A 72,089-nucleotide genomic window follows, 5' to 3' on the forward strand; every position below is an offset into this window, starting at 1 on the left:
GTCTGTATGTGAAGTCCAGGTGTTCACAGTGCACAGTGAAAACAATGCATTGATGCAAACTGGTCACAGTGACACCTGACACATGATCGTATCTAACTGCATAGATTGATGCTCATGCTGTTGATTACTGGTTGTCCTGACCAATCTCGATCACATATAGACCGCTAACAACAATGACAGTCAGGCTTTCGTGTCAGGAAAGGAAACATACTTTGACTCTCTGAGATTGAATGAGTTAAATTCCACAGAATGTCAGGCTCATTGTCGCTGCACATTCTAATACTTCCAGATTTGTTTTGTTTTAATTTTACAGACAGAGTGAATGTATTCTAAATTTGTGACCTTAATCCTTAAGTATAATGTCATTTGTCCGTTGGATGCAATGCACTGATACCATGTGTTTCAGTAAAAATGCGAAACATGTGATAGGGTGGCTTGTGTATGTGTTCTAGCTTGTATCTAGCTTGCAAATAAGGAAATATCGCTGCATCTAGTTAGGAGGAACCGATTTTCTACATACCAAAAGTAGTGTCATTGGGAAGAATCATTTCGGATATATAAACCAACACTGTGAAATTTTTCAAATTGACATGAACGGATGATCCGTCAAAACAATGGCAAACAGAAGTCAGGTCGACTGAATGGGTCTCCTCGGACGACTAAGGAGATCGGGTGGCCAGGTCCATGCCACATACTGTTGTATCACAGTTGCGTAGATCAATGTTCATGGTGTTGATCACAGGATTGTCTGGTCCAGATCCGATTATTTACAGACCGCTGTCATATATCTGAAATAAAAACTAAACTCGCTAACTATTACTGCAAGAAGATAGCAACTGGAATTTGTAATTTGATGATATCCTGTAAGTCTCGGGAATGGTTCAAGGTTTGTCAACACAGGGTCCATGTTCCTGTGTTTCAATAATGGATTTTCGCAGATGACGTGAATAAGCCTTGTTTGTCAAGTCATTAGCTTTTTGCTTTAAACTCAAAAGCTTAACAAACGTTGTTTGACTGAGTAACTATTCACTCCACGTAGTTCAATTCAGCTGCGATTGATTTTTATGTCTGTTCACTTTTGCGTGTACCATTTGGAACAAACGACTGCCGAGTATCAAATAGGAAGCAGCGGTTGCAAGCTTGTTTGCCTGGTACAATTAGCTCCACTCAAATGACAAGAGGGGAACGGTGACTGTATTGACATTTGACCAATGAATCACACAGCTAACTCACTGTGTGTGTGGTTTTGTCGACGTTCTACTTCAAGTCAAATGTTGCATATTTTCCTGAAAAAAATGAGAGCTTATACGCTTTTCAGTGGACTAGTACGTAGCTTACTTACATGTACAAATGTCAAGTCATTCCTTTGTGAAAAAGAGTTTCGTGCGGCTTTCAGCTGATGAACCTTAGAGAAGATGTACGTGTATTCAGTTGTTGTTTCTGGCCTGCAGACAAAAGGACAGATGGACATACTTCGATTTGGCTGTGTTCGGTTTCAGCGTCAGTGACCATAGGTTGAAATTCAGCTTTTCGGATACAGATGTTGGTTTGTTAAACATTAATTAAAAGACATTTAACTTATGTATATGATTTCTCAGAAATCAGGAAGATGCATTGTCCACTTTTTACCGGAGTCCTAGTCCTATCTTGTGTAGGACTGGGCTGTTGTGGCACTTGCCTCGAGGCATCTTCTGTTCTGGAGGTGGACGCACATATGGAACATTACGTATTTAGGAAAGTGAGGTCACCGTCCGTCTATGCCTGTGCCTCAGAATGCCTGATGTCATCCGTCTGCATATCTTTCAACTTTGAGACCAGGACTCGCACCTGTGGACTCAACAGCAACAGCAGCGACCAGGTGGACATCACAAGAAAACCAGGATTTCTCTATAGCGACATCAGATACTGGCCAAAGGTACTGACACGTTACACGTTATCAATTACTTCATGTTTCCTTCACAATTAACTGTCTCTAGTCGTGTGTGGTTTGAAAACGCAGAACAGGTCAATTGCATTACAAGCTACCATCCCTTGGTCTTGTATTTGATTTTCATTAACGAAACAACCATGTAATGTTTAGTAAACATAATCTCACGGCATGTAACCCCTCATCTGGAGACGGTTTAAATCCAGCTAGGTCCATGCAGGAAGCAAGAATACTGTAGGTTCCTTGACGGGTCGTTGCGTTTGACATAAAAGACACACAAACATATGAATTGCATTACCGGCCAATGTGATCTAATACAAATCAATCATAGGTTAATTGCTTAGGAGTGGTCGCGTCTTGGATCGTATCAAAACACTTTGGTACTAAAATGAGCAAACGAAATTGGTCCCCCCTTAACACCAAAGGAATGTCTAGTTAGTATTTACACAAAAGTGGTATTCACATCCATATCAAAGGTGCTGATTCTGGTATACACCTCACCGTCGAGCGTCGCAATACTAGCAAACGTTTTCTATGAATTCACTTTTGTCTCGAAAAGCGTTCAGTACTTCATAATACCGTGCATGCATGAAAACTTCTTTAGGAAACTGTTCTCATTTACTGAAAGGAATTTCTTCAGAAATAAAAACAATCAATATTATCAATGGCCTCACGTTCATTGTTGTGTCGTCACTATTTTCCCCATGGGTCAATATCGTCTGGCAACTATAATCGGCAAATGAACCTTTTAAGCAAACTGAGCTGTTATCATTTCGTGGGAGCAGGTATGTGACAGTTCAACATCATTGATCCACTGGCTTTTAAGAAAGGACAAGTATATATTCACGATGGAGTGAGTGAGCGAATGTTAATTTTATGCCGCTTTTAGCAATATTCCAGCAAGATCACGGTGGTGAAACCAGAAATGGTTCACACACTGTGGGAAATCGAACCGGGATGTTCAGATGGAAATTCCGCACTTGATACTCAACAAGACTACGGCATTGGCGTAGGTCAGCTGTGAGAACGTTTCATGCCAATGACTCCTCCACTTTTATTTTTCTCTTGGGTGGGACCTTTGTTTTCCAAAGATCCTGACCGCAGGGTGACCAAACTTGAAAAAAACAATCACTCGTGATGTCGAACCCACTAAACCTAGATGAGTACTGGTACGTATTTTCTAAACTTTGGGTTTTCCGAACATTCGTTTTATATATGTTGACAGAAATGGAAAGTTGTATAGAGTGAGTGAGTTTAGTTTTACGCCGCACTCAGCAATATTCCAGCTATATGGCGGCGGTGTGTAAATAATCGAGTCTGGACCAGACAATCCAGTGATCAACAACATGAGCATCGATCTGCGCAATTGGGAACCGATGACATGTTTCAACCAAGTCAGCGACCCTGACCACCCAATCCCGTTAGTCGCCTCTTACGACAAGCTGAGTCGCCTTTTATGGCAAGCATGGGTTGCTGAAGGCCTATTCTACCCCGGGACCTTCACGGGTCAGTTGTATAGAGTGATGTAATATATTTACATAATTGTTGAAGGATTTGGAATATTTTTTGCAAGACATCACGTTGTGTGATTTAGACGCGATCAACGCTGTGTCGTACCCTCTTGTTCAGAAGACCTTGACCATTTTAGCTTTTGGCCCACATTTCTTGGCGTTGTAGGTGGCTGTGCATTCCCCAATTATATCCATGGCGTGCTTCATGGTGGGAAAGTCATAGATGAACCGGACCAGCAGCTATGTAAACGTTGCTTCGGTAGTATTGTCCAGGGACCCTGTATGATACACAGTGGGGTTCTGACAGTTGTGACGAACCAGTTCATATCAATACAGACCCCGTCTTTAGACATTCCATGGCTTGATGTTTCTTTGGAATGTGTATTGTTGGTTATGTTGTATGGCAGCGGTCTGTAAATATTTGAGTTTGGTCCAGATAATCCACTGATCAACATCATAAGCATTGATCTTCGCAAATGGTTGGTTTTGGATATTCCCGTTTAATGCAGCTTTTAGTGTTATCTCCCTTTTTATATTCACACTTATGCTATGTTTATTTTATTTTGTAACATACGTCCAACAAAATCAGATTTCTCAGATGTTTTCCCACAGCGCGATTCAAAGCTGGTGATTGAAAATGGAACATGGTAACGGAACGCTTGAAATGTAAGGTGCTGAGTTCTTTTGTGTATTTGTTTCACGACCGGAGTCAGTTAAAAGTTGGTCTGACTTAGGCTGGATCAGGTTTGTGGAACAACTCCTAGACCACCAGCTGCTCGAGGTAATGGTTTGTAACAACTGACTGGCTTATAAACACCCTAACCACATGAATGCATTGTGTTAAATAGACGCTCGCAGGCGCCTGTTCGGAGACTCCTTGTCCAACGTCCAGATGTCACGTAGATCGGCTCAGCCGTGCATCATGTGAAGCAGGTAGGCTATTGGGTGAAACAAAATCGTCTTTCTTCTTTTTAAGTTCATGAAAATTTTGCACGCATGATATGGCTTGGACTGAAGACTTGTTGCGCGTCAGTTTACACGAAGTCAGAGTGTCTGCTCAGAGAATGGAAGGGCGACTGTAAGATCACATCAAACACGTTAAAGGACAGCTTATCTTATTGGAATGTCTGTTATTGTTGAAGTAATGTCAAGCGCGACGCTATAGCCATTTTTGACCCACGTTCTCTTGACAGAGTTTCAAGGCTGTGGTTCTCCATCTGCTGTTGCCAATGCTGAGGTGCATTATGAAGGTGTATACGAGGGAGCAGTTGCAGTATACACTTGCAGGCGCAACTTCATGTTGTGCACTGCACGTGACAGCAGAGTTTGCCAGTCAACAGGAAACTGGAGTGGATCCGTCGGCCCTTGCGCTCAGTACATCTGGTACAACCCGGTAAGATGGTCAGTGTGAAGTCTGAAACTGGATTGTATAGCTATTAAATACATAACAAGATGCACCGGTAAGATGGTAGGCTGAGTATAAAGCTGTTAAGGATTTAACAAGCTGGGCATGTGAGCTGGACTTAAGAATATCTACTACATGCAACCTGTGGAAGATTTTAATGAGAAACATGACTACAATCGTAGGTAGCAAAATCCACAACACGATAGACCTGGAACTGTATTGCTTTAACGTTTAGAAATTTGGTCTGTTTCTGTCTTGTTGTGTAGTGTAGCATATCAAGGAAAAGCGATGGTACGTCGCAAGATAATCAGGTGCTGGCAGCAGGCAGGCACACAATAACAATAAAGTACGATATTTCAGATGCTTCTAATAGTGCAGAATCTATACTCAGTTATTATTAGTTCACGTCTGGATATTATGAATTGTGCAGTTTATTCAACCTTCAAAGCGATAGGGGTGATTGTCAGACTGAAAACAAGTCAAAACGAGCCGGGTCGCCATATTGATTCGATTTACTGACACGCTTCTAATATCTTATGCCTATAATTTTATAGGTTATACTTTTAAGCTGATCAGAGTCGCGCGCCTATGTACAAAGGGTACCTGATCTAGAGCGCCATTTGTCAGACTTCAGGTTTTGTAGCAGCTGCAGTTGTGAAATATGATTTTCACGGAAATAGAAATGAAGTGGTTTGCGGTGTTTATTTGTTTATTACAGCAATAGGCGGTTTTAACATATATTAAAATAAAATTGTAGAAACAAGTTAAAACTTACGTCTAAATCGAGAATAGGTGGTGACAACTACTGACAAGTACTGTTTACATTTGCATTTGCACATTCGTTGCCATATCCATATCGATTGTGCAATTGACAATCAAAGGTATTAGTGAACTCATAAAAACAGGGAACTTTCAACAAGAGTGCAGGCACGGAAAATATACTGAAAAAATACCCTATCACTAATTTTTATATCAATAAGCATAACGAAGTATAGGATGAATGATACTTGACGATTTTCATAAAACATTATATTTCCGTATGGAGAGTCTATCTCATTAACGAACTATGCCCTCCTTGTGAAACATACATGTTGACTGTTGACATAAAAGGAATAAAAATGACATGGTTTGCTCTCCTCTAAACTCATCTCTTTCAAATGATTTACAAGAGGTGTTAAAACAATAACTGGGAAAAGCGACTGTCATAGAATCTTTAACAATCAAACGCCAGTTCAAAACTACGAAATAAACGCCAAAAACAATTTTGTTCTAATTCTGTGAGTTCTTTACATTAGATCTTTGACCACGTGTGCTGGCTGTGGTGTGGGTTCGTATCCGGATGGGACTCAACCACAACAGTTCTTGTATCTAAGACGTGTAATCCAACATCTAACATGTGTAGCGTTTTCTTTTTTTTTTCACAGATCAAAGGCGTCCAGTTTGACTTACCTTGTGGGAATTCGAGGAACTTCACGGTAGCAGTTAACGTCACGCCAACAGCCGTTGGAAGGTAAAGTATTGACACTCATCTCAGAACAATGGTGATGATACGAATGTGTGTGTGTCTGGGGTTGTATTGGATGTGTATGCGATTCCATGAGAGTTGGTCTCAAGCAACACGTGCTTGTGAATTTACAGTATGTTCCTTGCACTATTATTGAGTTATTGTGCTAGACTTGGTCAACCTCGTTGCAGCAACAGGGTGCACAGAGCAATGGGTGTGCGACCAGTTACGATCAAATTGCCAATAGTATGCCATTACAAAGTAGGGGATATTCCAATGCCACTCGGTGTGAGAAGAAGTAATTAAAATCCATTCAGGTGAAACATTCTCAAAGGAATGGCATAAATTGCCACACTTTCCGTTATTTCTCTTCATCAACTGTTTCCTCCTTGGCTTCGTCATTTGCTGTAAGATGTCGAGACTACTCATGAAGACCCTAGGTACAATTAGAACTCAACAACCAACCCAAGCGGCAACTCAGCAATATTCAAGCTATATGACCATGGTCTGTAAATAGTCGAGTATGGAAATAACAATCTAGCTATAAACAGCACGAGCAATTGGGATACGATTCCGTTAGTCACGTCTAACGACAAGCATGGGTTACTAAAGATCAATTCTAACCTTGATCTTCACGGGTCTGAACAATGATTGACTCCTAATGGTCAAAGTAGATTATAATCAGATTAATACTGCCACTCTCTTTCTCAAAATTGCCCCTCTACTAAAAAAGTCACGAATACCTGAATCTCTTCCAGCAAACTTCGAATGAGGATTCCAGATAAAAAGGAAAACATGAAGCGCCACTATTGCGTTGACTAAAGTGTGTACGGTTTTGATTTCGATCTAGAAAAACATTGGCTGTGTTCATATTCCAATTTTCTTTTCTTTAGAGTACACCTGGACTTTATAGGTGGGGAAAATATTTTGTGTCATATCGACTTCAGACTGGATGACAACACGGTGGTATTAAGTACACGCTTCGCGGGTACTTGGCGACCGGGTAGCACACTAACGCCTGTCCCCATGACGCTTGGTACCGAGAGTCTGGTCGAGATACGAGTGGACCAGGGAATGTACATGGTATGTTGTTGCATTCTCATTGTAGGTGTTGCGTCAAGCATGATTATAATGGATGCACATTCGTCTCATCCAAAGTTTCATTTATGTTTAGAGACAGAGAGACGAATATCCATCAGAAAGGCCCAGACCAATGTTACGAATCACCGCGCGTAATAGATTTAACGAAAGTTACTTGACTTCGCAGTATGACTAACTTTATAAACATAAATGCCCTTCTTGTCACCGAGGCCTTCAAGTCATCAGTGCAACTTATTAGTGGTACACAACGTCAAAGTTCGTTCTGAACAATTGGGCGGTATAGAAATGAGTCTGGTGATCAGTCTCTTTCTATTTGAGAATCTCCACTACGTTGTCAGAAGAAACCCAGATAGTCTAACAGCAGCACAAAATATCGGTAATTTGAATTTTCCGTCTTCACCATGCTTTTGACACCAAGAAGCTTCCAGAAAATGTAGTCATGGAAAAAGACAATTACAACGTTCTTTTTCAATGGACTCATACAGTGCCTCAAACTTGCCCGGGGTGGTGCAGCAGGTAATGAAGATGACTATGTTAGGGAGTCTTTATCATTCTCTGGAAAGTTCTTGGTGGGTGCTATTCGACACGACTTTCTGGTAGAAACCCAATTATTGCGCTGCCTGTAATGGCGAACGAAAGAGGTATGTCTGTGCCAGGATTGCCATAAATCTCTTGCTGCTGTTTGTTGTATCTTAATCTGTGATGCTTATTGTATGTATTGTGTGTGTGTGAGTGTGTGTGTGTGTGTGTGTGTGTGTGTGTGTGTGTGTGTGTGTGTGTGTGTGTGTGTGTGTGTGTGTGTGTGTGTTTGTGTGTGTGTAATCAAGGATGTTCCATTTGATTCTTTACAGCTTGATGTGGACGGATCAAGCATACACAATTTCACGGACAGGTACCCGAATGAGATTCTGGAAGGTCTGTTCATTAGTGGGGACGGCAGAGTAGCAGCGGTCTATTACACCATGTGATATTGTGAGATTCCCGGCAACTACATAGCCACTGGCGAACGTGTGATATTTGACTAGTTAGCTATTGTCAGAATATGAAAACATGAACTATCTTGGACTTGATGTAATGAATAGGTCATCCAACGTCATTAAGAGTGTCACAAACATTCAGTTCGCACATGTACTTGTGCTCACTTGTCTTCACACCATGCCCTGATTGACTCAGCACTGCATGGGTACCCGAAAGGATGAGTTTGTATTTTGCCGTTGAATCCTTGGTTTCATACTCCCCAAGGAGTTAATAATGAAAATCATGTGCATATTAATACACAGTGAAACATTATAACGTGAGTAATGTGGATAGGTTTGTCTTTGTAGAATTAATTACAGTAGTGGTTGTCATAGACGCACAGTTAACCTTTAAAGGCGCTCTAACCAGGTGTAGTTTGAAATATACTCTACCTCCCTGATGTTAAGAGGTAGTGTCAGGCGGGAGTATATATGTTGGTTGAGTGTGGTACAACTGGGATGCGTTTTGCTGGTTTTTTGGGTTTTTTTCATATTTTTTTATCCTCATTTGTGTGTGTGTTTTGGGGGGTTAGGGAAGGAAGGGTAGTGGTGCTTGTTGTAGCTGTTGTCGTTTTGATGTTACTGTTGTTTTTGAGTGGGAGGCTGGAGGGGTTTTTGGTTTTGCTATTTTTGTGTGTTTTATATTACCATATTTATTTCAATTTCTATTTCATTTCATCTTTTTATGGGATTAGGGATGGGGTGGAGTCGGTTGCACATTTCGTGATCTATAGGTACTGGAAGTAAGAAGCCAATTTGTGATAAGATCTTTGTGATATGTATAGTTTCGTGGTGCAACTCATGCATTCTGATGTGGGCCGTGGTGTGTACAAAGATTGAACAAGTGTAATACAGCAGCAACACGACTTTAGTGTAGGGTGTTTCAAAAATAGCACCATTAGTTTTAGTTTCTTCAGCAAGGGATCTAATAACATATGTAACATACACATCGTTTCCTTCCGGTGAGGAACCATCATAGCTAAATATATTCACCACAATCGCGTAGTTTGAAAATGTATACATTTTGAACTTGAAGCCCTGCACTAAAATGTTTCTAACAACGTTCTCGTTCTCGCATTGTCGATGAAAATGCTGGTTCTCAAATACATAAATATTCCACTTGCATGAGCAAATGTGTTTGTTATTTTGTCAAATATACATCAATACTAGACATTCTTCACACAACGAATATAAGAAACTAATTATTTTATTTAAAAGTACTCAAAACACTAAGTCAAGATTACGTGAACGCAGATTCATGTACAAAAATGTATAAAAAAGTTATCTTCCAAGCATATGTAGAAGAATGCACACTGAACAGGAATTAGTGTGTTAATCATTGTTAGTAGCCAATATTCTCTTCTCTAAACGTATTCGTTTCATGTGAAATAAAAACAAATTCACTCAAATTTCACATGTTAAATGAGTTAATGGAACAAAAATGCCGCGGAGAATTGATGATGTCCATAGATTTAAGCAAACGCACGACTCTGTCATGTGGTATACATATTGAGTCGCTTCAATTTTGAATTAATAACACGAAGTAAGTTCAAAATAAGGATTCGATTAGCATACAAGGGTAGCATTAACATCTATTTACTGGAGATCTTTAGAATGGTTGATAATGTTAAGGTATGACTGAAATGAAACATTTACATATACTCGGGGCACTCAGATAGACGCTGGTTCACATGAACTTTGGAATAAACGGCATTGCACCTCGGAGTTTAGTTATGCTTACTGTTATATAAGACACTGATAACACAGAAAAGAAGGATCACCTACAAAATTACCCTACAGGTGCATATATAGGCATTTTTAAATTCGGAGGAGGGTTGCCATGGCAGCAATGACAGTCAACATGTAGCTGATGCTGGGAACGGAGACGGAGGCTGAGGCTGAGGCTGTAACGACGACTTCCATTCCTTCCATCAGGTGGTAGTGTGTGCCTTTGATACCCTGGAACAAACAACAACGTTGTCAGCAACAGGACCACCACACTACATTGTCAATGACTGGAACACCACACATTGTCAACGACAGGAACGCCACACAACACTGTCGGGGACCGAAACACCATGCAACATAGTCAACGACTGGAATACCACACAACACTGTCTACGGCTGGAACACCGCACAACACTGACAGCGACTGGAACATCACACAACATTGTCAACTGCTGGAACATCATACCACATTGTCAACGACTGGAACTGCGCACAACATTGAAAACGACTGGAACTCCACACAACAGCGACTGGAAACCAAGAAACACTGTCAACGACTGGAATACCACACAACAACGTCAACGATTGGAATGCCTCACAACATTGTCAATGACTGGAACACAACACAACATTGTCAATGACTGGAACACCATTCGACACTGTCAACGATGGGACATCACACAGCATTGCATTGTGACTGAATCACCACACAATATTGTCAAGGAGTGGAACGCCATGTAACATTGCCAACGCCTGGAACACCATACAACACTGTCAACGACCGGAACACAGCACAACATTGTCAATGACTGGAACACCACACAATATTGTCACGGAGTGGAACGCCATGTAACATTAGTCGCCACTGGAACACCACACTTAGTCGACGACTGGAACAAAATACGCCATTGTCAACGACTGGAACTCCACACAATACTGTCAACGACTGGAACACTACACAACATTGTCAATGACTGGAACACCATACAACACTGTCAACGACTGGAACACAACACAACATTGTCAACGACTGAATTACCACACAATATTGCAAAGGAGTGGAATGCCATGTTACATTTTCAACGACTCCAACACCATACAACAGTGTCAACGACTCAAACACCATACAACACTGTCAACGACTGGAACAACACACAATTTTGCATGCGACTGAATCACCACAAAATACTGTCAAGGAGTGGAACGCCATGTAACATTAGTCACCACTGGAACACCACACTTAGTCGACGACTGGAACAAAATACGCCATTGTCAACGACTGCAACACCACACAATACTGTCAACGACTGGGACACTACACAACATTGTCAGTGACTGGGACACCATAAAACCTCCTCAACGACTGGACCACCACACGATATGGTCAACGACTGGAACAGCGCATAACATTGTGAACTGGAGCACCATACAACATTGTCAGCGACACACATGAAGAGGGATAATGTATCCCTATTTTGCTTTCTTTGTGCAAGACGGGCAGTTTTTTATCGTCTTTACAATGGCCAGGAGAGAAATACACATGATAAATGACTAGGCATTGGTGCTGGTATGGAATCCTCATCATGGCGGTCTTAGGGGTCAGTATACATGTAGTGCCCTCAACCGCAACGCGAGGGAATAGTTGGGAATATCTGACAGACAGACTGCAACATAATACGTCATCTTCAAACAACACAGAACCACACACACACGCGCACAAACATACACATTACACCTCCGTAACGTCACCGTTAAACAGCTCAGAAGCGCACACGGAACCACACACACTCACGCACGCACGCGCACACATACGAGTCGCAAAGATGGAATATGTCATCATTAAACAAAACGTTACAACCTGGAAACAAGCCGAGACTTACCATGCCGTTGCAATTTCTGATGGCAAAGTAAAATTCTTGGCCACTGTAATCCGTCAGGTCGAAGCGACCGTTGCATTTGAGCATAGACCCATACATGTCTTCACCGTTGTATCGACAGCTCGGCTCCATTGAGTGGAGAGTGCGGTGCCAGTGGTATTTGGCATCGCTGCAGCTCTGGATAAAATATGAGAATATACAAAAATGAGTAGGTTAGGAACAGGACATGGTTGATAAGGGATGAGAGGAAGGGGAAACACATATTGTTTAAAACTGCTAGTCATTAGAGGCGGACAGTGAATACTTTTACGTCGCTTAAACCTTCTTAACTATTGATAATTTACCAACTTTTATCCGGCCGAAACCAAACCTCCATTTTGCGGTTTTTTGCAACTGCCCTATACTTTATTATATAGGAAAAGGAGAGTGGGTATGGTTTTACGCCACTTTTAGCAGTATTCCAACATTGTCACGATGGGACAATAGAAAGTATCACCTCAAAGATGTGTGTTATGTAACACCACGCTCAGCAAATGTTCTAGCCATGTTTGTAATAATCGACTGGAAAAAACTACCTTGTGATAAATATTGTGAGCAACGATCACGCGTCATCGTGGAAGCAATATGGGTTCCTGGAACCTTGTGATACTGAGGCCACGTAATACTAGGACCATGTGATAATGGGACCATGTGATAATGGGACCATGTGATACTGGGACCATGTGATACTAGGACAGTGTGATACTGGGAACATGGGATGCTGGGACCAATTCCAACCTGGAAACACGACGGCGGTCCACTACAGTAGTGATTTGCACCATTTAGGTGGTACTCAGTCAGTGAATGAGAATAGTTTTACGCCACTTTTAACAATATTCCAGAAATATCTCGGCGGGATATATCAGAAATGGACTTTACACATTATACCCATGTGGGGACTCGAACCCGGGTCTTCGGCGTGACGCTTTAACCATTAAAACACTCAACAGATCCTCACTTACACCATTTAATGACGCAGTCAAGAATACCCATTCACCCGGCTTACAAACAAATCAAACATACTGTGTTAGAATTCTTGACCATTGCCATATCTTTCATTGGGGATGCCAGCAGGTCAATCTGTCCGTACATCTGAAACATCAAGCCATTTTTTTGCATCATGACGTATGAATGTAGCTTGTACAAAACCAACAAACCCGTTTCTATAATATACTCATGGAAAACTTTAAGGGAACGCGTGATATCCAGACTTTGGCATCTCTTTTAGAGCGACTGGTGACGTCAAAATGAGGCTCCTCCAAAATCAATACGGAATTCAGGCGAAGAACAAACTTCAGAATTTGTTCACGTACAGAGCGTAAACGTCTTAAATCGGCTGGTCTAAAAAGCCGCCGTCCATTGGTTGGAATCAACATGATTGAGCAACACAAGCGCTTGAGACTGCAGTGGGCACGGAACCGTGGAGGAATAACCGTACGTCAATGGAGAAACACTATGTTTAGTGATGAGCCTTTTCATCTGTATGAACTTTTCTCTTACTGATTCAAACATTACAAGTCACAGCTATTTCATGCGTTCCCTTAAATTTTTCCATGAGTGTATAGTAAGGATTCTCTGCTGTGTTAATTCTAATGTTTCTTGATGACCACACAATCCCGACAGTCAACCCATGCGACAAGCACATGGGTTGCCGAAGATCAGTTCTATCCCGGATCTTCACGGGTGTTGTGCTCGTGACTTGATGTGGTATGTTTCTTTGTATGTTCCAGACAGTTTAGTGCCTGGCATCATGATCTACAGAACTGATAAAAATGACATGTGTCAACCATGTTTGCAAACCTGATTAATTACCCGTTCCTGTTAGCTGCCACTTCCTCAAGCATGTGTAGCTGCAGTGAGTGACCGAGTTTAGTTTTACGCCGCGCTCATCAATATTCCAGTTATATGACGACGGTTTGTAAATAATAGCGTCTGGACCAGACAATCCAATGATCATCCAATGAACATCGATCTACGCAATTGGGACACGATAACATGCCAGCGGGGTTAGTAGACTCTCACGTCAAGCAAGGATTGCTGAAGACCGAGTATAACGTGGATCCTGATGGATTTTACGTGATCTGATTCATCTTGTCTGTCAGCGATGTGAACAGTTCCGAATCTTAAAGGATGCCATTGTGTGGTACTTACCTCGGGGAAGGAGATTTCGTAGGTGAAAGTACGAGTTCCATACAAGCCATAGTATGGCTCCTGAATGACGAAGGTGTGCTGGAAATACAGACAAAACTCAGTAAAGTAAAGTTTGCTGGAAATACAAAAACAGTAGCGAGTTACTTAGTTCGTTATTTGATGTGTAACTCTATTTGGCGGCATTTTGAATATAATTTACAACTTTGTATGCAAATGTTACACGATGAAAGCCTGACCACTTGCTCCGGTTAGTCTTCTCTCGTGACTAACATAGGTGGCTGAAAACCAATATTTTACGGACGCCGCGCTAATATTACGGAGAAATAGATTTGTAAATGTTTGTATCATTTTGCAAGATGGCTAAAACCGTGCCAGACAAAGAACTACACATGTGTCATGCTCCACAGATTGGAGGCAAGACCTCCATTTCGTATTAAGTTCTTCATTCTCATATCAAGATCCTGTCATGGCATTCTTTGTCAAATCAAGATCCTCACTGTCATATCATAATAGGAAAGTCGTCATTGTCAAACCATGACCTTCATTGTCATATCAATGTTCTGATTGCCATACCAAAGCCTTCATTGGCATATCAAGACCCCAATTGTCACATTGATGCCTTCGTCATCATACCAAGACCTTCCTTACCATTTCAAGGCCTCCGTTGCAGTATCGAGACATACATTCTCACAGCAAGAATTCCATTGCCACCTCAAGATCCAAGTTCTTATGACAAGGCCGTTACTGTCATCTCCATGCCCTCCATATCAAGGCCAGGACACCAGTAATACGGAACCGATACCATCTACAGCGAGTTGTGCCAGTCTCAAATATACGCATAGCTAAGTAAAGATACTATCCACTCGCATTTGACTTCATGAAGTTGAGTATGAATGATATGTGATATGAATGATGCAAGGCACACATATGAGTCTGTTTCCGACTTTCAACATCTCGTTTATCACTCAAAATCGAATGTAAACAGTGTTAGAGATATCTTCATACGAAAACACTGCTTTCAGTGTCCACATAAATGTTGGTACCCGTAAATGATAATATAATAATGAATGATTTGTATAGCGCTTTTCTTCCAACTTTCACTGCTCCGTGAAGCTCCTATACAGTGAATTGCGTCAATCCCTGCTTCATACTACTGTGCAAAATCTCACTTATGTGATCCTATGTTAATGTGATCGTTCGCCAAGCCTAAGTCCCGGGTTCGATTCCCCACATGGGTACAATGTGTGAAGGCCCTCTCTGGTGTCCTCCGTCATGATGTTGCTGGATTATTGCTGAAAGCAGCGTAAAATCACTTACTTGTGCAAACGATACTAAACATTCACCCACGTGCAAACGAGTTCAGACGGCATATATGCTCAGTTGAATACATTGACACACATGCACACAAATAAAGAACTGCATGAGAAGGGATATTAACGTCTCTTTTTCCCACGGATAGACTCTGACCTACAAGGGTCAGCGTCATCGTGGCAGCAGTGTCATGTACAGTGAGTCAAACCCACGGGAACTTCATACTAAAATTATGGAGCTCTGAAAGGCAACACTTATGACTAAACTAACTTTTCTCAAGCCGCGTGATTTGGTTGATTGCATGTTATTCTATCCTTGTCAGCGGGCACTGTATTTACAGTCTTACAGTGTAAATGCCTCTCCGATTACTCAGGATACAAATTCAAAGTCATGATGTCTTTGGTGACAGTGTAGAACATCAGACTGGTGAAACGTTCTTTGTTTGGGTGAGGAAAGGTGTATTGTTGCGGTGCGCCGCACACAGAATTATTCCAACAATTCCAGCGGTCTGTAAATCGTGTCAAACAGGACAATCCGGTGATCGACATGAGCATCGACCGACGCATGACATGTCATGGTATACGTATCCCAGTCGACAGACTGTATTTAGAGCCGTGTAGCGTCAACGCCAGTCAGATAACACTAGGGTAAGATTCAACATCATAATGTCCCAGGCAGTGGTGGGGTAATGTCGAATGTGACGTGCAGCTTCCTGTTGGTTTTCTTGGTGGTTTTACGTCAGGTTCCATTATTCCAGATTAATGTGGCGATCGGTAAATAATCGAGTCTGACGAGATAATTCGGTGGGCGATATCATGAGCATCTATTGGCGCAAGACAGACTACAAGATCCCGTTGGTCGTCTCTTACAGGTTGGGGTTTGCTGAAGACCAGTCTTGACCTGGATCTTCAGGGGTGACTTTGTGAGTTAGTGAGAGAGTTATTCCAACAATATCATAACGTCACGTCACAGGTGAAGAGACATACGTTTTCTCACAAACCATCGACCTCGGATCATTTTGGAAGCAGTGAGCTGTTTGTGTTACTAGTGTACGTTTATACTTGTTCATTTTTCTACATGTTGTGAGTGTCCGTGACCTTGGCAATGCGTTACAAAACAGTTTGGAGTTGGGCTGTACACCACAACAAACGTGGACTGTCCTCCGGGCAGTGTTGTGTAGCGACGTAGCATATTGTAGCTACTGAATGGATGTTGTGGTCAGCAAGAGTCCAACAACATTACGCCGGCCTAAGAATGCTCGATCGGGGCAGACTACAGATACACACAGCTATAGCAGAGGTCAGTCCACATGTATAGGTAGAACTGGATACAAGATCACCTTTGCCTTACAAACACCCCATGTTGAAAAGAATAGGTCCGCAAGCACTCTTTTGACAGCCGCTGAGCTCGTCATGCTCAAATGATCAAGACATTGTCTTCCGTGCCAAGGTCACTGCGTGTTGACGAACTGGAGAGACTAGCCCTGGGACAAACCACAGATAATCGAAAATGTAGCTTTATATTCGCTCTGCATCACCTACCTTAAAACTTTCTAAACGTGTCTATATGTTTACATAACCAACTATTCTAGAGTAACCAACCATTCGGATGTAAAACCGACAACATAATGCATTTGCTACCTCATTGAAGCCTTTGGAAATTCTACGCATGAAAATGGCTATTTTGTGTGAGTAATGGTGGGGGAGGTATTTGTCATTCTACTTACGCCACAGCGTGTGTCAGTAATGCACATTTTCTCCCTACGTATATGGCATACACAGGTAAGGTTAATAAGAGTCAAGCCTGTTTTTCCCCTGTACCCCGGGGATTTGGACATACATCATGTACTCAACAGACCAGGCCTGTTATGTGGTCATATCGCTGTCAGCGATGTACCTAGGTGTTGACGAAAATAATCCACACATGAATCACATATTATCGCCCATTAAACTATATTATATTGGGTTTTGGGGGGCCAGGATATACACAGTTAAACGCTTTCTGTGAGAATATTCACTCAACGCTTTATCACATTTTCTGTACATTATAGTGAAGGTTGTTCAGACACTTAGAACATGTTTTGCAGTAATAGACGATAGGTGACATTGACGCATCTTTACATCACAGTGACGTCAAAACACCGGTGAGTTCCCGTTGAGATAGAATACATGTACATTATACTCTTTGAAATGAACATATTTTTACAGAAAAAAATGTTAATGGAATATAATCATGGGATTAAATGAAAAGGAGCCCAGATGCGTTCTTCCTTTTCCGTAAACTGTGATAATCTAGACTTGGCGCATATTCTAGGCTTTCTTGAATATAAGTGTTTCAAGGTCTGCATGACAGAGGTTTGTCAGTAAATGATTAACCGTGCGTTGGACATTTGGTAGGAACATTTCGATAGTTCATCCAATATCTCTTCCTGGTTATTTGTGGATATGACATTCCGTCCGGACACACGGGGTAAATAACAGTGACCCCTGAATGGATAGTGCGTAGACTCCGCAACAATCAACACACGACGACCGACGGTCAATCCATTGTGTCTTTGAAATGAGGTATAACGCAACATACCACACTACTACACCCAGTGGTGTCTCTGTATCAAACAGCGGGAGAAACGTTATCATTAGACGGTCAATCAGGTAACAACTCACGTAAAACATATCTATGATCCATAACAAAATATACCTTATCTGTGTCGATACGCCCACTGGTCCGGAAGCCCAGGACGCACGTGGACAAACAGATGACCACGGCCATGTGCAGAAATGTCGACATTGTTCCGAATTCAGCTGAACAGCAAGTGCGCGATCTGAAGTCTCGTCCGGTACTGTGTCAGACACAGGTTGGCTGGGACTCTTATTGTGAAACGTTTCATTTGTCTTGCGTCACGCACCAGTAAACTTGGGTCACGAACCTGTTTTCAGCTTCTGGTATTCATACGGGATCTTCAAACGAGCGAGGTTTAACTCCAGGCCACGCTTGTCACGTGTGACTACAATAGATGCGTGACACACCGATCACACTCTTTCGCTTATTCTTAAGATTATTGAAAACCTCGCACCCATTGGCGGATAAAATGGCACTGTGTTGCAAAAGCAAAACTCTTATAAACTGTTCTTTTTCTGACTGGTGAAACAAGCACTTGACGGCAACAATAATGTGTGATGTTGCAAGACGTTTCTTTAAACGTGCCTGTTCAAAATCATGATGTCGGTCACGAAACGGTCCTTATGAAACCATTCCATGAGTGATGAACTACAACAAAACATGGTCTAATTAGGATTAGACATATCTTGGTATCGCATTCAATTTTATAGGACCCGTGAAGTTTCAGGTTAGAACTGATCTTCAGTAACCCATGCTTGTCGTAAGAGGCGTTTAACGGGATCGGGTGGTCAGGCAAACCGCCATGAAGCTGGAATATTGCTTAGCGCGGCGTAAAACTAAACACGCTGTTTGAGTGTGGTGGGGTTGGCTCCCATCTACAAATCTACAGCCCATGCTGTGAGAGTGAGGCACCCAAAGTCCGCATTCTTACCCACTTCGCCTTGCGGCTTTTACAAGGGGTGGTTTTTCAGCTGTTTCATTGCAACGTCTTCATCAGTTACATTACAAATTCCAATCTCCTACCTACACCACCCAAATCGTCTCAAAGATAAGTAGTGTGTCAGTCACGAATGCGTCTAGTTTTGAGTCACAAAGAATTCTGGTAACGTGACTTCGATCAGACCATCCAGTGATTGATATGAAACCTGGTCTATTACGCGAAACCACGAAATCATCATTTTGTTACTACGTAAATTGATTCAAATTTTGCTCTTAAGTGGTGATAGTATAGTGAAATATGACAATAAAGTTGAATAAATATGTTCTGTAAATCTTTCAAAATATGTGATTTCAGTTGAATAATTCAACCGGTTATTTCTGGTCTGTTCCACTTAAACTAAACAGGCAACTATTGCTTGATCAACCAACCTTGACTAATGTAACATGATATATTTGGGGTTACACCTTCCTAGTGAAAATATGTGAGAACCTTCACGAATCTTGGTATAAGCTGTTTGACAGTGAGTGAGTGAGTGAGTAAGAAATCCTAGCTATGGTGAGAACTCGTCTATTTCAAATTAATAAAAACTGAGACAACTGCCCAGTATGTGTTGGAATGATTCGTTAACAGAAATAAATGTACACATTACTTACTCCTTAATTACCATCTCAACCCACATTCAATTGTCTTCTTTCTCATGCAATACACTGCGGGTTGTCCAGATAAAAATCTGTCTTCAGTAACCCATGCTTGTCCTAAGAGGCGACAAACGGTCGGATCGGGTGGTCAAACTCGCTGATCTGGTTGACACACGTTATCGTATGACTATTACATAGAGCGATGCTCACGGTCAATTACTGGATTTGCGGATCAAGACTGGAATATTGCAGTGTGTAGCGTAACACAACAAATAAATTGAGGGCACGAGTAAATATATACCTGGATGATCTGTCAGACTGCCCGAGTTAGCTGTCTGGATTAGTGTAGCTTCGTAACCAGCTGCATACCTCACTTTCGCAGAATTCCGTCTATCAGCCCGTTAGGGTATGTGAACGTTTTCTTTTGAGGGAATTGACCCTTGCCATATATATTCATAAACCTCCATGCTATTTCAGTGTAACGTAAATACATATGAAATGTTAATGGAGTGAGTTTAATTTAGGATGGATCTTTGTGAAATTTGACAGGCAAATTTGAAATCATTTCTGCTCTGCACATGATTTCAGTTCAATTTTCCGACCACTATTTAACAAATGATGTCATATTTAACAACGTACGTATGGTTCCACAATGCACAATCACATATGCCGCTCTGTTAAAGGTGTCCATGGCACTGTATATACGTTGATTAAAGTGTTGCCATTCGATAAATAAGCAACGGAAAATTAAAATTTCAGAAATTGGACATTTTTTATTAAATGCTATTTTTAATACTTACCTGGTTGAAAGCCAGCAATTGCCCTTGCCACAGAAAAGACAGACGACCCTGTACGTAGCTGGGTCCCGACCCCAACAGGTCACGTGACCCCTTGACACGTCATTCCCTGGCGGCAACATAGGCCACCCCACTGAGAGGGAAGGGAATCACGACTTCTTGGCTTTCAACCAGGTAAGTACAAAAAATAACATTTAATAAAAAATGTCCAATTTTTACATACTTATCATAGTTGAAAGCCAAGAATTGCCCAGGATCCCACAGGAGGAGGAGGGCCAGAGCGGTTTAAGACCCAGATCGTCTCTCAACCTGTAGTAGCGTAAGTTGTTCCGAGGAGGGAGACTGAAGGTCGGTACGGCAGAGCGACCTGTTCCCTTCACCCTTGTAGGTGACCCCATCTGTGGTGAGAGGCCCACACAGAGAGGAACCACTTAGGGGGGAACTAAAAAACCAAACCGAAAGGATAAGAGAGAACGGGGAAAGTTTCGAACGTTTACTAGTATTAACAAAGAATCTCAGAAAACCGCGGAAGTTTGCCCTGTACCACCTGGGGACCTACGACTACGTAGGTCTTAGTGTGTTTCGTCTCCTGACGAACAGTGACCCCGAAGTTCTCTGCTGTGCAAAGACCTGGGGTCCTAACCGGGACACTCCCGCCAAATCCTCATTCGATAGTTCCCTCAAATAGTGGTCGGCAAAGACTGATTTTGACCTCCTGAAACACCCGGCGAGGTCAGCAGCCTTGTAGGCTTCTATCACCGTTGAGCGGAGGTAGACTCCCAGTGCCCTTTTGTCAATTTCCCTCGTGCTCCGTTGGGAACGAGGACGAAACAACCCGACTCAGGGTGCGGGTGCGGTCCGTGTATATCCACAGTGCCCTGACCGGACACAATGCAAGCACTCCATCCTCATTGGGGTCCACCAGTGGAGTCAAAGCGGGGATGTGGAAAGTGCGGCCGAGTTTGTCCGCCTCTTGAATTTTACACACGAAAGTGGGATCGAGCCCTAGAATAGCCGATCACCATCCGCCAGTTCGAACCTCAAGGGGTCCGCATAAACTGCGTGGATCTCGCTGATCCTAGCGGCTGAAGCCATAGCTACCAGAAAGGCCGTCTTGACCGTCAGCCTGGGGATGGGGGCTTCCTCTAGGGGCTCATAAAAGCCCCTTCCTCTAGGGGCCCATTAAAGAGATTCAGGACTACGCTCAAGTCCCACTCAGGGGCCCTGGGTTTGCGTCTGCCATCTGCCTGCCGGAAGCCCTTAATGAGTTCCTTGAGTACCGACAAACCCAAACCTGGGGACCATTTCCTGATCACGGACATGATGCCCGCCAGGTTGGTGTTGATGGAAGAGGCCTTGGGGCCTCTTGCGGTACATAGGTGGACCAGATAGTCCACTATCTGGGGAAGGGAAGGAGTATTAGCACAAAGCCCCTGACCCTCGCGAAAGGAAACAAACGCTTCCCACTGGAAATCATACAGTTTTCTAGTTGTCACCCTCTGCGAGCCCGCTATGGCAGAAGCGACACGGTTGGAGTTTATTTGAGGAAATGAAATGCAGTGCACCTGCCTAATGTGATGGTTCAGGAAGACCTGAAGAGGTCGGACGGCGTGTTGCCCCCTGACCGTTAGGTCTCGTGCGGACGTCAGAAGATCCAGTAGCTTCTGCCACTGACGGAGGGACAGAGGTCCGTTCAGAGCCTGGGTCATCAGAGACTGGAGTCTCGTCATTCTGAACAGAACTGTGTCTAGGATGGCCCCGAGAAACTGTAGAGATCGAATTTTAGAGACTGAGACAAAATTGCCCGTCGTCGCCAATCTCTAAAAAAAGGAATGGCGTGTCAAGGGGTCACATGACATGTGGGGGTCGCAAACCAGCTATGTACAGGGTCGTCTCTCTTCTCTGTGGTATAAGCAGAGAGACTGAGCGCATCGGAGAGCACTAGGGCAATTGTTGGCTTTCAACTATAAGTATGCAAAAAATTATGTGACTGTAGGTAAGATGATTCCTCACAAATGTGTAAAATTTGTCTTGGATGTTAGAGAAATTAAATTCAGGAAAATTATTTATGCTGCAGTAAATTAACATGTAAGTACTACATGGTAACTACATCTGATTTAAACCAAAAATCATAAAAAAGATGAACATGTGGGTGAAGCAAACAATCAGCATCATGGCACCACAGTAAGTGATGAACAATGAAACAGGAAATCTCACTTTAGTAAGCAGAACACAAACAAAGTTGATCACATGGAATTAACTCCCAAGAGCCACTTGCCAAACAAGCATTGATACATATAAACAGAAATAAATATTTTATTTACATATATACAACATTGATTGCTCAAACACATGTACACTTATAGATACTATGTATGTAGTTTATGCCAAATATTTGGTGGTTTCTGCACTAATCATTATTTCTCAATTGTACTGTGATAATGGACTGATACTTCTGAGCCTACAAGACGTATATAATCATAGGAACAAATAAGGGATCACATGAAAGTACAAAAACCCAAGGGTTTCCAATAAGTCTCTCAATGGCTACTAAGCAGTGCAGATGTAACATTGCACCCGTGTGGGAAATGAAATCCGGGTATTCAACACTGCAAGCAGACACTTTAACCATTAGGCTACCCCATCACCTCTTGGACAGAGGAAGCAAATGTAACTTTGTTATCAGATTTGTATATGTCATCTAGATTTTCCTCACTGAAAATGTTTTATGTCACATTCATCAGCATTCCAGCTATATGGCGGCAGTCTGTAAAGCCAAATAATCGAGTCTGGACCAGACATTCCAGTGACCAACAAACTGTCAAATTTTGCACCTTGTCCATCCTGGATAATCTTCAGGGTATACGTTATAATAAATCTCCGCTACACGCTGGATGCATCTATGATTTGGCAAAATGATTTTATTACCTCCCTTGGCTTTTATCTAATCAGGTATCAAAGTTGGGACGTTGAGTGTACCTATCACAATTCACTTTTGCTTCTTAAACTATCCCACCAATTAAATTTGGCAACACAAATGATGTGGAGGTCTCTGAAAGAGGTAGAAGGAGTCCTCGCATATATTTTTCAAAGCCTCGCACCTATCAATTTGTCTGCATGATTTCCCCCAAATCTGAGTCAGACTGCAAACAAACCTTTGTGGTGCCACAGTAATTTGTTAACACTGACAAGCTAGGTTGTAACGGGGGATTAGCTGACTGGGTACTGTGAGAATACGGAGTCAGTAAAAGAAGGTAATAAAATTGCTGGACCACAGCCATAGCCATAGCCTCCATGGTATAGTCGAGATTTATCGGAATACATAGCCTGGAGATTATCTAGGATGTTCCTCATCCTATGTGATGCCTACCTGGTACCTTGTATAATTATTATTTTCAACTTTAATCTGAAACAAACTTCATACAATAATGGTCATCCTATGCCTCCACTAAATGAGGATGTCCAACACTGGATTTACTCCTCAGCAGAACTAGGTGGTCACAGGCTAGCCAGCCAGCATGAATTTTGAAGCCTGTGTATCATCCTCTGAGTCTCCTGATGGGCTTGGCATAGATGGGTTGCATGGCGTGTGATGTGAGGTACATCGCCAGTCCTACCAGCACAAATAGAGCACACACAGCAATCAAACCAGACCTGTAGATGATGGAGTAGTCGTAAATCTGAAACATCAAATGCACACTAAACCGACTGTATCAGTGAATTTGATTTGTTTGTTGCATCATATGCTCAAAGCAACATAATAGCTATATCACAGCACCTTTAGCATATGTCATGGCACAACTACATAACAACTAAAATCGTAGTGGTTAAGAAACAAAGAAAGAATATACTAACACACGGTCAGATGGCCAATAAGACACACTCAACAATATGTGCATACAATGTATAAAATGTAAGATTAAAACATAAAAGATCAAAGGAGTGTTATACATATAAAAGAACTAACAAAAAAAAATGTTTGATGAATATGTCATTAAGTTTATATCTTACGCTGATACTTATGGCTAACTAAAGTGGATTAACAATTTTTGAAAGAGGAATGTGGCTTGTTCAGTGTTTGATAACTGAACAAAGTTTGAATGTAAAATATTAGCTTTTTGAAACAAAAATAAAAATAAGGAAACTAAGTTAACTAAGAAATGGAACTTGTCTTTGACAGCCTGACCACTACAATGATGACAAATCCTGTCTTACAGTGGTGTCTTAGGACAAGAAAATCTACCAGCTCTAAGAAAAGAGTGAGGTCTGCCAATTGTGCACTGGGATTGACGATAAGTTTAAGTCCTAGGGTGGTATAGCTTATAATGCTTTTTATACATTGTAGAACAATGTAGAACAACTAAGTACAATCTGTTCTGTCTTATTCATGAATCAACACTTTGGGGTACTTAGGATTTTAGTTGAGTAAGTTCAGTAGAAAACCATGCGTACATTATTACTAACATATATAACAAAACCTCAAATTTGGCAGTAAAGGCATTCTCTTCCCACAGAGGTTACTTGTCATATCTTCCTACCTAACCTCTGTTCTAATGCAGCCATATTTCGCGGTTCTCATAAAATCCCCTACCAGGAAAAAAATGGCAGCAGATTTATCTCCCTTAAATCCAATACATACATACATTTCTTAAACAATAGTAGATAGCAGTGATGTATGTGACAACCTTGACCAAATTCCATTGTATATTAGTGCCTAAAGGGAATACCCGCAACACAAGTGCAGGTTTTATAAAGCATGTGCGGTCTAGATCAGGGCTCAGGAATGTACAGTCCAACCGCACTGCCTTGTCTCTCTCTGCCTTCCTGACTCAGCCAGCCACGCTGTGTGTATCAACTAAGATGCCTGGTCCTAAACAGCTGTGCCTTCTTTTCTGTCCAATCAGAACATGTATTACATCGATCTAGAGTCAACTTGACAAATGCAAGCAGTGTGGAGAAACAAATACGACAGGACTGAGTCTGTCTAGAAGAAACATTTGAGTATCGCGCTCGGGAAGAGGTTCTAGTGTTTACGATGCATCCGGAAATTACCGAGATCTTGCGAACGATCACTTTTGAAACTAGGTCGCTGATTGCACAACTAAATCTGATTGCCTCCAATCACGAGTCTTGAACACTCGCACCATGAAAGGGTCGTATCAGAACAGAGGTTAGGTAGGAAGATATGACAAGTAACCTCTGTGGGAAGAGAATGCAGTAAAGGGTGATATGGGATGGACTAGTACTCAGTCAAACCAGAGAACAAAAGGATTACGAAGGATAAGCTGCATCATCACCAATCATAAAGGCAAATTTAGATCTCACAATCTGTTTAGGATGATAATGAACTTGTCCTTGGACAAGTTTGAGTGGTAGTCTACTTTCAGTTGTTGGTGATCCAGATGCCCCTTTTGTATTTCCTTAATCTGAAGTTCTATTTTAGAGAATACAAAACTAGTTTTAATTCTTGATATTGTGATAATCTAGTCAGTTTTACTGTCCTTCGATGACATTTTTTTTTATATTTTAACATAAATTACTACCAATAACAATTAAATAGTTCTCATCACAACATGGCTGAAATATTGCCAATGTGATGATACATTGTAACTCTGATTTTTATCCAGAATTCACCGGCAGGCACACCAATCAGCTACTGATTCTTCTCATTTCTCATAAAAAGGAAGTAAAATACTGTTTGAAACTTGTCAGAACATCAGAGCATGCATGACAGAACATCCTGCAGATTTATCTGCAAAATTATGCCAAAGAATCACTTTTGTGTGAATGTTTGTTTCATGACTCACAGCAAAGTAGGGAAGTAAATATTCAACAGACCCACCATGACAGATATTTTGAGCAACAAACTAGACCAGTGTATGAAATAAGGCCCGTCTCTCAGCCCAAGGCAGGCTACATTTCTGACTTACAGTTTAAATTTACAGCTTGTCAGAATGATAGCCTGGCAAAATATTTAAATACCATGTGTTCCATACATGTGAGTCAATTCACCATCCTAAAATTTATTTTTCAAATTGAGGGTACTGTTTGGACTTCAAAATTACTGTTTGAACATTGAACTATTATATCGCAAGCTCAAAGCACTGTGCTGACATATATTATCATTAAACCAGCAAGGGCTTGGACGATACACTATGTCATGATATGATACATACTGCAATATTTTACCATGTTTACATACAATGTATCATGATACATACACCTTGAAAAAATAACACAGTATTAAGATTTGAAACAATTTATTTCAAGGTATTTGTGTATAACAATAACACACTACTGTAATAAACAAGTAAATACCTCAATCATACATGTGTATTTTTCTCTAAATAAGTACATCAACATGTTTAAGATAACACTCTTTTGAAAAAAGTTGTGTATCATTTTTCATCAATCTCAGATAAATTTGTCCAATTCTGATTGGTTGATAGCCAAAGCATACGGAACCATGTCGGCAGATTTGCCAGAGTGTACTAACTGTACACTGTAAATTATAGAGTTCATGTATATAATTATGAGTATAAACAGAGAATTAAAATTGTTGCCAAAATTTCTTATTTGTTTGTGTAAATAAATGTATCCAAGAACAAAATGTTACTGCATTTCACTTGTCGTTTCAAAAAACCTCAAATTTGATAATTTCCACGATAAACTAAGCCATCCTGAGATATCTCCCTGTACAACCATTCAGGAAGTATCATTGGGAAACGTTTTGAGTCTAGCTGAACTAAATTAAAGATCTTAAAGGTTATAAATTCATCACACAGTGTTTTGATAGAGTGTACGGGACTGTAAGACCCTTGAGGCTCCGCCTCAGGAAAGTTTCAAGGGTCTCACAGTCACGTACACCCTATCAAAACACTGTGTAACTAACAGTATTGATACACCAGCAGATGATACGATAGCTGCATCAAACTTAAATGTATCGTGATGTACTGGTGCATCAACGAATCGTCCCAGCCCTAAAATCTGCAACATTTTTCGATGTGCAGAGTACTGCAGTAAATACGTGTCTCAGGCTCATTAAACTGTTCAATGTAACTAAAAATGTAGTTATTTTCTTTGGATTGTTGTAACTTGTAACTAAAAATTTAGTAATTTTCTCTGGATTGCTGAGTTTGGTTAAATCCAGTTTGGGCTGATAACATTTTGAAGTTACCATCCCTTGTGTCTTGTTGAGAATTTGGCATATTCATACACTGCCATATACAAAACAGGAACATTTTTTTCATGAATGCATTAAGGGTAATATCTAGGAATTATAATAATAGACATATCCTGTAATAGCTTAACTTGAAACATTTAAATCATATTGTCTATAAAAAGGGAATACCTTGCAAAAAATGATGTGTACATAAGTTATAGCCTTGCCAGTGACATGGAAGCCCCACTTCAAATTAACACAAGTTACATGACTGCATTCCTTGGATATGTTCCATTTTGCATTGCATTTACTTTACAACAAACTAGTATATAAAGTAAAGACAATCTCTTAAACATTAACAAATAATCAATTATAGTGACCACAACTAATGTATTCAATTTATGTGTAAATTGTATAGGATTAATGGTCACACACACCCATTAGGTCTGCCCACCAGACCAACTGCCACCACATGTTGAAAGATATGGTGCTGGACAGCATCACCTACCTTCACCTCTTCCTCCACTGAGGGGGTCTGTGGTTCTCGGGGGATAAACACCAGAATTATTGTCAGGAATCCTGCGATGAAGATCATTACTGGGCCCATGTTGCTGGAGAGAAAATTAAATACAGTCCAGAAATATCTGATTCCAAAGCAGTACTACTAGTCATGGTGTTTCAGAGACAGTGGGGGCCTAGTGATTAATGTGTTCGCTTGTTGTGCCAAAGACCCAGGTTTGATGCCCCACATGGACACAATGTGTGAAGTCCATTTCTGGTGTCACCCAACTGTGATGGTAATATTGTTGGAATATTGCTAAAAAACAGTGTAAAACCAAACGCACACCCTCAGTGTTTTGAAGCATTAGATGATTTTTTTAAACTTTAGATCACTATAACAGGTCCTGCTTCACTAAAATAGTAAAATATAGTGTTCATTTCCTTCTCAATACTAAGTAGGATTTCATGGCATTACTCAGAAACCACTATATTGCAAGAGGCCTTTCAAACAATACAAATGATAATGAAATGCCTTTTCTCAGAAACAGAATATTTGGTAATAAAAAATGTTAAATAGTTTTGTGACCTTCGGACCTTGGAGACCGTGTGTTCGTAGACTGAACTGGTTCGTAGACGCAATGATTTCGTAACCGAGACTGTTTCGCAGACGGTGATTTCATAGACTTATATAAATAATTGAATAATATTATTCTGCAAGCATATTAATTTTGATAAACCACTTGACTTATGTATTGTGAAGATTTTTTTGTTTTGTTTACAGTGATACAATGCTATGCTCTCTTTCAGCGATATGAAACTTGGAAGAGCTGAAATGTCACTTTGTGTTCAGTGGCGTAATAAAAGTGAAGCACTTAGTTGTGGTGAAGGTTAATTAGGAACTAGTGAGTTGTTTTGATTGCGTTTTGTTAATTACTTTGGCGGTGACCCACCCACCACTGCTACTTCTGGGCTTGTGTCTGTATTGTTGAATGTTGATCAATTCTGTGGTTGTGAATGTTAAATAGGAAATAGTGAGTTGTTTTGCTTTTGAAATACTGTGTGTATATTCAAGTGTGTTGTTAATTATTTGTTGGTATATCTTTCTTCTCCACTGCTACTTCTGGGCTTGGTTCCGTAGTTGAATGTTCATCATACTTACCTATTATGTATTTTGGTGTTTATTTCAGAAAATTCAGAGATTATTATATTATTTGCATGCTGTTCATCATGGTTTTTTTAAAAACACCGATCATACTTACCTAATATATTGTGTTATTTCACCAAACTCAAACAGTTTTCGTTTACACTAATGTCATAATTAATAATAATACCAAACTAACATTTACTAACATCATTTACTAACGTCTACGAATCCACCGTTCAAACAGTCTACGAATCCACTTGATTTCCACGTCTACGAATTCACTGCAAGCCCACAGATTTTCATTCAAACGTTTTCCATTGCAAACTTCTTATGGGTACCACAATGGGGAACAGATCAAAAGGGCCACAAGAAACTCAAAAGGGCCGAACTGTAAGAAACGTTTTTTCGCAGTAGTTCTTTTCTTTTCAACATCCTAAACATACCAGAGTATCTCAGTGCTGTTTACTTAAAACATCTCAGAGTGGTTTAATGTTTACTTTATACCATCCAACTGTTTTACAAAACTTATTTGTGTCAGTGTAGGTGTAAAGTTAACTTTATCGGCATTGTTAATTTTAATTGTCAAAGTTTTGAGACAGAAACGGGTTTACGAAGTTGAGAGCCGAAAAATACTCACGAAATGGCTGTTTGCGCCCTTGAAAACACAAGGCAGAGTAAAATGCATAATGTCCAGATGAAGGCCAGGGCGAAAAGACCCTCTCCAACTCCGAGAATCCTCGCCATTCTCACCCGAATCAAACCAAACACACCGCCAAATTGGAACTCATGTCAGAACAGCGTCCTTAGTGAACAAACATGGCGGCTACAGGTGCTCGGTTGTAAGGGCAAATTTCATTGGTCGTTTAGCGGGCATTCACTCTAAGTAGCCTGCAAGTGTTAGTGTATTTTATGACGTTTCAATCAATTCATGTGTTGCTGTTGCCTTTTAATGCTATTTAAAAGAAAATAATTAAATAAGTTTGTTTCACACACTTTCTGAAGGATGACAATTTAATTACAAACACTTTGGGATAAATTTGACAATACAGGAATATCTGACAAATTTTTTTTAAAACTAGTATAAGAGAAAATATTATGGATGTCTTCTTAATTGTATATAGATCTAGTTCACATTTCAGAGCTTTCCCTTGGCCCGTCGTCATGTGAATGGTTGTTATGCTTGAATGCCAACGTCCATATGCGTTGAAGAAGCTGACAGTACCTGCTCACAATCCTATTCAACAATATTAAAATTGAAGCTTATTTTGGTTGGTTGTTGTTTAGCACCATACTCAGCAATATTCAAGATGTCTGTAAATAATCAAATCTGGGCAGACAACCCAGTGACTGACATCATGAACTTCAATCTGTGAAATTAGGATATGATGACATGCACAAGTAAGTCAGCCTGACCACACAAGCGTCAGACCGTTAACAAGTGACTGGTTTTCAGCCAGCAACATTCGATCTATCTTTGACAATTTCAGTTTTCATGCGATTCTCATCTCCAAGAAAGCATGCGTCGAGTGAGTTTAGTGTTGCGCTGCTTTTGGGGATGCTAGAAATAGGTTTACTAATGTGGGAAGAGAGCATGTGGAATGGAGTGTATGTGTGTATGTTTGTGTTCACGAACGTGGGTGTGTGTGTGTGTCTACCTAAAAGATATATATGTATATACAGAAAGGCAAAAGAAATGTTGCTGTGTAGACCTCCAATGGCATCTTGTCGTTGATCTCTACAAACAATTATGACAACAACCGCCCCGCTTTTATGCCTGAATGCAAGCATGATGCACACACATCTCAATTTCACTGTTGTGTTTGTGTGAACTCCTCTGTTCCCACATAATAAACCAAAACATTTCTATCCCTTAATTATAAAGAATACTTTATTGGGCACAACAGGCCATCAATCATGTTTTCCTCTAACTTGACTTCTGGTGTATGTGTTAATAAAAAGGTTGAAATACTCTGTCAAAATGCGAATGCCATTTCCAATATTACAAGTTTTTCCTTGCCTTTCAATATATAATCTGATATTATGATAGGGCTGTCTTTATTGTCTCTAAATGGTCTCAAAAGTGTGCGAGCTTTACTCCCCTTGTGCTGATATCTAAGCAATATCACAGCCCAGCACCATAAACTGGATTCAAATATTGTACCCATGGGGAAAAAAACCCTGGGTTTTTGCAGTGGTAGGTAAACTACTGCCCCTTCTGTGAGTAGATTACAGAAAACCGAAAAGCCAGTACCACAAATACACATTTATTCACCCCTGATAATGACTCATCTAGCAAAAATAGTTATCACATTGTCAACATATGCTTGGTGATGAAATAAACATACACATTCCACGGAGTGGAATAACAATATTTACAAGCAACTGTACTGGAACATACCCATACTGTTCCAAAACAAAACATTGATAAAGTAGTTGTTTTACTTCACATATTCTTGCAAAAATAATCTCATCACTGATGCCATTGTGATCAGACATTTGACTATACTACTCCACATTAGTTTTCATCCTCCTTAAAACACAATCTGATTATCCTTATGAAACCTTTAGTAGTATAGGCATGGTAAGGATTAATGTTTTTAAGACGCTTAAGAGTCAAAGGCATAAATGCCATTTTCAAAAAAGGCTGGTCCATAAGAACATCCATGTTACAGTTTTTGCTGATGTTAGGTGCTTAAAATAAAGTAAAAAAACAAAAATCTTTGATAATAAAATGAATAATTCTATCTCGTTATATTTTATTCTCTAATTTTTCCATCACCATGAATGAAGTGACCACCTGGCATCCACAAGATCTATAGTTCCCAATGCTTTAGCACATGTAATGTATGAAAACATTATCTAACTGTAATAGTGTACCAGTACCATTTTAAACCATGTCATTCTCCAAAACCAATTATACAAAAACATTGATATTACAAGACAAATGCTTTTTTTCAGAATCAAACGTTATAGCGATTAACTTTTCATTCAAGATAGGTTTGGGGGAAGTGTTGAACAAACTGAACAGAGATCAGCATACATTAACACAATCACATGGAAACTATTTATAATGTTTTTTTTTAAAATTCGTCAGCTGTTTGACACTCCATCCCATCTGATGATAAAGCTGTTATGTTTTCAGCCATGATGCCACTAAGCCACTGTCTACTGTTCTACTGATGACTCCAGGTTTCACAGTATCAAAAGCATAAAGAAAATCCGAATAATTAAATGACAAAACAAAAATTGAAAATAGACTGCTTTTGGTGACAAATATGTTATCCGATTTGAAAACAAAAGAACTTAAATTTTGGTTTCCTTTGTTCATAGGCTCTTAAAAAGTAAAACCAAACAGTCTAGGTCTAATGTATTACATAAATCGATAAAAGTATTTTCATCTAACAAATAATATTGCCCAGTAATTGCAGCACCCCAAACATGTCTACAGCCCTGTTCAATGTGTTGTTACCTCCCTTTGGTAAATTATCTCCCTTAGAATTTTCCACAATGCAACTATCTTCAACGAACCACTGACCATCATTACTAAACTCCAAGAGCAGTCCTCTTGTGACACCCCGTTCTTCTATATATAAAATACACACCAGCTACAAACACCATAGAGTGAAATACATTTCACGCAACATACACCTGCAGCAGTGACTAACAAAGTGTCATATTCCCCAAAGCAACCTGAGCATTTAGTTGACTTCAACTCCCATATTAGAACATACACTAAGTGTAGTCCTAGTGCTATGTCAGTTTTTTGAAGTGTGGCAATAAAAAATACCCAGTCAATGTACAGATTTGAAGGATAAAATAATAATACTTGCACACTCTAAAGTCATGAAAATCAATACTTACTTCATAACACTAATACATTCATGTGTTTCACACATAATTAGAGAGATAATTGAGATTGAGCATTGTCTGGTACTGAAGCTTTTGTCAAATTTACACTTAACCACAAATTCACAATCTGTCCTAATAAAATATTGTCAAATACTTTTTAGCATGTAGATATTTGTCCTAGATAAACCAACTGACAAAATAATGCTGACTAAATAGAACAAACATGAAAAAAGTAGGTCACTATTCGAAAGCTGAAAAATAAAGAGGGCATGCACATGGATTAAAATTTTACTTTCACAACAACTTTGACACATATCCAATATGTCTTTAATAGAATGTGACCACACACAATTGAACATGCTCCTGATCCCTGGCTGATTAATTTGACAAAACAATGCTGATGAAGATGAATGTCTGCAGCCAACACATTTCAGCACAAAGGATGAGCTGGATGAGACACAAAAGACGACACATTGTGATATCACTGTCACTTCAGTGAGCTATAGTCTTCTGACTGCATAGAGAAAGTCTTGACACAGGTTGAGAAGAAACATGTTTCTGGAGCTTTGTAACACAAATTGTGTTACTGCTGTTCATGCTCAACTGTTAAAGATCCTGGAGATTCCCCTCATGTTGCTATGGAAACCTGCAACAAGAATGTTCAAGTGAGTGAGTGAGTGAGTTTAGTTTTACGTCGCACTTAGCAATATTCCAGCTATATGGCGACGGTCTGTAAATAATCGAGTCTGGACCAGACAATCCAGTGATCAACAACATGAGCATCGATCTGCGCAATTGGGAACCGATGACATGTGTCAACCAAGTCAGCTAGTCTGACCACCCGATCCCGTTAGTCGCCTCTTACGACAAGCATAGTCACCTTTTATGGCAAGCATGGGTTGCTGAAGGCCTATTCTACCCCGGGACCTTCACGGGTCCAATGTTCAAGTATGAATGAAAGCCAACAAATCACAGACTTCCAAACTATAAATAATTCAACAACTTTTATCCAGGCAGAGCCCAAACTTGTGAATTGTTCTTTGTCATTTTTGCAACTGCTCTATACTTTATCATAGGGAAAGGACAGCAATGTGAAATATGAGTGAACGAGTGAGAAAGTAAGGTTCCCACAATTTTCATCAATATTCCAGCAATATCACAGCAGGGGACACCAGAAATGAGCCTCATACACTGTCCCCATGTGTTGAATTGAACCCAGGTCTTTGGGGTTCACTCCCAAGAGACACACCTCCCATAAGACAGACTCAGTGAGTACATTAATTAGCTTAACAATGCTGTCCACCCCTATTTAATTAATGAGACGACCTAGAGTCACTACTGTGTATACTAACAGAAAGAACAGAATTTTATTCTCAGAAAACACAAAAAGTGATATATTGAACATACAGGTGTATTAAACATAAATAGAATGTTCACAAGGTATCATTAGAAGAGGCACAGTGTCATTTATATTTGGATAATTTGAGGATGAGTGGTTCATAATCACATTTCATGAGGAAAATACAGTAACAGATTGAGGGACACACAGAGAAATATTTTGATAAAAGTGATTTTTGTTATTCAACAGATGATGGACATATTAGTAAAAATGGACTTTGTCACATATAGCTTCACTAAAAAGATTGCCAAGTCGTTTTTCTTTCAAAATATTTTGCCAGCACATTGTTTCTATTGATAACAAGTTTTGTCATAAATGTTCTGCTTTGAAAGGGCACTTTTGTATAAGGTTCAGTAATAAGAGCATTTTTATATATTGAATAACAAAATCCTTTTGGTGATTGAGTAATACTTGAATTCCCAAATTGTACAAACTAGTCTTAAAGGGTCTGTGGCATGATAACACTTTAACTACTAGGCTACCCTCAGGAAGTATGTGTGTCTGAGACTGAACCACTTGGCTAACAAACCACCATACATCAAAGAAGACATTGCAACAACAGACTAGAGAAGATCAGGGAAATGCATTTAAATAATGGTTTCAGCAAAATATTACAAGTGTTCCAATGGTTCTCATTTAATTGTAATGGAATGTTCATGTAAGTAAGAAACAAAACGCTCAAGCAATATGGTATAAGTGACTTAATGGAATTTAATGTTTCAGGAGGCAGAATTTCACTATCAATGACAGCAAACAGACAGGCATTAGCCAGTCATACAACAAAGCATGGCAAGTTAACAACATAAACATGATAAAGTATACGTCATGAAAGTTATGCAAGGATAATGTGTAGAAAAACTGATTGTTTTTATTGATACCAAAATCTTCACACAACAAGAAATCACTACAAGCAAACACTACACTATGTGGTGTGGTGTGGTGTGGTGTGGTGTGGTGTGGTGTGGTGTGGTGTGGTGTGGTGTGGTGTGGTGTGGTGTGGTGTGGTGTGGTGTGGTGTGGTGATAATGTGTGACTTGATGGAATGTGGATTGTGGGTGGTCAAAAAGACGTGCTATATAACGTTACGTAACAACATTTGATTTGATGTGAGATAACATGGTGTCATGGGATGGGATGTAAGATAACCTGATGCAATTAGAAGTGGGATGTGATGAGAGGAGGGACAACATGATGTGATGTGAGATGGGATACATACAATGTGATGAGAGGTAGCATAGCGAATGATGTGATATGGGATAATGTGACAATAAGTAGGATGAGGTAATGAGAGGTAGGATAACACATTATGTGATGAGAGGTAGGATAACATGACACAATGGGAGGTTGGACAACATGATGTGATGAGGGACAGGATAACGTATGATGTGATGAGAAGTTGAATAACATAACATGATGTGAGGTGGGATAACGATGTGATGAGAGGCAGGATGACATCTGATGTGACGAGAGGCAGGATAAGATATGATGTGTTGTGAGGTGGGATAACATATCATGTGATATGAGATGAGAGGTAGGGTAACATTTGATGCGATGTGATGTGGTATAACCTGATGACAGGTGGGATAACATGAGCTTTGATGTGTTGTCATGAGAGGTCTGGTTACAAAATGTGATGTACAGCAACAGAAGGTAAGGTATGTACCAGTGTAAAACAACGAGTTAGTGCAAGGGAGACAACTCAGACAACTTGAACCTCATCCATTTCGATGTCAAAGGCCTCGGCCTCTTCAGCTGTCACATGCAAGGTGGCGTGCAGCATGATCACAAAGAAGGAAGCACCTGCAAAGAGAATCACCATGGCAACCACAGTTTGGAATTGGTTCAACTTTAAGTACTGATTAGACTGAGACTTTTACAGTCACATAAAAATTACTCTTGAAACAAAATAACAGTAAGAAAGGGAAATATGTTTTGAAATTTACACAAACAAGGGGGCTTATTTCACCTGGATTCTGTGAACTTCACATATTCCATTGCATAACAGTATTAAAACTTTTATCACTGAAATCATGAATTATCAAGGAACACAATAACACAATTAATTTTTGACAATTTATTTAATCAAGAGCCTGACTGCACCAAACCATTCAGTCATGGAGGATCTTATTCTTAAAAAGTTAAGTGCACTCTGTCCAATTCAGCTTGGAACCGACTAAAAAGTGTGAATTAGACAGCAGTCCGAGTTACACAGAAATTTCCTATAAAGAAGGATTATGTCGGGAATGTTAGTTCAGTCCATCATATACAGCAATCCGAGAAAAACAGTGTGCATTGTAACAGCAAAACTCTAAAAGCAATTCTCTCCTAAGAACCATTATTATTATCAGCAGGTAAAAGACGAACCTACTGATCAACAATGATGTTTTGTGACTTTGTACAAGTTGACTCCTGGCAACAACTCTGTAATCTCTGATGGATCACAATTCCTTGATAATATCGGCCTCATTTTTTGTTTTGTTTTTTCAGCTCTATGATGACATTCTGTATATAATCAGATCTGGACCAGACAACTCTTACGACTAGCACAACTTACTAAGATCTTCACAGGTCGCATTGCTACCACTGTGTTGAGGTTACAAATCTTTCTGTCTCAACAGTGATTAAATTCTAGTGTCTCTTTAGAAAGAATGATAAACACATATCATAAAAGACGTGCTGACCTTTAATTGTTAGTCTCACACTGACTATTGATTTTGGCTTTCAAGAACAATCAGGAAGATCTTTCTTTATAGATGTTTCCACAAACTTTCAGTAAAAAAATTAATAAAAAAACCCCAAGTCTCTTGATTTGTTTGTTAGCTTACTTGTATAACAATACAGTTTTCCAGCTATGTGATGGTGTACTGAAAATAATTGTGTTTGGAACAGACAGTTCAGTGATTGACATCATGAACAAGTCTCTGAAGCTAACTTGAAGAAGATAAGGAAAAATAGTTCAGGCCTGGGTTCCCATTTCACTAAGTGCTTCAAGCTTTCAGTTTGTAGCATCTCCCAAAGATAATATCCAGCCCATGTTGACAATACAGATTCAGCAGGGTGATATACTGACCTATGACCCAGAAGACTGCAGACCCTGCCCCAGCCAGCCAGAAGAGGGGGAAGGAGAGCACTCCAACACATGCGTACTGCTGGGCCACTGTCACCTCCCGACCTGCAGCACAAGAAAATACACACATTAATGATGTGAAGAGGTTTATTCAGTTTATGGTCCAAACTACATTTCAAAACTTCATAACAAACAAAAGAATACAAACAACATGCTGGTGATGGTAGGATGTTTGTTGTTGAACACAGTTCTTAGCAATGTTCCAGCTATCTACTCAACTGGGATACGATGACATTGTCAACCAAGTCAGTGAGTCTGACACCCAATCCCGTTAGTTGCCTCTTATGACAGGCATTTGTTGTAGCATATTTTCAGAAAAGAGTGAGTGAGTTCACTTAACACTGTTTCTAGCAACATTCCAGCAATATCAGAGTTGGAGACACCAGAAATGGGCCTCACACATTGTGCCCATGTGGGGAATCGAACCCAAGTCTTCGGGGTGACAAGTGAATGCTTTAACCACCAGGTTGCGCCATCATCCCCTTTTCAGAAGAGACAATACAATGTACACATGCAAAATGAAGATGTAATTTTGAATGCATACGATGGGATGACATAAGCTCCTACGACGTCTTATGGCTTATAACAAAAATCAGAAAATGACCAACTTGTCTATAACTGTGATCGGGTCAACAATAGCTAAGCATGCATTGTGAATGTTTTATGTTTTTTCTTTGTTTTATGTAAATATGGTTCTCAAAATCATGATTATTCAAGCAGTCTCAAAATGCAAAAGATACTCATGACTTTTCTCACCTTATCTGACATACATGAAATTTGACCCTTTCATTTGTACTTACCAAGTATAGCAAGTTTCTGTGTAGCGTTTTTAAGACTGATGATATAGCAGGCTCCGAGGCAGGCAGCCAGAGCCACCAAAAGCATGGGAGACGTCAGCCTGAAATAGGATTCAGTGAGCAGGGTTAAAACTGAACAAAATGGCATTTACTCTGCAGGATAAAAGATGATCAATTAGATAGACTTCATTGTCTCAAGGGACATCTCACTTGCAAGATACAAACCTCTGACAAACAAACAAAAATATGATACAAGAGACACATCATTCTTTCTTATGACATTTTAAGTCAGGATTTCCTGTTGAGTGTGTCCTGAAACCCACTGGAATGTGTCCATGCTCATGATACAACACACTGGACTGTTTGGTCAAGTGTGCGAGTTTAGTTTTACGTCAGACTGAGCAATATTCCAGGTATATGGTTGACAATCTCGTGATCAACAGCTCAAACATTGATCTACTCAACAGGGATACGATAACGAGTCAACCAAGTCAGCAAGCCTGACCATCCGATCCTGAGAGTTGCCTCAAACGACAAGCATAGGTTACTGAAGATCAATTCTAACCCAGTTCTTCATGGGTTGTCTGGTCAAGAGTCCATTATTTACAGACAGCTGCTATATAGTGTATAGGCAATGGGAGCACATTTCCATCCAGAATTCTAATGCTGCGCTTGACAAACTGATACTTACACACAAAAGATGACGAGGCCCATGAAGACAAACAAATAGTTGCCTTGGTAGGTCTCGATGTTCTTCATGACTCTCTTGGGAACTGGTGCAATCGTTTTTGGCAGTCGAAACTTTGAGGTGTTGAGGAACTCCCCCCATGGTTTGACACCCTCCCTTGTCTTGGTGAACCATTCTCGGACTGTTGCGTTGGACAGAGACACAGACATCATGCTGGAAGACGAAGAACACTGTACATGGACCAAAACCCTCTTTGGTATTTGCACACATGTATTTTTGTAAATATCACACATTGACATACACTTTACATTCTGAAAGAAACCTCAAAATAATTCGAGAAATTTATAAACTGATTGAATGCTATCTTTTCTCTTCATACTAATTCATATTTATATCTAAAAAATGACAGTTGACATGGTTGATAAGGGCTCCTCTGCACATAGAGTACAATAAATGGCTACTTAAATCATCAGAGTATTTGGCCTGTCATTGAGATGATATGAAAGATGAGTCAAACAGCCACTAATATAATCATGATAATTTCATAGACTGCTGCTGTCTGTCACTGTTCATATCATGTTAATGGAACAAGTTTTGAAGTTAAGAGTCCATTTCTTCCTTTTGTTATATCAGCACTATAAGCATCATCATGTTTAGTCACAGCAACAATATTTGTTCACTGGAATGCATACAAACACTCTACATTTTCCAAAAACAGAACCATGAGCAGATCTAAGTGTTTGAATGATCTAACAAGATACATTTGGGGAAGTAGTCCATTATCGATTATTTCATTTCAAGGAAGCTGCATGAACAACCAACTCAGCCCTTTGCTGGGTTTGGGATAGAGAACTTTGACAATAGGTCATTTTCAGGATTATAAGCCATTTTCTGAATTTAGAATGGGCCACTGCCCTTGTATCAATAATAAACTTCAATATTTCTTATTCTGAAGTGCAAAATGACCTATGTCCCCTTCCCTTCCCAGTCCCTACTTTTGTTTACTTACAATAAATTTGCAGCCTTCTGTTCAACGTGAAAACTTTCATACGTACATGTGTTTCAAGTTTTGCTGAGAAATATGGCTACTGGATGCGAAGTTTAATACCTATTGGATGCCAATCTCTAGGGAAACAATCGCTTGGGAAACAATCACTGAGAATTTGTAACTGGTCAATGTAGTCTAATTAGAAAACCCAGAGTAATCCTGATTAGCTTCAAACTGGCAATGCGAGGTTAATCCTCTTGGCACGCAAACTGAGCATGAATTTACAAATCACATTTTAAGCAAATACAGCAAGGAAAGATCGTCTGTTTACTCTCAGTCTCATGATACAAGAATGTCAAGATTCTCAAACATAAATGATCAATGATTCCAACAGACATTTCCCTGCTACTTTTGGTGAAACTGGAAATATTATCGGTTCTGTGCTTATGTTGACACTGATAAGATTTAATTAAACTAAATAATAAAATTGAAGAGAGTGTGTGAGTGAGTGCGTGAGTGCGTGTTCGAGTATGTTGGTGGGGATGGGGGTTAGTTCTTAGCTAAAATGCAAACACAGCGTTTACTAACAGTAATAGGACACGTAACTAGCTAGTTGTATTCTTACCGTTCCTTTAAACTTTGTGATGTCGGTTCAGTGAGTGGAATTTCGATGTTCCCTTCAAGTCCAGATTTATCCGCCATGTCAACACATAAACTCCATTGGTGTGAAGTTTGTGAAGTGACAACGTGGAAGTGACATCAGTAAACACAAAATGTGCTACGTATGTCACATATTTTGTGACCCGGATAAACCGGTCATGGTAAAATATGGATTATCGAAACTGCGCAAACTTATACACAGGGGCCACAGAAATCAATATTTTTTAAATAAAATTTTACATTTGAGAAATCTAAAGAAACAGGAGAAGTGTCAACTTATAGTGATAAGGTTACCATATCCCAAATATAGACCGCGTAACAGTGGCAGGAGTCCAGTCACTTGTAACACAAAAACCAATGACGTATTTCACACTTCCGCTTTAAATGTTTCAATAAATAGCAGCTGATTCATCTTTGATTCAATGTCAAAGTTTAAATGAAGATATCTTTTTGCTTGACACAAGGCAGCAGTAGGTAAAAGAAACCTGTCCATTATGTTTTCAGTTTTGCTCACTAGAAACAAACTTCTTGTTTGTTTATAAGTTTACATTTTGTTTGGTACGCATGGTTAAACTTATATGTTATAGGATGTATATTCGTATTTTTTCCAAGTTAGTGACAAAGTTGATGTCTTCATGTTTGGCACAGCTGTCCTACTTGTTGGTTTTTGCCAAGTATGTTATACCAGTAATATCCTGCTGACCTTTAGTTTAAGCAAGAAGATCGTGATGCTATATCACATTCAGAAAATGCATTTCCTTCTACCCCCATGCATAGTGTAATGAAGTAAACTTTTACCCTGAACTATTGTAGTTATACTGTAGTATAAAGATGCTTCGTGTATTTCTTTCTTATGATGCCCAATTTGATACTTACCAAAAACAGATCTAAGGCAGAAAACATACAATGACCTAAATTAACAATCCCGGTGTAAGGCTAACCTACCCAGCTAACAAAAGTACGTTTTGAGGACGTTGTCTCAACGTTACGTTTACGTCCCCAGTACGTCAGCATATAACGTCCCCATTACGTCTTTTTTGTGGAGTCGAAAACACGTCCTCACAACGTTATTTTCTACGTTCATACGACCCAAAAATAACGTCCTCCTGACGTCATAAACATAACGTTGTCACAACGTTATTTATAGTTTTTTGGGTATATACGTACTCAGAACGTACAGTAGCCTGAGGATAAATATTTGTATTAGGTTTCTGGGTTTTTGTCACCATGATCATACCAATATCCTGGGCTAAAAGTCATAGTTTCCGTTGGTTTTGTTAGACTTAAATTACGAATGCTGAAAAAGGTCAAGTGATGAACAGTTTGAAAACTTATTTCGGCAATTATAAATGTGTGGTTTGGATTTTTCGAAACTGTCTACTTTGAGCCCTGGTAACAAATAACAGAGATGCTTCTTTTGTTTACACTGAACCATTTATTCCAGTATAATACATTGCTAAGAAACGTTTCATTCTAGACTTGCACTTCCTCATCTTCCCAGCGGCAGCTTGCATCTGAAAAAAAGAACAGTTTATCTTTAAGACCTAATATTATTCAAAAGCACAAGATTAGAACAAGCCGTTACATTTTTAACACCCTGAATGCCGAGGTTTTTTTGTTTGTTTGTTTGTTGTTGTGTTGTTTTTCAGGCGCACATTTTCGGAAGATTTGAAAAGTGACGGTTGTGCGAGGATCGCGCTCGCGTGGTAATGGATCTGCGTACGGCTATAAAATTACACAGAAAATGTACAAATCATTTTCATTAATATTATCAGTTTTACTTATAAGCTTGAATTAAATCTCCGTTTATCAGCCTGTTCGTATGAAACTGCAATACTTGTCCCAGCATATTGAATATTGTACATCACAGGAACTAAAACACATGTTGCAGTAATGGCTACGTGTGATCCTCTAACAGTTGTGTAGAGGCTTAAACCGTGATAGATCCTTTAGTACACTTACTGAGTCAATTTCCCGTGTAAATATCCAAACAATCAAAAACTTTCAATGAATGAAAACGCATCCCCTATATCCACATATGATATGATGTTGAACAAGGGTATATGTAGGTACTGAAATTTGTTTCATGAAAAAGTATCTGAACGAAAAATATAAATCACAATGCTGAAAGTGCTGTCGGAATGATATGGCCATTGTGTTTACTCTTGTTCAACCGAGCTTCACCTCCAAGAAATTGCCTAACATGTGCAACGATGTTTACGTGTGACATCACTGTCGACGGCCGATTTCTTTCAAAATGGCGGCCTCGCTGACATGGGTACCACAGGATTTTGAGAGCACTCTTTCCTTGTTTTAGGGATGTTTTGTACATAAATGTCAGATGTAAGTAATCATAATTATTCTGACTGTCTGTGTATTGTTATATGTTTTTACATTGTAAATGACGGCAGAAGCCAGAAATGCCAATAATTACCGCTGTCGTTCTGCGTGATTTTGCGTCAGTCACGCTGCACTGACACAACAGTTTTTTTTATGAATTATCAAATGATTGCTTCGTGTCTATTTTTAATTTGCTATTTCCTGCTACGATACTCTGCTACGATACTCTTCCCCTGAATATACTAAGCGTATTGAGCCATTGTAAGCAATGATTAGACGGCTGGATGTCTGAAAATTTCCGAAAATGCTACGTGGTGTAAAATCGGATTTTTTCTTTGTTTTCATTTCAAACAAGCGCAGTCTTTCGAGCACAGCGTTCGTTTTCATGCCCAATATCTTTCGTTTCGTTTTATCCAGACCCTTGGTATGGGTGACAACTTACAAGGCCCATTTGTAATTTGATTCTAAGATATATGGGGAATTCAATGATGCTTTTGTCGCAGCTGACAATGGAATATACATGATGAAATAGTAAATTTTCGGACAACTATGGCAAGAGAAGCGTATGAGAGAAGATAACCACGTGGGTGGGGAGAGGGAGGGGAATGGTATTTCACAGGCAGAAATGTCCTCTTATCTAGGTTTGCCTCTTTGAAGGATAGAATTACATCCATGGGCCTAGCCCTCCGTACAGCCTTGGAGCATGCGACAGTTATGCCTACGTTCAATAACACTTGTGTAACAAGTAACGGTTTCAAATGTGGTATACTACATTAAGTGTGACAATATTTATGTAAATATTATTCAAACAAACAGAAACACTCAAAGATTAAAATCGCTTACCCTGAATCCACGTACGATCTATGGTATGTAAACACTACTCAGTATCCAAAATGGCGGAAATTTTAAACGCACTTAGTGTTAACAAGTATTTTCGAAAACATCCCAGCCGATCCTAGGTTCATCGGCAAAGTTTCAGAATTATCATTGGTGATTTCATGAAAAACTGATGTCGGTGATCAATAATATGCTATTTAGAAATTCAGAACTCCAAGTAATTATCCGATTTTTACAGTTCAAAACACATATCAAATGACGCTGTGAATTTCAGATTTGTGCAAAATGTAGGACAAGTAAATAGATCTAATCAAGAGTCAATTTCATTATTCTCAATGAGTACATTCTGAATTAATACATATGATTTACTAATCTAGAGAAAACAATACACAAAATACTCACTGTTATGGCGATGAGCCCCTTTTAAAAGTGAGGAACAGAGACAGAATCCTGTACGCCTGGCAGCCGCGCGAGAAGTGTGATGTCAGCGAACGGGAAAGTACTCGCACGAGCAATGACATCACAGGAAGAAGTCATGTGCGATGCGTCTCAATTTGGATCTTGTGAGGTAAAAGATAGAAGGAAACATGTTTCATAACTTCACTGAAATGAGTGAAGTCAAGAGCACAACAATAAGTGTATAATATAATAATAAATTGTATGAAACAAATATAAAGTAAATACTATGAATAAACTTCATTATATACTGAAGAGATAGATCTATTTATATGGTAATTTAAAAAAAAATATGCTTCATGCACATGCTTCGACCCTTTTAAATATGATATTCCATCAAGTAAGCTCTGGGATGAGGAGAGTAAGATGTAACCATTTTCGAAAGGGTCAGTGCTGGCAAGACGTGAACAGAACGTCCTCACAACGTTATACGAACGTTGCAGCTTGGTCTGAAATACACGCTGTTACGACGTCCTGGTTAAGCAAAGTGTAACGTTGTGACAACGTCTGTAAATGACATTCTCATAACCTTCAAACGTGAAGTTATACGTTTTCCTCAGTTGAACGCATTTAACAAAGCAAACAAAACAAATTTATTGAAAAATTGTTCTAGATTCAATATCGTCCTGATAACTACTTAGATGGTCAACTGCAAATGCAAACATCTTCTAATAGGTCAAGTAAACAAAATATATAAAACGAACGTCCTCACAACGTTACGAGTACGTTACACCAAAGTATGAAAAATACGTTGCAAGGACGTAGCGAATTCCATTGATGCGACATGGGTCTGTTGACATAGGTTTAGACAGTGAACATGACCCTGATTACACGATGCCATTTACAAAGTGGTCAAATGCAACATATGTCATATTTGGGATTTCACTTTCTTAGTAAAGTACAAATTCTAGTACTTTTTTCGGTTGAGTCCCATCCGGGATTCGAACCCGCACCCTCAGAGTCAGGCACCTAATCGCCAGCACACAAAATCAGCCGCCTAGCCCGCTCAGCCACTGCGACTTCCCGGATGGGACTCAACCGAAAAAAGTACTAGAATTTGTACTTTACTAAGAAAGTGAAATCCCAAATATGACATATGTAACATGACCCTGTCGATGATTATTTATTCTATGAGCTGAGACAATTGTTCCGTCAAAAAACACTAAAAAAGATAAATGTAGTGTTTCCACAAGAGATGTTAACCAACTGAAGCAACTGCAAACCCAGAAACGAGTGCTCCAGTGTAGTTTCCTGTAGGCAGTAACAACACGCTTTGTGATGTCGGTTTCCAAGGGTACATTTCATTATGAGGGGACAGACAAAAATGGCATGGTAATGTTGATACAGTGCGACGTCATGCAAAAAGTATACTTTATCACCTAATAAGGTACTGTTGGTGCCTTTGACCTTTTAATGAAGTATCTTCCAGTTGTTGTAAATATACAATATAAGCATTGTCCTTTATTTAACATGAAACTGTTAAAACAAACCAAAAAGCTACTTTTTCTTTGCACTTTCTTTGGTATGTCATGTATCAAAAGGATGATAATAGGCAAATAATGTCAGCTGAAATGTATGAGCATGTAAAATAGTTATCAAAAGAGGAAATACACCATTCAGCTAAAGCCTATTTTCCATTTTTATGCAGTTATAGAAGTTAGTGTAGATTCAGATACTGTTTGAACGCAGATATGGTGGTCTTAGATATTGTTTTGTTAGTTGTTCTGTTCACAGTTTAACAAGTATATTCATTGGTTTCACATTAGTTTTTGAGTTTTTGACTTGCTGTGCCAATGAATAGGGCATGCAAAAATTTTCTGGTTTGGCCATATACTGTACCAATTGTGTAAACTCTAAACAAAACAAATACAGTTTTATGTTGAATATGTGTGATCACAATTCATTTATGAAACACAGGGATTAGTTAAACAGAAAGCATAATTTATGTGAACAAGCCTTTGTATAAACACATCTCACCACCAAAGTCCTTCCTGTGCTTCCCTTTCTCACAACTAAGGACAATAATCGTTTAAAAGTATAGGCAAATGGATGTATGTTCTCAGCTATAAAAAGTTGCCACATGTTAATAATCTTCATAGCAGTTTTTATTTACTGTGTAAATACATTATTGGTTAAGTATACAACCAAAGTGGAAATACTCCACTGGATGTTTTGACACGCCCTGTGCATGTGCACAACAAGTCGAAAATTAATGTGAAACCAATGAATTGCTTGGTTGTAAGATTTTGTCTGAAATGACCATGGTCATTCATGTCTGTTATTGCCAAGTTAGTGCATTTGACATGCTGCAAACATTATAAAACTGTTGCAGGATGTGTCAAAAAACAAACAAAATATGAAAGACTGAATTATTTTGAACATAGTAGTTTGTTTGTTTTGAGTATTGAAACATAGAGTACTAGTATTACATTGTTTCCCCACAACATTTTAAGGCATTTTCAACCATTTTTGTATAAGTCTCCCCTCATTGAAAATATGATACACCAAAGGTTTGTCTGTCCAAAACTCTGTTACCTGTAATAGTTTCTGTGATATTCATTAATGCTGTTTCCAGTGTAGCAGAATGGCAGCTTGTGACAAGCAGGATGCACATGAGCAGCCAGTGAAGACACTGGTTGAAGCGATATGCCACAAATATATTGACGACATGGAGGTGGAGGTTGATGTTCATGTATATGTGCCAAAAAGGGGCCCTGCAAAAATGTCAGGTAATGTTATAAAATGTAATATTTCAAATCAGGAATTTCTAATGTATATCTCTTGATTTTGATATCATTAGATTGGCTTTGTATAATGATCATTGAGAGTGCATGCAAGGTTTCAAGATCCATTACGCCAAACTCACGTTGTCATGCAATTCAGAATCAGGAGACCTCATCCTTCCTCGGAACCTTCACCTGACAGGCTGTGATGTGGGCATGGCTGGTGACTGTGATGAGCTAAGCAGGATGTGTCAGGGTGTGTGTGAACTGGATCTTATGCAGAACAAGATCAGGGAGTGGCCAGAGGTACATGGCGGTGTTGTGTATCAGAAAAAGTGTTGCAGCTTTTAAAGTATGTGGGGGTCGGTGGGGTAGCCAAATGGTTAAAGTGTTGGCTTGTCACAGAGTTTGATTCCCCACGTGGGTATAAAGTGTGAAGCTCTTTTTTGGTGTCCCCACCATCAAGATGTTGCTGGAATATTGAATAAAGCAGTGTAAAATTGAAGTCTCTGATCATTTAAAGTGTGAAGTTTGAAAGTATATGCACTGTTTTACTGGTTTTCTGACACTGTGTCATTAATCAGACAACACAACATAAGAAATAATGAAAAACTAATGAACCAACTACATAACCACTTTGCAGGTTAAACCAACTGGCCAGGAAGGCATTAACACAAACTAAGAATTTACTGCTTATTGAGACAAGAAAGGAATGAGTGAGTTTTAAGCATACGTTTTAAACAACATTCCAGCCATACAATATCACAGCAGGGGATACAAGAAGTGTGCTTCACATATTGTACCTTTGTGGGAGTCAATCCCAGGTCTTTGGTATGGCCGTAAGTCCACAAACATTCAAAGTAAATTAAAACATTCCACATTTGTAATTGGAGAATGTGTGTCCTTTTAATGTATGGCTAGCTTTCCTAAATTGCTAACAGCAGAAGGGATGTTGTAAATCCAACTAGGGTCCATGCAGGAAGCAAATGTACTGCAAGTCCCCATGGTCCCTAATATGGTGATCTACCTTCAGTTGTTGTTGAGGTATAGCCCGTATTTTATATTGTATTGTCCAAATATTGATATTAGTTTTAACTTTCCACACTAGTTTTAATTGTAAATGTGATATTCTAGATAGTCTATTTCAATATCAAACATGTTCTTGTCACAATATGGCTGAAATATTGCCAATTTGACGTTAAATATTAACTCACTCACTCTTTGGCATGACAAATGAAAGTTTTAACCACTAGGCACCACACTGCTTCATCAAGACAGAATGACAACCCATGAACATAGAGGAAGTTATCAAGTTATGGTTGCAATCGGGAACTCCAAAACAAAGAATTTTAAAAAGTCTATTAAGTTTCCCATTGAAACAAGAAATCACAATGATTTTTATAAAATGTATTTTATTGTTTGCGTGAATGTCATGCTGATATTAGCACTATTCCATCATTTTCGCAGAGGGGACACCAGAAATGGGCTTCACACATTGTATTGTAAGGAATCGAACCCTTGTCTTCAACCTAACGAGCCAATGCTTTAACCACTAGGCTACACCACTGCCCTCTTGTTGAAATGAGATTGACTTTGCGACATATAGACTGTGACTATTTATGTTATGCATTTACCAAATGAAATCTGTATTTGTAGCCAAATGTAAGCATGGTAAATGTTTGTGCTCGTAGTTTCAGATCACATCAGTCAAAGTCACCAAGACAGATATTGTTGTACTTCTGCTTGCAGGTCTTTAAGGTTATCAAGGAAATACCCAACCTGACATTTCTTAACTTGACCTCTAACCCCCTGTCCTTTTGTGAGGAGCCAGATGACCCTGGCCTTGTGTTCCCAGGGCTGAAACAGCTGGTTCTGAACCACACCCACATCGACTGGGTCAGCATTGTCCGCATCCTCCACGTCTTCCCAGGGTATGTCTTGTGATAAACATTCTATATCAAGACTTGTGACATCAGTAGAGAGAACAGGCACCCAAGGTATTGGTAATGAGGTAAATAAAATGTGATAGCTTGTTGTGGAGATGTCATAGGTCTCAACCATATCCAATTCAGAAATTATTAAATATGCGTCATGAATATTATTCAAAACGAAACTCATCACCCGCACTCCACCCAAACTACCCACAATTTAACTAACCGCTTCCCAATCAAGTTCGACCAGTCACCCCACAGTCAAAAAGACCCAAACCATCCCTACCATACCCTACCATGCCCTACCCTGCCCATCGTCACAAACTTACCTCCTCACCCACCCCCACCCAAACACCAAACCTACACCCTTCCCTGCCACACACACTATATCCACCCCCCACCCACTCCACACATAACCCCACTCACCTATACTCCGCTCTACTCCCTGACAAATACCTTTACCGGGACTATAATCCATCCAGAGGCCAGTTGAAGAATAAGCCGGTATTAAGATTTGTGATGATAGCATCAGACTGCTTACCTCCTCACAGCCTGAATGAACTTCACCTCAGTCTGAATGACTACAGCCTCATCAACATCCCTGACCACTTCTCCTACCCGTCTCTACACAAACTCCACTTCAACGACAACAACGTCACAGACTGGTCCGAGATAAAACGACTGGGCCACACCTTTACCCAGCTGAAGAACTTGGTCCTAACGACCTGTGAACTGACATCATTGGGAGACAAGGAGGAAATCGCTGCAGCTTTTCCTCATCTGTCTGTACTGAACATTAACAAGACGTGCATTAACAGCTGGGAGGAGATTGACAAAGTGAGACTGTTCCCAGCTCTGACCCATATCCGAGTGGTGGGCATCCCATTGTTTGAGGTGAGAAACTGGTGGAAGATAGTAAATGCCTCTTTCTTCAGTCAGCTGTTACCTGCAAGTATGTTTATCCTGTGTCCTGCCTCAGCAGGCTTATTTGATTGTCTGTCCTGCATGAACATGTTTATTTGTGTATACTTTACACTACAATACACTTCGTACACACTACGCTACACTACGCCATGCCATGCCACACTGCTTCACTATACCACACACCACACCACACCACACCACACCACACCACACCACACCACACCACACCACACCACGCCACACCACACCACACCACACCACACCACACCACACCACACCACGCACCGCACAATGTACACACTACACAACACTACACTACATTTATACAACACTACGTACATACTACACTATACTACATAATCACTACTCCATACTACACTATGTACACCCCACACTATGTACAAACTATGCTATGCTATGTACATATTACACCGTGTATACTCTACACCACATATAGAGTACACTACTCTATAAACACTACAAATACTCTACTTTGTGCTACATACACTCTATGTATACACTGCACTGCACTGCACTGCACTATGTATACATTAAACTATGTACCTACAACACAATGTGCATATACTACACTACATATATGTTACACACGCTGGTATACACTATGCCAAGTACACACACTAGACTATGTTCACACAGGACTATGTTCACACAGGACTATGTACACACTAGACTGTGTTCACACAGGACTATGTACACACTAGACTGTGTTCACACAGGACTTTGTACACACTAGACTATGTTCACACAGGACTATGTACACACTAGACTATGTTCACACAGGACTTTGTACACACTAGACTATGTTCACACAGGACTATGTACACACTAGACTATGTTCACACAGGACTATGTACACACTAGACTATGTTCACACAGGACTATGTACACACTAGACTAGGTATTCACTACACTGCCTACTGTGTTTTCCAGGGTATTCCGGACAAGAAGCGGCGTCAACTAATGATAGCACGGACCCCCAACATTGTGTATCTGAATGGAAGCATTGTGTCAGCCCAGGAAAGGGAAGATGCAGAGAGGGCCTTTGTGAGACATTACATGGATGCAGATAATAAACCAACACGGTACATCGCCTTCATATGTCACCTCACTTTTTCAGAATTGCTGGACTCTTGAATGTCTTGGTTAGAATATTGGCCTTCAGTAACCCATGCTTGTTGCAAGAGACGACTAACGGAATCAGGTGGTTAGGCTTGCTGACTTGCCTGACTCTTGTCATTGGTTCCAAATTGCACAGATTGAAGTTCATGTTGATGATCACTGGATTGTCTGGTCCAGATTTGATTATTTACAGACCTCACCATGTGGCTGGAATATTGCTGAGTGGCATAAAACTAGACTCACTCACTCAGGATTGCTGATGTGGCATAAATCAATATTCATTTTTTGGTTTCTTCATTTGTTGATCTGTCTGTCCATTGGTTAGTTTGTCCCTTCGTTCATTCACCTTTCCAGATTTGCATAGCTAGCCTAATTGTAGAAGGACTCTTTCTGTGATGTCACAGAACATGTGATTCGATCACCAACCTGGGTATAATGTGTGAAGCACGTTTTGGTTCTCGTTTTTTTTCATTTTTCTGTTCATAATGACTGAATTCTGGTCTATGTGTTGTTCCGATTTGTTTGATTGGCATTATTAGAAGCTGGTGAGTGATAAGAAGGTAAGATTCTTTATGGATAACAACTTCTTTATTACATATCATGCGATGTTTCGGTATGGATCCTTGTACCGTTGTCAAGCAAGAGTGGAGTAATACATCACAGAACAGACTTATATACATGGACAGGGATAAAGTAATAACAACACGTAGGTATGAATCAAAGGTGGGGGATTAACAACACCAATGAATGGTCGTAATGATGTGACAATAAGAGGAAGCCAATAGTGGCTGTAGCTGTAACAAAGTATACATGGCTGATAGGGTACTTAGTAATGGTAGCTGGTGAGCTCTAATCTGTTATTTTTATCAGTTCATTGTATGCAGTTGGGATGAAATATCCCTGATCTTTGTTGATTGAGGGCTTGTGTCTCTTGATTTGAACTGCTTCTGCCAGTTTTCTTTGGGTGAAGTCCTTGTGGTTTTTGGATAATATCTCTACATTGTCCCAAATTATGCTGGGATTGGGACATTTGATGATGTGGTCGGATATAGCAGATTTCCGATCTGATTTGGTTGTAGATGATAAGTGTTCTTTGATTCTGATGTTTATGGGCTGGGAGGTTTCACCTACATATGCCTCGCCACAGTCGCAGTTGATTTTGTAGACGACACCTTTCGGTAGCTGTTGTTGTTTAGAGGTGTTCCTGCAGCTGCCTTTCGCTTTGAGCAGGGTTTTCATCAATGTAGAGCTGGTGAAGTAGGTTTCAATGCCTGCTTGTTGCTTTAGGAGACGGCTGATGTGGTAGGAGGTTTTTCCAATGAAGGGTAAAGCAATGCGGATAAGTGCTGATTAGATTAGAGCTCACCAGCTACCATTACTAATTACCCTATCAGCCATGTATACTTTGTTACAGCTACAGCCACTATTGGCTTCCTCTTATTGTCACATAATTACTACCACCCATTGAAGCTGTTGTTAATCCCCTGCCTTTGATTCATACCTACGTGTTGTTATTACTTTATCCCTGTCCATGTATATAAGTCTGTTCTGTGATGTATTACTCCACTCTTGCTTGACAACGGTATAAGGATCCATACCAAAACGTCGCATCATATGTAATAAAGAAGTTGTTATCCATAAAGAATCTTACCCTCTTATGTGTTGTTCCAATGGAAGGTTTTGAAATACAGGTTCCATTTTAGCCATGTGAAACATTCTTACATAGAATAGACCTTTGTGCTTCACCCATACTTTTAGATAAGATTCCCATGTCTATAACTAAACTATCATTGAACAAAATCCTCCAATTAGGAGATAAACATCATGTGTTGGCCAATTTCTGGGTGTTATTGAGTATTTGAAGCACGGGAATGCATTTGGAACCGTCGGCGTCAGCCGTAGGTTTCAAATGAAATATTCCCGTGCTTCCAATACTCAATAACACCCGGAAATTGGCCAACACATGATGTTTATCGACATTGTAAACAAAAAAGTAAACCAAAGGGGTTTTACTGTCAGCACTCGTTTACATCGAGTACGGGTACAACAGTGAAGTGTCATCAGCTGGCCGTATCAGCTGGTTCCCATGGTAGCATCTGGAGTTGCTCATTTGTGACGTCATTCTAACTTTACGTCACAGTATGATTTGAATGACATCACCAGTGTTGATGACACAACAAAATAACTGTTTACGTGTCAATACGCAGTGAATAGTCATGCAGTTTCCGGGAATCTAATACCATTTGATCATGTTTTTCAACCAATCAGATTACAGAACAGTGACTTTTGGTTTACGATATCTGTTAAAATACAAAGTAGCTTGTTATCCATATGGCTATATTTTGCTTTGAGCCACTAATCAATGTGCGTGGCTGAATGAATTGAGTTTTACACCGCTTTTAGCAATATTCCAACAATATCACCGTGGGTACAGCAGAAATGGGCTTCACACATTTTTTTCATGTGTGGAATCGAACCCGGGTCTTCAGCTTGATAAGTGAACTCTACTTAATGTTAATATCTGTTTCAGATATGAAGAACTTGAAGCTCGCTATGGCAAACTGGATGCACTAGTGAACATAGACATGAAACCTCCAAGTTCGTGCAAAGTGACTGTGATATTTGATGACAGGCAGGAAGAAATGGACATCTGTGTCAATCAAACTGTAGCTCAGTTCAAAAAGTTCCTGACAAACTTTGTAGGTCATCCTCCAGCCAAGTGGATGCTTTACTTTCATGAAACGAAGCTCAGTCATGGCCCAGATCGAATGATATACCCTAATCGCAAACTGTATGCATACAACGTAAGTGATGGTGATGAATTTATCATTATGATGAAATCATAATATTGGTGATAACATACACCCAAAATTTGCAACCCATGAGCCACTGAAAAACCCATTTACTACCAAAAAAATGCAATGTCCTCTTCATTTGTTCAGATATTTCACAACCCAGGTGTACATTATGGAAAATTATAGGACTCCTTAAATTTTGTTTTGAATTTTTAAGAAACAAACTGGAAATTTCAGCTTATTTTCTTGAAATTTCAACTTTTTTTTTCCAAGTTAATTACCTACCTCGGTGTATATTTTAATAGTTTACATGTTTCATTAGTTCATAATATTAACTAAAATTTTACTTCCATCTTACCTACCTTGAAATTTTATAAGAAAAGTAACAAATGAATAAACTTAAAGATACAAATGGTTCTCAAAGGTTCATATACTCAACCGCAAGAGAAATGCCACTCCAACAAAGATTTCTTAAGGGACACACATTAGTTTGCTCTAATTAACAATCTAAAGGGAGGACTGAGTTCAAATTTGACAGTTATGGTTAACACATTTGTGGGAATCGCCATGGGCATTGATGATGGCGTTGCATCGTCTGTATATGGAAGGAATTACCCAGTTGATGAGGGCCATTGGCATTTGGGTCCATATTCTGCAATATTCCAGATTGAGTCCAGTCACAGCTTTCGTCCTTGGTTGGATGTCATTTGGTCTCCATTGAATTTTGTCCCAAAGGTGTTCTGTTGGACTTCAGTCCAGACTGAGTGCAGGTCATTGTAAGATTTGGATGCCATGTCTTAGAAATTCAAGTCTGGTAGTGTCACCACAAGCATTGTCTTGTTGGAAAATGTGATTTCTGTGATATCCAAAATGTGGTACTAGTGGGGTCTTATTACTCGGTGAATATAACAAGCAGCTAGGTTTTGGAACACAGTGGAGCCAACTTTCTGGTTCGCACACCTTGCATTCCACACCATGATGCATAGACCACCCCACTAGTCTCTTTCAGCAATACATTCATTGGAAAACCGTTCCTCATGCCATGCCATACTCTATTTCTGCCATTGGCTGTCAAAACTCTATATCAGCTGTGATCAGAATGAAGTACAGTCCCCCATTGTCAATAGTTCCAATTTCAATGCTTAGTTGCCCTTTTCTGTCAGTTTTGTCAGTGACGAGTGGGAAGAACAGGACCACAATATTGTGAGTGAAAGCAGATGTTTCTTCTGTGCAAATCTCGACAGACCGGAATCTTGGTACTAATGGGTCTATTGTGAGTCACACTGGTCTGGAGTTTTTGTCACTTTAGTGAAGCGATCCTGCAAATGGTTGCACACAATCTGTCGGTTTTGATGTGGTGGTGTACTGAAGGTCAACACCTGCATGGACGATCATGGATGCTATTGATGCATTGATGCTTCCCCTGCAGTTGATAGGCTGTCCTATAGTAAACATCAAATGATTTACTCCCCTCCGTACAGTCTGGCCAACTTGCATTTGTGCCAAGACTTGGTTCCTCTGATATCTCATAAGTTGTGGCATGGTGATTGCCATGGTCAAAACAAGAACGATTTCAGAAGAGTGTGGTAGGGTGGTCAAGATATGAAGGTGCATTTTCACAAATGTCATGCATTTTACCACGCCTACCATTTTAGGTGTATTTAGTGAATATGCTTTTTTATCAGAAAACTCACTGAAGTTGGTAAAAACTGTCAATTTGGACTGAAAAACATGTTAACAAAACACAATAATCATAATAAAAACACCACCTTGTAAGAACAAAATTTCTCATGTAATTTTGAAAGATGGTATTTTTGGGGGTTAAGTATGTAATGTCAGTTTACTAAATAGATTCTTGTATCATGCTTTGTACTAGTCACCTACTTGTGATAAATGCCTAATTTTTCGAGGGGAAAATTTGCTGTCACACCTGTGGAAAGGTGGTTACAGGACCTTTGAAATAGTATTAGCAGAGAAATAGACCTATTTAAACTTCGTCCAGTTGATAACTTAATAAATCATTTGCCATTTTCTATTCTTTGTTCAGTGACCAAAATCTTGATATAGGGAAAGGGGAGTCGTCAAAATGTACCAAGACAGCACATATTTAAGCCTCCGATATTTAGCCCATGGGCTTAACTAAAAAAACTCAACATAACATTTTTTAGTCCATGGGCTTAAATTAGATTATGAAAATAGAGAGATCTCCCTTACCGATTGATTGCTGAAATGTGTTTAAATGGAAAGTGCTGGTTGTTACAACCAATATACATCAGATCACCTGATTTACCACAGGCCTGGGTAGTCCTTCTGGTATCAGAGTTCAAGTACCTGACAGTCCCGTCCCATGGCACACCACGCCTTCTTCTTTGCCAAACATATCTTTTGTACGTATGTACATGGTGTTGATCTCATTTTCTGACGATGTAAGATAGTAGTGTTACCTGCAGGGCTGTAGATGAAAGAATGTTGTCATTAATTTCAACTGCTGAGCAGTTTCACCAAGTGTTAAACAGATATCTCAGGCAATCTTTCTACACCTTCGGACATGCTGTGCTGTAGCTAGAATACTATTCAAGGCAGATTCGATACTCACACATTGCAAATAGTCACTTGCTCTGAACTATTTAATGTTAACAAGGGCACATTCAGAGGAGGTTTGTAGTAAAAACATACCAATGAATTTCACTTCAGACAAAAATGTAAATCAAATAAAGTGAAATTAAGATTTTAACTTGCCACTTCAAAATGTAAATCAGAGAATTTTATCCAACATAGAATTAATGTTGTTTAAGAAATGACCATAGTTTCAAATCATTGTTATTGGTTTGTATTACAAGGGGATATGCACCTTAAATGAAACACCAAGAAACAGTAGGGTTGATCAAATTGTGTAAAATATGAGTGAACATAAATACTGCACTACTAGCAAAATTCATTCGAAGTTAACTTAATGCTTTTTAGATTATATGTTGTTTCAACAGCTTGTTCATGACAATACAAAGGTTAACATATTGACTGCCCACCACGAGCATACTTGAAGTATCAATTGTGGTCGAATTTGACACTGTGAGTTATCATGTAGCGAAAACAAATTTAAGTTCTTAGTTACTGTCAGGAGATGATTGTTTCTAGTGGCTGTTTGTCAACATGTGAAACTTGTTATAAAATACCATTGATATAGCTTTAAGATAACTCGTAGTGTAAAATTCAACCAGAATTGACATTCGGAGTGTACTCATGGTGGCATTAAACTTGTTAAATAGCTTTTCATTATCAACATTGTGAACAAGGAAATCCATGTATACATGTTTGGATGGTAATGATAATAGGCTGAGATAGGATATTTCAACCTAAAACCTGGATTTGCCACTGCTAAACATGGGACAGTAATGATAATAATAACTGCTGACAGTTATGGTAGGTAATCTACTTCCGTTTCTGTGTTTTAGTGGAACCATGTCGTGCTTTGAATGTTTTCTTTTAATTTTTTGTTTGTTTTGCTATTTAAATCCTCAGTCATGAATATTACTGTTGTGTGGTGATGGTGTGTAGATAATCCAGTTTGGAACAGATAGTCCAGTAGTCAACATCACGAGCATCAATCTACACAGTTGTGTCTACCAAGTCCTATTAGTTGCCTCATACGACAAGCATGGGTTGCTGAAGACCAACTGTAAATAATCCAGTCTGGATCACATAATCCAGTGATCAACATCACGAGAATCAGTCTACACAATTGTGTCCATCAAGTCACATTAGTTGCCTGCTATGACAAGCATGGGTTGATGAAGACTAGTTGTAGCCAGGATCCTCTTGTGATATGAATGTTTGTGTTCTTTAAAAGAGCGCATACATTTTTTAATGTAAGTATTTTATGTTAAAATATGAAGTTAATGGTGCTGAGTGTTCCTGTTGATGTATAAATTTACCATTCTGAATATTGGTATTGAATAAAACAGTCCCCAGTCATACCTCATCACTAAACTGGGATGTGTATGTTTGTAGGTCTACTTTCACTAGTCCTGTTAAATAGTCTGGTTGCAGTGAAAACTTTCTGATGAATTTCACTTTAAACCAAAATTTTAATCAAATAAAGTAAAATCAAGAAAGTGAATCCTCATTATTTCACCTTGACAATCGAACGTGTAAATTTCTCAACTTTATTCAACTTAGGAGAAAAGTTGTTGTTATTATTGGTTTGTATTACAATGGAGTAACCATAGTAGCTGAAATGGTGAGAAAATGTACATGCAGTTCGTTAGGAGAGTTAACTTAGACCAACCCTACTTGTTCATAGTTTTTCCTTTCATGTGAAATCCATGGGCGCATTTTCACTGCAAACAGAATATAGTGCTGTATAACATTGCTTTAAAATTATAACCCTCTGAAATGCAATGCCACAGATTATCATTGTGACAAAACTGACCAATTCTTGTTATATCCCTCAGTGCAAGCTCGAGTCAGAATTACTACAATTACAAGTTTTATAATTAGTTGTGACTCAGTCTTGAAATCACCAACCTCGTTTTAGAGGCATGCTTTATCTGCTGTGTGTAAATGCTGACAGCATTTTGAAGGTGGAGTGTGTCCAGGCTCAGGGTTGTGGTATAGCCTGGTGGATAAAGCATGTGTCTGTCACCCAGAAAACATGGGTTTGATTCTTCACATGGGTAAAATGTGTGAAGCTCATTTCTGGTGTCCACTGCCTTGATATTGCTATAATATGGCTAAAAGCCAAAAACCTAAACTGGTCACTTCATGCCATCTGCTGTGAGATGGATATTACCTAAGACTGTGTTAAACTCCATTGTGTCTGTCAGAAATAGATAGCTGGCATATGGTCCCAATGAAATCTGTGTCCCTGTATGGTTGAAGTAACTAGCAGACCCAAGTATAGCCCTTAGTGATATTTTGTCACAATATGAGGCTCAATCAAACGTTCAACAATCATGTAATACCCAAGATTCAATGTATCAAAGCAAACATACCTAGCTTCTTTATACTGATATTCCTGTGATATCAAGCTATTCATATTTGATTGATGATGGACAGGGTATTAGTGCTGACACCCAAGTGTCACTGTTACAATATTTTACTAATCAGTGTCCATAAGTCTTTTATCTACTTCATCATCTCTCAGCTTCTATGAAGTTCCTGTAAAACACTTCAGGTAAGTACAGTTTGAAGTAATCTTTTCTCTTGTTTTTATGTAGTAATTATGAAATAATTGTAATACATGTTTTCATTACTTGGAAAGAGTGTAAAGTGTTGCATCTTTATCCTTGACGGCTGATTTTTAAAATAAACAATGCCATTTAGAGTGTGTTCAACTGTTCGAGTACCACCCGGGATTCGAACCCACTCTCTCAGAATCAGGCACCTTAATTTTCTGTGGGAATATGCCTTCATCAAGCCCCGCCTCTTATTATTTTATGTGAAGGCTAGATGTTCGATGTGAACGATCTATCTAGGACACAAACAAAATTATCTAGCAGTTTGAACTTTTCTCCATATTCAGAAATTTCCTTTCATACAATAACTATCATAACGTGATCGATGACTGTCATTGACATCATTGGTTTGATTATGTTTGGCAACTAAACGGGTGATGACGCTGTGATGACGATCCATTTGCCTAGCAATGGCCCTGCATGACATGCCAGCATTTTTCATGCATATCACATGCCATCTCTCAGCGGTAGTTAACTTTCTCCTCGCCATGACTGATTTTCTAACTCTAAAGTGAAAGGAGAATCTCACAACAGACCGATGAAACTAAATGTGTGAAACTTGATTTTCAAGATTCAAGCGGTAGGGAAATGGACTTGCACGTGCAGAACGTTTTCCTTGTCATATCTTGACAATCTTAGCTTCAAGAATCTATGGAAGGCTATTTCAGTCATAAACATTTATAGTTTGTATTTCTGATCTTCAGTGGTGAGATCAAGACACCATGAGAATAGTGGCACTTAGCTTTTGTGCATGTGTATAGTTCAGTAATAGTAATATATCATCCTTTAGGATATGCATGACTGACATGGATAAAAACACCACAGGAAAACCCACTGGAGAATTATTGAATTATCAGAGGGTCGTTGTCGTGGGAATTGATCAGCAGCTGAACTTGTTAGAACGGAAGCCGTTGTTTTTGTTTGTATAATTGTCAACACCTATTGAAGAACGAAACTGCAGAGATGTCAGAATCCACTCGGAAGGAAATATAGTGCACAAGGGTCGTTGCGATCCGCATGCTACAGCAATCTATCCCTGACACGTTTATGCAAACAGAAATGTACCCGATTCACAATCAAAGTACAGAAACGTACCGGAACCATAAAGGATGTACGAGTCCATAGTCATCATTCCCAAACCGAAACCGTGTGCAGTTTTTCTCGTTCCACTGGTTGCGGGTGATTTTGTGCATCGCGAAATGTCCCTGTCTTTGTATGCTCGTTTCTTCTGACCCACGAAAGTCCGGGCTAGAATAGGCCTTCAGCAACCTATGCTTGCCACAAAAGGCGACTATGCTTGTCGTAAGAGGTGACTAACGGGGTCGGTGGTCAAGGTCGCCTACTTGGTTGACACATGTCATCGGTTCCCAGGTCGATGTTCATGCTGTTGGTCACTGGATTGTCTGGTACGGACTCGATTATTTACAGACCGCCGCCATATATCTGGAATATTGCGAAGTGCGGCGTAAAATTAAACTCACTCACTCTCTCTATAACGCAATAAATGCATCTGATACAGCAGTATGACAGATTGAGAACTCATCATCGGATGCGGTTCTGTACATAGAGAACACATCTGTAGTCCCCGTGCAGACATCGATCAACTCAGCGAAAATATCATGGTTGAGACTGTGTGACAGTCTAGTGGAACCCGTCTGGATTTATTGTAATTGATCTGAAAGTTATAATAAATTCCTATACTATGAAAACAAATCATAAGATATTTAAACGTTACAATAGATAATGTACATAACAGTGCTAGACTAACGCTTATGTATGTATGTGTGTATGTATGTATGTATGTATGTGTGTGTGTGTGCATATGTGTGCGTGTGTGTGTGTGTGTGCGTGCGTGCGTGCACAGGTAGGTAGGGATGGATGGATGGATGAATGAATGGATATTACACATACATTGTAAATATAAATGATGAGTCAAGGTATTTCTCCCCGATTTAAAGGATGTTGGGCAAGAAGAAATATTTTGTCTCATCTTTCAAATATCTATTGCTTATACACCTGCGGAAATCACTAATATATAATCAGATTCTGAAATGTACGGGGAATTCAGTGATGCATTTGTAAGCACTATATAATATGGCGGAAAGCGCACTTCGGCGTCGGTGTAAGTGTATTTTCGAAAACACCCCGACTGATTCAGGGTTCATCGGCAACGTTTCAGAATTATCATGAGCGGTTACATGAAGACTTGATAATGGTGATCATTGATATGCTATTTTTGAATTTCAATACTCCCAGTAATTTTCAGATTTTCACAGTACGAAAACGGTGGAAGAGAAAGGACACATATGTCCCTGTGGCATCCCGGGGGTTAATGTGTCCGGTATGATAAATACGTTGTTATATATTTGATTAACAGATAAACCCTTTATAGGAGTTAAGTTATAGGAGTGAGTGAGTGAGTTTAGTTTTACGCCGCTTTTAGCAATATTCCAGCAATATCACGGCGGGGGACACCAGAAAATGGGCTTCACACATTGTACCCATGTGGGGAATCGAACGCGGGTCTTCGGCATGACGAGCGTACGCTTTGACCACTAGGCTACCCCACCGCCCCTAAAGTTATAGGAGCCCCAGAGGGACCAGAGACAGTCTGAATTTTGGGAAATCTAGACCTGTTTCGATAGGGCTTTAGCCTTGCAGGATGGCTAGGCAGTGGGGGAAATGATGTGACTCAGGGACTGTGACTGTTCAGACATGACACGCAAACAACGCCCAACGCCAGTCGGGAACAATGCCAGTCTGGATTGTGTCATCCCTGAATTTATAAATTTGTCGAGACCGTTTTTGGACATTTTTATATTTCTTTGCGTGGAGATATATTTGTAGATGAGGTACCCTTATTTTGGGGACTACTCATCGGACAAAATGGGTACTAACATAAGGGACACCGAATTCCTGTCTCCAAATGAAAATTTAATATTCCGTCGCGTTCCACGAAAATATGATCCATAAATATCCCATGTATGTGCGTCACGTCTAAATGCCATTCAACGAGCCTATACCTTGTTCTATGAACAAATCGTTAGTACTGGTAATTTGTTTCTATTTTGATGTGTTAATCGATCTCTCGGCTGAAGTTGGCTAAAAGGTGCTCATTAATTCCTTAACAATGGCACAGTGAATTTGGAGATTCAGGTTATAGGCGTGCTGTCATCTACTATGGTGAGCTCTGCACTCAGGAATATCCCAGCTATATGTCTTGACCAGACAACCCGGTGATCATAAGCATGAGCATCCATGTGCGCAGTTGGGAACCGGTGACGTGTCACGCAAGTGAGCGAACCTGATCCACCCGATCCCGTTAGTCGCCTCTTGAAACAAGCATTGTTGCCTATCAATCAGGCATTTATCTCAGGGATGGGCTGCTGAAGGCCAATTCTGCACTGGGTCTTCGATCACAGGTCCCGGGTATTAGAAATTGATGTGTAGACTGTCGGCAGAGTCCATAAATTACCCTTTTTGAGGTTGCAAATTGAAAAATTAACTAAGAAAATAATGTTTAATTCAATTATTAAATTAAGTTTGATGTTTCTTAAGTCAAACGGGTAATGATGGATATGTTTATTGTTTACTGGAGACAAACAGGAAATATCACAGCATTTAGTCATATTGGTAGGGGGCTGGGTTGGTTAGTTAAGATAGCAAGGTAGTTGTAAACGACTACTTTTATCGTTGCACATTATGTAGAATTCCCCACCTCCAGGCCCCACAGAGGAGCTGTATATAACTACCTAGAGCTGGGATGTGGCCGCGATCGAGTTGAGACTGGCGGTATGATGGTCCTGTTTTAAATGACAGCTGGATGAAAGGATGAGATCGAAGATGAATGTCATGTTCTACTGAAATGTCCATTGTAGTGACTAATGTGATATCTTTATTGTCTAATGACAATCAACGGTTATATTACAAGTTATCCAGCCCTAATGTGGTGTTTATTGCTGCCCAAACCTGTCATTTTATTCTTACTAAGCGTATGTCTGTAAATAGTACCCAATTCAGCTGTGTATTTTAATTGGTTATATTAGTTTATTATAACATGCATCATTTTAGGCAATAATGGTTTATCTTTGTGATTATTCTACAGAACGCAGTCTCTCATAATTACTTACTGGAGTGTCACAACTTTCATTGGTTTTCTTTTTTTTTGACTGTATCTTTATATACACGGCGTCATTAATGTAGGATCAAGCTATTGATAACATTGTGTTTTTAAAAGTTGTACAATCTCCGTTTTTGTTTAAAATACACACAGCTGAATGTGTTGTAAACTGTATGGAAAACCACACCAGATCATTGAAATGTCATTACTGCGTTCTTCAACTTTCGATACATTCTGTTACAAATGGTACATTTTTTATTCAAACTGTCAATATGGAAATCCACCTGACACTTAAAATCGTGCAACACATGACACGTGCAAGTCGCTCTATCGATGGAAAGTGGAGGCAAATATACATGCATCGATGCTTTTCCACTGTTGTTCACTGTTTAGGTACCTGTTCGAAATCGGAGCATAAAAATGGACGTGAAATGAAACTGATCACTTCCACAAAGGGTCACGGGACATCAAGCACAAAGTCATGAGATTGTGTGGTCCATACTCCATTATTTACCGACCGCTGCCACATTGCTGGAATACTACTGAGTGAGGTGTAAAACATAACTAGTTTACTCATGAGGCTAGTGAAATATGATGCAACTTTCAGCGAGTATAGTAAAAGCGTGATATTTGCACGAGTGGCGCTAGCGTTGCCACGGCTAAAAATATGGCGTTTACCAGAAACATGAAATATGCTCTTAGTTATATGCTGATTATAATTAAATATATTCATTTGTCACCCAAATAACTAGATCAATCCAAATTCTCCCAGCCGTAAACTAACGACTGATTACGTCCTTGATCATGTAAAGACCTAAATAAAATATAAATCGCGACGACACACATCTCTATTAGTTGTAGACGAACAGTCAACGTCCATGTTGTTATTTCTAATAACATAACATTAATACAATTGTTATTAAGCCTGGTCCCTTTTGCGGATATCATATGCACTTGTGTTTTTTTACATGTTTACAATACATGTATTTTGACTCTACAATCTGCCTTCGTCTAAGAGAATACAACCTCCCTTCAAAGGCCAGAGTGTTACATCACGCCCAAAACGCAATCAGCAGAACCGTTAAACATTCTTGCATCATACCTGTCACGAAACGCCTGCAATTGCTTCCTGTCAGATGTAGAGTTAAATAAACAATGTGTTTTGTTTACTAGTGTCTCCAAGTTCACGGAAAATCAAAAGGAAATTATGATACTTTGGTATGTAATTTTTTTATCGTGGAGACACACGTTAAGGAACATTTTTGCCTGAGGTGGTCCGATGATTTCATCAAATGCTGCGTTAAAATGCAAATTTGATAATGAATTTGGAGTTAGATTGTGATTCATCGGGATCATGTTGACCCAAACAAACTTAACTTGTTCTCAAAACTGCCTATGCAATGTAAACTTTTAACTCTCTCATTTACTCAGTCAGTTTCCAATAACTAGATTATCACGACAACCTCGTGGTTGCCTGGACTGTTTCATTTGTCAGAACCCAAGGAACTGATACTTTGTTGAATGTTGAACCAGGAATACGTTACTCAACCAGGAATACGTTACTCAACCAGGAATACGTTACTCAACCAGGAATACGTTACTCAACCAGGAATACGTTACTCAACCAGGAATACGTTACTCAACCAGGAATACGTTACTCAACCAGGAATACGTTACTCAACCAGGAATACGTTACTCAACCAGGAATACGTTACTCAACCAGGAATACGTTACTCAACCAGGAAGACCTGGTCCCGATTTCTCGAAAGAAGCTTAAGTCTGAGTTATGAGCTTTCACTCAATATTTTCACAAAATTGCATGAAAATGCATTTCTAGGAATGAAATGATTCGATATTAAACTCAAACTTAGTAGGCAATTTGAATTTGGTGGATAGATTTCACAAGTTTGTTGTTTTTTTTTTTATTTTACGACGGCAGATGCGTTAAAAATTCAGCTGTTTCAAATCGAGTACAAAATTATTTTTTGGTCTTGAAATCGGGGCTTGATCTGATGGATTCTTTTCATCGCCCCTTATCTGACTGATGATAATGTTTGTTAAGACTCCCAGACCTACAGTCCGTTACCCATCTCTTCACCATCGTTACCTCTTATCTGACTGATGATAATGTTTGTGAAGGCTCCCAGACTTACAGTCCGTTACCCATCTCTTCACCATCGTTAACTCTTATCTGACTGATGATAATGTTTGTGAAGGCTCCCAGACTTAAAGTCCGTTACCCATCTCTTCACCATCGTTACCTCTTATCTGACTGATGATAATGTTTGTGAAGGCTCCCAGACTTACAGTCCGTTACCCATCTCTTCACCATCGTTAACTCTTATCTGACTGATGATAATGTTTGTGAAGGCTCCCAGACTTACAGTCCGTTACCCATCTCTTCACCATCGTTACCTCTTATCTGACTGATGATAATGTTTGTGAAGGCTCCCACACTTACCCTTGATGTGCTTTGCAAAATTCAAATGTTTATTGCATGAAAGGTCATAGGTCCATGAACGTGAAGAATGTGTGGAGCAGTATAGGATCAATTCAACAAAATGATAACGTGAAAAATGTGTGGAGCAGTATAGGATCAATTCAACAAAATGATAACGTGAAGTATGTGTGGACCAGTATAGGATCAGTTCAACAAAATGATAACGTGAAGTATGTGTGGACCAGTACAGGATCAGTTCAACAACATGATAACGTGAAGTATGTGTGGACCAGTATAGGATCAGTTCAACAAAATGATAACGTGAAGTATGTGTGGACCAGTATAGGATCAGTTCAACAAAATGTTAACATTTCATGTCAGCACTTGAAGGTATATTTGCTTATTGGAAGTATAACATCACAGATGCTATTAAATCATTATAGTTAGTGGTTGTCATAAGGCGAACAAATTGTTGTGCTGAGCAGACAGAGATCTCTCCATTATCTAATATTGATGATTATCTGAATCATAGACGGTTGCGTTTAGTATTAGTTGGATTAATGTGTCATGTTGTTATAGAGTTGCATGAATATGTTAGCGCTTAATAACAAACTGACACGTGAGACCATTTTGATCACAATGGTTACAGAATTATGACTGTAAAATTACATTGTTTCCAATAGTAGAGCTATAAACTGTGCCGAATGAATCAGAAGACTGCAGCAATTACACGTGTGTGTTTAATCTATTAAGATATCTGTATATTATTAAGTTGAAACTAAAGGTTACTGGGAATCAATCCGTAATGAACCAACTAACAATAAAACAAATAGTTACGAAACGTTTGGAAGTTGATACGCAATTCTGCAAATATACTGCAATGGTAGTAAAAGACAATATAACATTGAGGTTCCTTAATAATTGTGGAGGAAAACTATCATGGCTGCATTCTTCGAGTTGTAATAACTGTTTGTGTAAAGTAGGGCAGTGTTGTGTACGTGCGCAGTGTAGCAGCCATGGAATCAGAAGCAATTTCAATTTTCAAAATTTATAGTGTCCAGTTTGACACGTAGGTAGAATTTATGTTCTATGATAAAACTATTCAAACTCAATTACAATGTGCAGCCCCAAACAAAAACAAACATTATCTAAATTAAATATCAGAAAGCCTTGTAGAGATATATCCCTATTTTAAACAAAACTGAGATCACAATCTGAATTAAAACTAGCGTGGAAAGTTAAAACTAATATCACTATTCGGACAATACATCCTCTCAGGAGGACAGTAATTTTACGGTACTTCAACCCCCCCTCGAGGATACAGTCACTAACAATCTTAGTTGCTAATTTAACTTCCAATCATAAAATATTTATCTATAAACAGGTCATGTAACAGGTCTAATTCTTTTAAACACGCAATGATTAAATGATAACTAACATTATTAAAAAGCTCCTTCATAGTTCTTGATTTAAAATAGTTATCCACACAGTCCACACAGTCAAGCAGGACATGCTTGACTGTGATTCTTTCATAACAAGAGATACAAAACGGAGGATCTTCACCTTTAAACAAATATTGATGTGTATATCGTGTGTGGCCAATACGACATCGTCGCATGATGACCTCCTCAAATCGAGACTGACAACCCAAGTAGGTGTAACCAATGTAGGGTTTTATTTCATGTAATTTGTTGATAACTACTTGAGTGTCCCACCTCTTCTGCATCACATCACGGATGTAAGACCTAATGGTAGCTTTATAATCAGTGTAGGGAATAAGAAGTGGTGTCACAGATTGTTTGAGTGCTGCCTTAGCATCAAGGTCAGCCAGTGTATTCCCAGAAATGCCAACGTGACTGGGTAACCAACAAAAAAACGATGTCGCATTGGCCAGTAGCAAGATCATTATATAATTCAATAATTTCTATTAAAAGTGGATGTTTACATGATAATATTTTAATCGCCTGAAGACAAGAAAGAGAGTGGGATAGAATATATATTGTTTATGTTTAGGGTGACTTTGAATATATTTAAGAGCCGTTAGTATGGCGTTTGCCTCAGCTGTAAAAAAAACCCAAACTATTATCTGGCAATCTAGAAGATATTGTTCTGGATCCAGTGACAGTGGCACAAACCACTGCGCCACCGTCCTTCGAACCTTCATTAATTTTGGAATTTTTAAATGAAGTTAATGTTAGGTCGACTTGTGGCCTAACCAACTGCCTAGGAGGAGAAGAAAGAAGACGGGAGGGAGCTATGTTTTCCAGCTCAATGCCGGCCGAAGAAAGAAAGGGTTTAATTCTGTGCCCTAGAAGTGGAACAAGAGAAGACTTCTTGTCATACAAATCCTCATAAGGTGGATTGAACACACAGTTATATGCAGGGTTAGATTCATTAGAATATAATTTAGTAATGTATTGTAAGGATAATTTTATACGACGTTGTGTAAGAGATGGTTCATCGGTCTCAATGTAAAGACAGTGAATAGGTGAAGTTCGGAAGGACCCAAGACAAAGTCTTAGACCTTGGTGGTGGACAGAATCTAATAGTTTCAGGTTGCTTTTGCAGGCTCCACCACATACGAGGGAGCCATAATCGAGTTTCCAACGGACCAGTGATCGATATAGGTGTAGGAGAGTAGCTTGATCCCCACTTTGAGTTGGAAACAACTTTCAACAGATCTAGTGCTTTCAGGCATTCGGCTTTCAGGGATTTAATATGCGGCAAAAAAGTTAAATGGAAAACTAGACCCAGATACTTGACCTCCTTTAGAACTTTAATGGGAGTGCTATTGAAATATAGTTCAGGGTCTTTATGTGGTTTATATGTCCTTAAACAAGTGTAGACAGTTAGTTTTCGACTTTGAGAACTTAAAACCATTTTCAAGACACCATTTATCTATTTTATTTAAACATAACTGCAGTTGCCGTTCGTTGGTATGCATATTTTTACCACGACAGGAAATATTAAAATCATCCACAAAAAGTGATTCATCAATTGAATCATTTAAAGCCTTGGATATACTATTGATCTTAATGCTAAATAAGGTCACCGACAAAATACTGCCCTGGGGAACACCCTGATCCTGATTGTAATGATCAGACAGGGTTGAACCCACATGGACTTGAAATTGCCTGTCTTTCAAAAATTGTAAAATAAAAAGAGGCAAACGGCCTCTCAAACCAAAATCATGTAGATCCTTCAAAAGGCCATGCTTCAAGGTGGTATCGTAAGCCTTTTCAAGATCAAGGAAAATTCATACAGCACGTTGTTTATTGACTATAGCATTTTTAACAAAGGATTCTAAGCGTACCAAATGATCAATGGTACTATGATTTTTCCTGAAACCACATTGAATATTTGTGATAAGGTTATTGGTTTCAAGATACCAAACTAATCTATTATTCACCATACGCTCCATGGTTTTGTAGACACAGCTAGTTAAAGATATTGATCTATAATTCGACGGATCTGTATGATCCTTACCAGGTTTTGGTATTGGAACTACAATGGCATTTCGCCATGAAGAAGGAAATTTGCCAGACGTCCATATTGCGTCAAATATATCCAAAAGTGTCATCAAACATGATTCAGGTAAGTGTTTCAGTAGCTGGTAATGGATACTATCATCACCTGTTGCAGTGTCATGAGCTTGCTCAAGCGCCGTATGTAGCTCATGTAAAGTGAATGAGTGAGTGAGTTTGGTTTTAAGCCGCTTTTTGCAATATTCCAGCAATATCACGGCGGGGGACACCAGAAAATGGGCCTCACACATTGTACCCATGTGGGGAATCGAACCCGGGTCTTCGGCGTGACAAGCGAACGCTTTAACCACTGTTTGAAGGTACGAAGTGCTTTCGCGTTGAGTATTTTAAATTCATTTAAGTTGTGAAAAGTTGGGTGACAGCGGAAATATTTTTCTGGGTTGTCTACAATCTGTATTAAACCATGGTTTCCGTACATGTGGATTTGTAGAGGACTTGGGTATACACTTATCAGCAATTTCATTTAAAAAGCCAGAAAAACACTGAATGGGATCCGCTATATCACTAAAAACTTCGGGTCGTATTTTAGATGTGCATAAAGCTTGAAATAAAGACCAGTCTGCATTGGAAAAATTCCATCTCGAATATGATGGAGAGTCAGACGGATTAATTTCTGATAAGATAGTTGGAAGGTGGTCACTTCCACAGAGGTCACTGTGGACCGACCATTCAGATTCATTAGGTAGCCTAGAATCTGAAAGAGACAAATCTAGAGAAGAGTAGGTGCCAGTTGCAGGGTGCAGGTAAGTGCTAGAATCATCATTGTAAATACACAAATCATTATTGGAGATAAAATCTTGTAGTATTTGACCTTTTGAGTTGGTGTTTGAACCACCCCATATCGGGTTATGACCATTGAGATCACCCATTATAATACAAGGTTTAGTAAGTTGGTCATAGAGAGCTTGCAGTTTGACTGTTGGAGTGTTCAAGAAGGCGGAATATACAAAGAACATAGTGTAAAGGTAACATGAAGAGTAAGTCTAACTGCAACGGCTTGGAGATTAGTTGCGAGTGTTACAGGACTATGTATAACATCCTGTTTAACAGTGGCTCTGTCACCCGGAGGTGAAAAATAATGATATGCATCAAAATGCCGTAAATCAAAAGTATCTGTCTGCTTCAAAGAGGTTTACTGCAGACAGAACGCCGATGCTGCAAAATATTGGACTAAAAGCTGTAACTCATTAAAATTGGACCGTAAACCTCTACAATTCCACTGTACTAGTTTTTTAGAATGACCTATCTTTTAGGAGGCTTGATTGGGGATCTGCCCCGCACTTTATTTGAGGGCGATAAACTATGTGCCCTTTGATGGATGCTATCAGAAACATCCATATCCTCTAGTGATCCAAATTTGTTTGATATTTTTATCATATCTGACCCTTTAGATGCTTGATTTGTTTTTGAAGCGTCTATCCGTGATTTGATTTTGGACTTTCCAGGTTGGTCCTCATTTCTGTCAGGTTGAGAACTTGTTCCTGCAAGAGGTTCTGCTGTGAAAGTGATTTTGCTGTCTGAGTGAACTGATCAGGAGAAAATCGTGTAGGAGTGTCAGAGTTTACCCATGTCAAGTATGTTTGGCATGAGTGCGAGGAGGTAATTTTAATTGTGGCTGAAGGACTTTCCTTATGGGTTGTTTCGGTTGATGTGTTATCGATAGAGGCATAGGTTTCACTGTGTTCTCTAGACTGAACAAGCTTTTTCGCTTCAGCAAAGCTGACGTTCATGGTATATTTAACCCGATTTATTTCTATTTGTTTTTCCAAACAGGACAGTATTTAGAAAAGGATGAGTGACTTCCGTGGCATTTGGCGCATTTTTTATAACTATTGTCACAATCTTCTGTTACATGTGTATTCACAGCACAGTGAGCACAAGTTACAGACAATGTACAATTAGTAACTCCATGTCCGCACTTTTGACATTTAAAGCACCGCAGAGGACTAGGGATGTACACATCAACGTTCACATTACAATAACCTACCTTGATTGACCGAGGAGGGTTGGTGCTGAAAACGAGAAGAGATAAGTGTTTGTTGGAACTGTTTCATTAATTTTGCGGGTTGAAAATCTCTTGACATATAACACTCCTTTGTCCTTCATCTCAGATGCGATATCAATCTCTGTCATGTCAGCAAAGAGGCGATCCCTGTCTTTACAATCCCTTTGCTAGCATTCAGAGTTCTATGAGCAGAGATCTTAACGGGAACATCAACAAACATATCTGTTGATAGCAGGTTCATTGCTTGCTGTTTCCTGTTGCTTTCAATTAACAGGGATCCTGAACGCAACCGCTGAAGAGTCTTGACATCTGCTATGCCATAAACTCCTTTTGAAATCGCGAAAGGATTGTTTCAAGGGAGTCCTATCCAAAGTCTCAATAATCAGGAAACGTGGCCAGTAATCAACTAATGTGGAGGATCGTTGTTCGTCAACAGTGTCATGGGGACGTTTTGTTTTCTGAGAGGGTGTTTCGTAGTCCATGGTAAGTGTATAGTCGTTCATCATCCGAACTCCCCACCCACCATGGAGTATCACAAGGACAATGGTAAACACAAGCGGATCTCCGACTTGCAGCACCAAGGATACCCGGATGATATACTCAAGCAGAAAAATTAAAAAAGATCAATAATTCCACCAGATTGGCCCATGAGCCACTGCCTTCTGGACGTAGGACTCTAGGCAAGTTACAAAATTGGATTTTCACAATCGAAATAAAATT

At 39.5% G+C, this 72,089-nt stretch overlaps 5 protein-coding genes across 6 annotated transcripts; 2 read left to right on the top strand and 3 right to left on the bottom strand.

The window, feature by feature from the left end:
- Window positions 1–1,609: 1,609 nt before the first annotated feature.
- Window positions 1,610–8,426, top strand: LOC137279192 (uncharacterized). The gene is made up of 6 exons (XM_067811689.1): window positions 1,610–1,915; window positions 4,287–4,371; window positions 4,632–4,831; window positions 6,268–6,353; window positions 7,241–7,430; window positions 8,300–8,426. Exons 1-6 carry the CDS (start codon window positions 1,610–1,612, stop codon window positions 8,414–8,416), a joined length of 984 nt encoding a protein of 327 aa, XP_067667790.1. The 3' UTR covers window positions 8,417–8,426.
- Window positions 8,427–9,655: 1,229 nt separating this feature from the next.
- On the bottom strand, window positions 9,656–18,511 carry LOC137291845 (uncharacterized). The gene is made up of 5 exons (XM_067823394.1): window positions 18,268–18,511; window positions 14,260–14,337; window positions 13,132–13,200; window positions 12,073–12,246; window positions 9,656–10,423 (listed from the first exon to the last, which is right to left on the bottom strand). The coding sequence occupies exons 1-5, from the start codon at window positions 18,355–18,357 to the stop codon at window positions 10,283–10,285; spliced, it is 552 nt and encodes a 183-aa protein (XP_067679495.1). The 5' UTR covers window positions 18,358–18,511; the 3' UTR covers window positions 9,656–10,282.
- A 4,353-nt stretch (window positions 18,512–22,864) lies between these two features.
- LOC137279200 (transmembrane protein 218-like) lies at window positions 22,865–30,218 on the bottom strand. Its single transcript, XM_067811701.1, has 3 exons — window positions 30,009–30,218; window positions 28,235–28,337; window positions 22,865–24,244 (listed from the first exon to the last, which is right to left on the bottom strand). Exons 1-3 carry the CDS (start codon window positions 30,113–30,115, stop codon window positions 24,104–24,106), a joined length of 351 nt encoding a protein of 116 aa, XP_067667802.1. The 5' UTR covers window positions 30,116–30,218; the 3' UTR covers window positions 22,865–24,103.
- A 1,401-nt stretch (window positions 30,219–31,619) lies between these two features.
- Window positions 31,620–41,225, bottom strand: LOC137291868 (prenylated Rab acceptor protein 1-like). Of its 2 annotated transcripts, none has more exons than XM_067823422.1 (6): window positions 40,845–41,225; window positions 39,235–39,444; window positions 38,547–38,644; window positions 37,690–37,791; window positions 36,283–36,419; window positions 31,620–33,866 (listed from the first exon to the last, which is right to left on the bottom strand). In XM_067823422.1, exons 1-5 carry the CDS (start codon window positions 40,919–40,921, stop codon window positions 36,319–36,321), a joined length of 588 nt encoding a protein of 195 aa, XP_067679523.1. In that variant the 5' UTR covers window positions 40,922–41,225; the 3' UTR covers window positions 31,620–33,866; window positions 36,283–36,318. The 2 variants fall into 2 exon arrangements, with proteins under 2 accessions (XP_067679523.1, XP_067679515.1); XM_067823414.1 differs by having other exon boundaries at window positions 36,334–36,419; window positions 40,845–40,986.
- Window positions 41,226–41,241: 16 nt separating this feature from the next.
- On the top strand, window positions 41,242–56,055 carry LOC137291857 (tubulin-specific chaperone cofactor E-like protein). The gene is made up of 7 exons (XM_067823404.1): window positions 41,242–41,353; window positions 47,088–47,241; window positions 47,396–47,541; window positions 48,985–49,166; window positions 49,718–50,060; window positions 51,042–51,193; window positions 53,761–56,055. The coding sequence occupies exons 2-7, from the start codon at window positions 47,097–47,099 to the stop codon at window positions 54,074–54,076; spliced, it is 1,284 nt and encodes a 427-aa protein (XP_067679505.1). The 5' UTR covers window positions 41,242–41,353; window positions 47,088–47,096; the 3' UTR covers window positions 54,077–56,055.
- The last annotated feature ends 16,034 nt before the right edge of the window (window positions 56,056–72,089 follow it).

This window comes from Haliotis asinina, chromosome 1 (assembly GCF_037392515.1).
Source record: "Haliotis asinina isolate JCU_RB_2024 chromosome 1, JCU_Hal_asi_v2, whole genome shotgun sequence".
Taxonomy (NCBI): Eukaryota; Metazoa; Mollusca; class Gastropoda; order Lepetellida; family Haliotidae; genus Haliotis; species Haliotis asinina.

Coding starts and splice junctions, on each gene's coding strand:
- LOC137291857 (XM_067823404.1), top strand. CDS start 47,097: ATGGCAGCTTGTGACAAGCAGGATGCACATGAGCAGCCAGTGAAGACA. Junction 49,167..49,717: donor ATCCTCCACGTCTTCCCAGG/GTATGTCTTGTG, acceptor ACCTCCTCACAG/CCTGAATGAACTTCACCTCA. Junction 50,061..51,041: donor TGGGCATCCCATTGTTTGAG/GTGAGAAACTGG, acceptor TGTGTTTTCCAG/GGTATTCCGGACAAGAAGCG.
- LOC137291845 (XM_067823394.1), bottom strand. CDS start 18,357: ATGTCGACATTTCTGCACATGGCCGTGGTCATCTGTTTGTCCACGTGC. Junction 14,338..18,267: donor GGCGTATCGACACAGATAAG/GTATATTTTGTT, acceptor CTGTATTTCCAG/CACACCTTCGTCATTCAGGA. Junction 12,247..13,131: donor TGGTCAAGAATTCTAACACA/GTATGTTTGATT, acceptor TATTTTATCCAG/AGCTGCAGCGATGCCAAATA.
- LOC137291868 (XM_067823414.1), bottom strand. CDS start 40,921: ATGGCGGATAAATCTGGACTTGAAGGGAACATCGAAATTCCACTCACT. Junction 39,445..40,844: donor TCACAAAGTTTAAAGGAACG/GTAAGAATACAA, acceptor TTCGTCTTCCAG/CATGATGTCTGTGTCTCTGT. Junction 36,420..37,689: donor TGCAGTCTTCTGGGTCATAG/GTCAGTATATCA, acceptor TTCTCTTTGCAG/GTGCTTCCTTCTTTGTGATC.
- LOC137279192 (XM_067811689.1), top strand. CDS start 1,610: ATGCATTGTCCACTTTTTACCGGAGTCCTAGTCCTATCTTGTGTAGGA. Junction 1,916..4,286: donor ACATCAGATACTGGCCAAAG/GTACTGACACGT, acceptor TGTGTTAAATAG/ACGCTCGCAGGCGCCTGTTC. Junction 7,431..8,299: donor TGGACCAGGGAATGTACATG/GTATGTTGTTGC, acceptor GATTCTTTACAG/CTTGATGTGGACGGATCAAG.
- LOC137279200 (XM_067811701.1), bottom strand. CDS start 30,115: ATGGCGAGGATTCTCGGAGTTGGAGAGGGTCTTTTCGCCCTGGCCTTC. Junction 28,338..30,008: donor AGGGCGCAAACAGCCATTTC/GTGAGTATTTTT, acceptor TTTTCTCTCCAG/CAACATGGGCCCAGTAATGA. Junction 24,245..28,234: donor CAGTGGAGGAAGAGGTGAAG/GTAGGTGATGCT, acceptor TTGATGTTTCAG/ATTTACGACTACTCCATCAT.